General features: G+C 53.0%; 3 long non-coding RNA genes across 4 annotated transcripts; 1 reads left to right on the top strand and 2 right to left on the bottom strand.

The window, feature by feature from the left end:
• Positions 1 to 911: 911 nt before the first annotated feature.
• Positions 912 to 12,312, bottom strand: LOC137143859 (uncharacterized). 2 transcript variants are annotated; one of them, XR_010917284.1, is made up of 3 exons: positions 12,092 to 12,312; positions 1,640 to 2,627; positions 912 to 1,519 (listed from the first exon to the last, which is right to left on the bottom strand). It is a non-coding gene; the product is annotated as an uncharacterized lncRNA (long non-coding RNA). The 2 variants fall into 2 exon arrangements; XR_010917283.1 differs by having other exon boundaries at positions 912 to 2,627.
• A 6,533-nt stretch (positions 12,313 to 18,845) lies between these two features.
• LOC137143861 (uncharacterized) lies at positions 18,846 to 20,763 on the top strand. The gene is made up of 2 exons (XR_010917286.1): positions 18,846 to 18,976; positions 20,475 to 20,763. It is a non-coding gene; the product is annotated as an uncharacterized lncRNA (long non-coding RNA).
• A 245-nt stretch (positions 20,764 to 21,008) lies between these two features.
• On the bottom strand, positions 21,009 to 47,902 carry LOC137143860 (uncharacterized). The gene is made up of 3 exons (XR_010917285.1): positions 47,832 to 47,902; positions 25,287 to 25,422; positions 21,009 to 21,424 (listed from the first exon to the last, which is right to left on the bottom strand). It is a non-coding gene; the product is annotated as an uncharacterized lncRNA (long non-coding RNA).
• Positions 47,903 to 61,082: the final 13,180 nt, after the last annotated feature.

A 61,082-nucleotide genomic window follows, 5' to 3' on the forward strand; every position in this document is an offset into this window, starting at 1 on the left:
AGAGGTCTTGAAGGCAACCAAACAGGGGAACTGTCCTGGATCTACCTAGGCATCCACACCGCCCTCCTCTCCCCGGTACCTGAGCACCTCCCCACAGGGGTTTTTCCTTGATTCTTCACACGGAGGAACTGAGATGCAGGGCACAGGGAGTGACTTACCCAAGGGCACATGGGGAGTCTGTAGCTGGGCACTGCAGGTGCAGCCCCAACACCCTCCCCAGTGGGCCATGGTGCCTGCCAGCTGAAAAGCTTCTGACAGAACTTCTTCACACAAAGTGCTTTTGCTCCTTGCATTTCAAGCGACCTGGAGTCCTGCTGCAGAAGAAGGAAATCCCTCTGGGACAGTCAGATTCTCAGCACGCCAACCAAAGCAACGGAAGAGCAAAAAGCAGGCAGGACAGTTCGCACACGGCAATCCCCAGACAGAAAATCCTTAGTAACAATAGTTTTAGAATTTTGTCCTTGTCTAGCATCCCGTGTATCTCAGAGCACTGCATGAGCCCCCACAGCCTCTGGTGAGGCTGCTCAGGATCACCGTCCTCATTTTACATGTTGGGAAACTGAGGCATGATGAGGGGCGGTAACTTGCCTAGAGCCACACAGTGAGTCAGTAGCAGAGCTGGGCATAGAAACCAGGAGTCCTCACTTTTACTCCATCCCTGGCCGTTACGGTGACCCACAAAGGGCAGAAAAACCATTGAATTTCTTTCCTTTTTTCTGGGCCCTGACAAGGGTGGTTTGTTTCTCAACCAAAAGAAGCTAGACGCTCCATCGCTTTTTTACATTGGACATTCAGGTCTTGCCTACCCTGACTTTCTAGGAAGACTCTATGGAGAACTAATCGTTTCTGACATCACAAGGACCAAGCAAGTCCATCAGGTTTCACACAGAGGGGAAGTGATTTTCATCCAGACTCTTTAAAAGCAACTCATGCTTGGTGGCGGTGTGTTTTCTGTTGGCGGTGACAGCGGTTTGGTTTTGTCTTTTAACGCATCTACCTCCTGTGCCTGTCAAACACAGGGGAGGAATAGTCTGGGTGTTAAAAAAGAAAAACAACAAACAAAACACACACACACACCCCCGCTGCCAACACACCATCTGAAATGAGACACACTGCGAGGGCACCTGAAAGCGTTCACACGCTCTTTACAAGGATGAAGGCCGTCGGGAGGGAATGTCATGGCAGGAATTCTCTCTGCACAGCCACAGAGCTAGAGAACGGGTGCCCACAGACAGAGTTAAACTTTGCCTGACAGCAGGATTAAGTGTTATCCCACAGTAGCAGGAGATATTATAGATAAGACATGCCCCCCCCCACAGTTCAGCGCTCTGATCTTCCAGGTCAGATGGTCAGTGATTTTCTTTCCTTTCGAAGGTAGGTGTTTTGCAGGTGAGGCTGCGAGGTCCTGGAGTGATATTTAAGAGTGCGGTGGTCAATAGCAATGCAGTTTTCCTTCTCACCAACAGTCCTGCGGAAAAGGTCATTCCCTTGAATAGCTTCAGAGTTTATTGACTGGGGCCTGAAACAGCAAAATAATTGAATGGGCCTAATAAAATGAATCGCTGCAGACAAGGGAAGCGGCAGAACTCCAAGCGTTCAGGGAGACAGAGTTACATGCACGGCAGCCGCTGTTTCTCACCCTAGTGAGTAGCTTGTGCCGGGTGCCAGTCGCCCTTGGCCCAGTCCAGACTGGAAGTACTTCCCCTGGATCAGTAAAGGTTTTATTACAGTAGCGCCTCGAGGTCACAGCTGGTCTTGAGGCCCCATTGTGCCAGGTGCTGTGGGTAACACAGACAGTCCCTGCCCCGACGGGACCACACTCTAAATAGACAGGACAAAAGGCAGGAACAATGAGAAAGGACTTGCCCATTGTCACACAGCAGGTCAGTAATACAGCCCGGTTTCTCCTAGCTCCCAGGCCCGTGCTTTAGCTGCCAGACCGCACGGCATCTCCGTTTGTGGTGGACGTAGAGGAGCGAAGCCTAGGGCTCCGTCAAAGAGCACCGGAGACCCATGGCAGTGAGTGCCTGAGGAATTGCCAAGGGAACGGAGACCACCCCCCAGATCCTGAGTTTTACACGCCAGAACCGCTGTTGAGCCCAGAACTCTGAGCTGATCCTGTTCCTAGGAGATTAAGCCAGGAAAAGAGGGCTCTGCACACGCAGGTAAGCCAGGGCCTTCAGAGTCAACTTCCACGGGATCAACAGCTGGGGAGAAATCTGCCTTCTGCGTATCCTGTGCCAACGCGGCTTTCCCCAGGCTGCTCCTTTGAGGAGGCCCCCCAAACCCAGGCTCCAGGAGGTTTATTATGTCACACCAAGGCAGTTTGCACTGTTTCCTCACGGCCCCTGTCTGCATCATGAAAATGGCTGTTGCCGGGCGTTCCTTGAACCCATATTGGCTGCCCCCACAGAAACACTCCGGTCCCAATGGGCCAGGGAAGCAGAAGACCCTTTGCCCTCCAGGTCAGGGTCGAGGTGCATTGGGAGAAAGCAAACGTGCAATATTGTTTCGAGCAGGAGGCTGGATGCCAGGACTCCTGGGTTCTATGCCCGCACCCCCGTTGCCGACTCACTGCACAATCTTGGGCCGGTTGCGTCCTCCTTTCTTTGCCTCAGTTTCCCCACCTGTAAAATGGGGGATAAAATCCTGACCTTTATCCCCAGATTCTTGTATTGTAAACATTCCTGAGAGATCTTTGCTACGGCGGAAGGGCAAACCATAAATCTAATCAGCAGCCCGCTTGCCCCCCCTTCTCTACTCTGGGGAATTTGAGATGTTAGATGCAGCACATCTGTACTAAGGTGACCAGAGGTCCCGATTGTATAGGGGCACTCCCGATATTCAGGGCTTTTTCCTGTATAGGTGCCCCTGACCCCCACCCCTCCATCCCAATTTCTCACACTTGCTATCTGCTCACCCTAATCTGCGCTCACAGCCTGTTGCTTTTTTAAAAATGTATATATGCGTCTCTCTCTGTGCACACGCCCCACATAATTGTTGCTTTTCATCTTTTGATGGTTGTTAATTCCTGACTCCCCCAGTTGCTGTGTTACGCTGACTGTTGCTCTTAATTTGCCTCTCTAGCTGCAGGTGCTAGATGTATTATTAAGTTTTAATGTGGCGTGCTAGAGACCCGCGCGTTTGTTTTCCTTGTTACTGATGGATATTTAATTGACGAGTTGTTGCCGGGGTGGTTGAGCCATTCAGCAGGAAGCCAATGCAAATACGATTTTGCATTTCTCTGCCGGCTCAGTGGCTGCCAAATATTTTAAACAAACAAACATGATTGCGGCCAGAGGTCCCCGAGAGATTCAGACTCCCCTCCACGGGTTTACAAACACACGCGGCACGCCCGTGGAGGGGCTGCCTCTCCAGTCGCCGGGTGACTAATGAAGATCACCCCGGTGCTCAAAGCAGTTCACAGCCGTTCATGGTTAAGTCATTTAAACAGGTGAGATAACCGAGGCACAGAGGTGAAGTGATTTCACCAAAATCGCTCATGGCAAAAGCTGGGACTAGAACCCAGGAATCCGAACTCCTCTTACACTACCCACTAAGCAACATTCCCTTTCAAAGCCAGGAACAGAACCCAAGAGTTCTGGCTCTCCGGCCCCTGTTCATACCACACGATTCCCAGCTGAAGGCTGGGAAAAATTGCAATAGCTGTGAATTAAAATGGCTATTATCTTAACCCTTTGCATGCTGCAGCCGAGTCCTCACTCAGGGGCTACGAAGTGACGACATGACAGCTGGCTTCTTTTTCTCAGCTCATCCTCAACCACGCGCTTCAAAAAGGGGATTCAAAGCAAGCTCAGGCTCTCCTGGATGCTGTGTCCTAGCTAGCTATGAAATGGGGACAATTTACTTCGTGTGTGCTGTGCTTTTAAATTTCCAAGAACTCCAGCAGACTGCAGAGACAGCCGCCCTTTTGGTCTCACAGCAGCGGCAGCATGTTACAGAGGAGTGGCACGCACTGTGCTCTCTCCTGCTATCACGACCAGGGCTTGCGTGCTCAGAGCAGGAGTCAGCCAAGGGTCATAATCAGAGTCAGGACTTAAGCCAATGGTCAGAGCCTGAGTTGGAATCAGAGACCAAGGTCAGGGATCAGGAGCTAGGCAGAGAAGCTGGAATCAGGAACAAGTCAGGAAAGCAGAGCTCAGATTCAGAAGAGACAGCAGAGTCCAACATTGCAGCCAGCCAGGAATTCATCCATTGCATGGAGAACTTCCAGTGGCTCCTTCTGGCTTAAATAGCCCAGCCAGACCAATTGGTGGGTCTAGGAGCTCCTCCAATCAGGACTCCTCTGATGGGACTAGGAGTCCCTTTGCCACTGCACCCACCAGTTGCAAACAAGCTGCCAAATGGTGGCCAGGATGCAAAGGCCACTTGCCGAGCTGGGTTCAAGACCTGTGGTTCCTCACACCTGGGGACTTTACTTCTGTTCTTTCTTGTTGTCGATTTCCCTTAACCTAAAATACCAGGCTGGGATTTTCAAAGGCGCACAAGGGAGTTCGCAGCCCAAGTTCCTACCGAATTGGAGACTCCTTTGCAAATCCAAGGGCAAGCCATTGCAAGACCTGGGTGCATTGAAAACCAACGGGCACCTGCCTATTTAACATCAGCTGCTTCTGCCACCGAGTCACCTGAGGCTGCTGTACCCTGGCCCCCTGCACGCATTCAGCCATCACCCCTGCCCCCGAGTTCTTCTCTCAACATCCTGCCCTCAGGAGCTTTGCGGAGCGAAACTCGCTGGGTCGTTTGTTTTAATTAGTTCCACCTAATTGGCTGCGCTCCTGGCGGGGGCGAGATGATGCGGCGGGATCAATATGCTGCTTGCTCATCTTGACACCATTGATCAGGCCCTCTTTGTGGCTGCCGCTCACCGCGCAGCTCAGAGGAGGGTGTTAGCAGCGGAAGGATTCACAGGGGTCTGAGACGCACTGAGCAGCACCACTCCGCGGAGATGCTCTCCTTCTTAGGAGCACTTCCCGTACTATTCCTGCGTTCACCCACAGCCCATGTACGGCACCGGGCCTGCCAGTGCCTCCTTCCCAGCTAACTAAGCCCCATGCCAGCCCTTTTTATCCCTGCTTGACAGGTGACGAGACGGGTGAAGTGACTTGCCCAAGATCACGCCGAGAGTGAGGGGGATCCATCACCAGGCTTTGCTTTCAGAAACCCGCTGTCTCGTAGATCTCAGGAGCAGTCGATAGGCCTGTTATTCCCCAGGCGCTGCCAGCCTTCAAATACCCCCCACGAGGGGAGCGAAAGGAGAGAGAGCCCAGCCTCGGGAGCTGGATCTCCGGGCGCCGAGCGTGCAAAGGGGGATGGGCTCACGCTCCCATCCGCGTTCCGGTGTCTCTGGATCTCCAGCCCCGGCCCCCATTCCCACACACCGAGGCCCTCTCTGGTCACCCCCCTCCCACGTTACCCCATCGGTGCCAACAGCTGCGGTCCAGTTTGGGCCTGTGCTTCACAGAACCTCCTGCCTGGCCCAGGGTTACCCTGCCGTGCTCAGGCTCTGCTAACACGTCACCCCCACTCACCCACCTACAAATGGCTGGGCCCAGTTAGTGGGGCGGGAGGGGGGTGAAGTTCACAGCCAACGAGAGAGAGCTCTGCCCATGCAGAAGCCCCGAGCGTTCGCCCTCCATCCGAGAAGCCCAGCTGGAAGGCTCTGCCAATACCCTGGCATCTGGCCACAGGTTTCTTTACCGGCCCCCGGCCCATTCCTGGCACCTCGTGGCAATCAAAAGACTCTCACCCAACATTGCAGACACTCGCCCCTTCTTGACCTGTTTACCACTGAACATGCATCCTCTTGAGCCCGGGCATCCGTGAGTGTGAACCAGCCAACGTTGGCACGCTTGCTGCCCGTGCCCACGTACCCGGGGGCGTGAGCCCATCCAAATCAGCACGCTCGCCGCCCGTGCACACGTACCCGGGGGCGTGAGCCCATCCAAATCAGCACGCTCGCCGCCCGTGCACACGCTCCGGGGGGCGTGAGCCCATCCAAATCAGCACGCTCGCCGCCCGTGCCCACGTACCCGGGGGGCGTGAGCCCATCCAAATCAGCACGCTCGCCGCCCGGGCCCACGCACAGAAACGGGGCAGGAGAGGCAGTGAACGGCGTTGAAGCCAAAAGCAAAAAAAAATCCCCAGCAGTCAATCCGAGGGGGGGCCCGTGTGCAGGGATCCCTCTCCCACTCCCGGCCTCTGCCCTTCTCCGTGCCCTGCGGAGAACACCACCTGTCATTCTGCTGCTTCCATGTGCTCTGCCCCCCCCCCGCCCGCCCCGCTAGATGAATATTCATGTGTTTGTCAGCGCAGGGTTTCGGGGCCTCTCTGACGGGCACCCACTCCATTAACTAGTCATGGAATGCACCAGGCTAAGGACGAATTACTTTGGCAGATCACAAGCTTAGCAAGGGGAGATTGCAAGCATTGCGCCGGTGAACGTGGCTCGACAGTAAACCATCCGGCAGCCTCGTTTCACCCCCAAACGGCCACCCTCTTCCCTCGCCTTCCTCTGGCCTGGGTCTACGGCCAAGGGGAACCAGGACAGACACAGATGCGACCAGAGATGCTGGGGAAAGGGGGACAGGAATGAGCACCTTTCCCAGTGCAGAGGTGGGTCGTGGATAGACAGGGCTTTCCCCTAGGGGGACCTGGCGAGCCCAGGGTACGCTCCCTGGAGAGAAGCATGGAGGATGCCCCTTCTCGTTCACGGAGAGATTGCCTTATTCCCTGCTGACCATATGTAGGGGCCCGTCCCAGCTCCCCCTCGGCATCCTCATCAGCCAGCTGCCAAAGGGGAGCATGCCCTCCTTCCTTGTGCCTCCTGCCCACCTGAAGTCAATGGGAGTTTGGTCATTGCTTGCACCGGGAGCAGGATCTGGCTCGCACGCCGGAAGATCAGATGGGCCACATCATCTGCCCAGAGCATCCGCTGAACATCTGCCGGGGGCCAGAAGGACAGTCCCCAGTGCCCCCCCATTGCCAGGACATCAGGCTTTGCACGGGTGGCCACAGGCACCGCTGGTGGGGATGGCGGAGCCGTCCTCTGATGCGTCAGAAGCCAGCACCGCTGGGGACAAGATGCCCGGCCGGAGGGTCTAACAGCCTCGGACAGGTTAACTCCTAGGAGTCGAGGGTAAAGGAGAATCCCTTAGGTCTCTCCATCCCATTCACCTGATTCGCAGCCCCCCTCCATCCATTTCCTCCCCCACCCCCCAGATCCAACGAGCAATGCTTCCTTGAGCCTGCCCAGACTGGAATTCCCCAGCCCTGCTCTGCCGGCCCCCTCACACAGGTGTGTGTTAAGGCCATAAAACCGCAGCCCTACCCGTGCCAAAATCCATCAGGAGATTGCTGTGCTCCATTGCGAGAGACAGGAAAACAACAACGACATTCTCCTGGCTCCAAGTTCAGCTGTATTTTGCAGGGGAGCAGGACGGGAGCATGGTCTATGGGGTATGAGGCGGGAGGGTCTGAAAATCAGGACTCTTGGGTCCTATCCCCAGTTCTGCCACCGCCTCGCTACGTGACCTTGGGCGAGAGGCTCCGGCTTCTCTTGCATGTCAATGATACTTAGCCAGGCGTGTTGGGAGGCCTAATTAATGCTTGCAAAGTGTTTGGAGAGCTTCTGCTGACAGGTTGAGAAGTGCAAACAAAGAATTATTGTTAAAACAATGCAGCCCTCTTCCGGGAAGCCCTGGGGGGGCTGGGGGGGAGTCGCAGACCTGTTCAGAGAACAACTCAGCTGCGGTAACACGGCTCCTCCTTCTAAAAGGTGACTCCTTCAGAAGGAGAAGTGACACTGAACCTGGGTGACAAAGAGGACATCACAGCTAGTGTTAGCAGCGTGATGAACATGGTGTGTCTGACACCTCTGCCCTCTCCCGGTTGGGTTCAGAATTACTCCACCTCCGGGTCACAGGACCTATACTAACGCCACCTAACGGAGACTCCTTTAGCTCAGAGGCCTGGTCTATTTGAAGTTATCCTTTTTTCTCTCTGCCACAAAGTCCTGAACAGCCTCCATCTGCAGAACACGAACAGCCTCGAAGTCAGGAATTTGTTACCATGGCCTAGATATTTCCAAAGCTGCTGGCACTCCAGGCGGCAGCAACTTTTCCACAGTACCTCTCACCCAAGAGGTAAGTCGATGCCCCAGGCAGGGAAACTGAGGCACAGAGAGATGGAGTTATTTGGCCAAAGTCACACAGCAGGTCAGTGGAAGAGACAGAACACAGGAGTCCCCTGCTTTCAACCAGCAGATCACTCTGTCCATTTGGAGCACCGGGATAGGGATAGCACATACCCTTGTGTCACATCTCACCTTCTCGCCCACCTCCAGCATCACTCGCTCCAGCTGGAACGCCCAAAACGCAGTAACAAGACTGCCCGGGCGTGTGATGTTTTATATGCGTGCACAAAACCAGTGGTTCAATAACGACCCGACCCGAATACATCTGCTACCTTTGTCTTAAACACAACTCAAGGTCCTTGGAATTCCATTAACAAGAGTAGCCAAGATCATTAAATATCAGTTAATGATAGAGGAGGGGTGATAAAACCATCTGCTGGCTACATTTTCTCCTCATTCACCTTCGTTTCCTGCCCCCTCTCAGAAGCCTGTTTCACACGGGGTTTCTGTAGGGATGAAACGAAAGAGATTGGAAAAGAAAAAGAGCGACGCACAACAGGATCATGCCACAGTTTGTGCCGAGGTTTTAAATAAATAAATAAAACCACCAGACTGCATTGTCCTAATTCCCTCCCGCAGCTTGTAAATATTCCTCAGCTACACCTTGGAGCTCGCTCACAAGTAACCATATGCACACACACACACACGCGTCACTGTGTATGTACACAGGCATGCACTGTGCGTCAGTATGCACGTGTGCCCGGGGCGCATCCATTTGGTGTGCATGCCATGGGGTCGTGTGTCTGGATGCAGGTGCCTGTCATGGTGTGACGCTGCACTCCCGTGCACGCGTCGCATGTGTGTGTCACTGTGAACACAAGTCTCTGCTTTTGTGACAGTGCGCGGGTGTAAGCAAGCGTGCGCCGGTGGCGGATGCACACGTGCACAGCGTGTCGGCCTGCACATGAGTGTGCATGTGTGTCCGTGTGCGCCTTCGGGATGGCGTGCAGGTGTCGAGATGCGCTCCCGGGCGTGTGACTGCCGCTGATAAAGATCTCCGAGCAGGTGCACCAGGCCTGACAAAGAGCACAGAGGGACACTGGCCCCAGCCACCCTGCTGCAGTTCAGTCTCAGTCATTAAGGAGCTAGCTGACCTGCCCCAGTTCCTCCATCTAGTGATCTGTTCATTACACCAAATAGAATAGCCCAGCCTTTACATGGAGCTGTGCCGGCAGATCTACCACTGTCGCCGCTGCCTGGGGTTAAATCAAAAGGCCTGAACGGAAGTCGATTCCCGCACCAGGGAGCAGAGCTACCGAGACCTTTATGGCAACTTCAGCCCATTAATCAGAGGGAGAGAAGCCAGCAATAGGCAGCTGCACATGGGGTCATTAACAGCTCCAACCCACCAAGGGCCGAGCACCAGTTCAGAGAGTGGAGAAGCTGCTCAGAGCCGTACAGGCTGGGGGGGACTCTGCCCCAAAGCAGCGGGGAAGGGAGGGGCTCGGCCTGTGGACGGATCACCCCACTGGGGAGGAACACCTCCTTGCCATCAGCATGTACGGCCCTTTGGACATTCTGTGGAGCCAGTCAGGGGCACCCGCGGAAACATTTCCCGTGGTTGAGGAGCAGGCTGCGCCGCACAACCAAACCGCTCTCCCTTTAACTTAGCAAAGCGCCTGGCCCATGTGCTGGGTCATCTCACGCTAGGCAAAACCACCCAGGGCTCCCTCCGCCCCTCCTGCAGGCAGACACGCCCCACGGCTCCCGGGAGCAGGTCCGGAGGCTGTCGCTGAGCAGGCAGAGCAGAGGGGACATGGGCTGTGGGGAGAGGCCAGGCAGGCCCCCAGCGGGAGAGCCCTGGTGCAGGAGCTCGGGTTTAGATCTGCATCCTCCGCCATCAGTGAGGGCAAAGCTGAGAGGGGCGGCCAGCCCCATTGCTCCTCGCTGCTGCTGGTGGGCAGCCCCTGCACCGGTACCTGACTCACACCAGCTGGAGCTCAGGCTGCTGCCCATTGCCACCGTGAAATGGGCCCTCGGCGCATGCCCAGGTTGCCTATGCCACAATCCAGTCCTGGCAATGGTCTGTGCCATGCGCAAGGTGCATATGGCTGGAGGCCTTCCCACTGCCTTCACTTTCCACACCTGGGCACGAGCAGCCAAAGCCCCCAGGGCGCGAAATGAGCCATGGTCCCGATTCTGTCTCCAGAGCAGGGCCCGCCTCGGCGGAATCTCTTTGCCCTTTGGAAATCTTCCCAAAGAGCAGATTCAATTGGGGCCAGCAAATACCAGGCAGGCCCAGCAGGAGGCGCTATGGCCGGGCCTGGCACCTGCACAGACCAACACGGCGAGATCCCCCAGGGCGGGGTCCGGGGCTGGATTGCAGCTGTGCCGGAGACCAGCGCGGAGAGTTTATACCATGCACTTTCGGGAGTGCAGGTCACGCAGGCCGGGTACAAGGGGTCCCTTGCCCCGAACACAATGCCCTGGATTTAATTCTCCCCAAGGCCCTCAGTCTAGTTCTTTGACCTCTAGAGACCATCCACCAGGCATCCCAGTTTACCTGGCCCCTCGGGTGACAGCCTGGGGACAGTTATGCCGTACAACTCTCTACTACAGGCATTGCCGGGCTCTGCTCCCCCAGGACCGCCCTCGAGTCACAGGGCCTGAGCTATCGAGTCACAGGCCCCGGCTATCTGCTCCCACCGCTGCGACCCCGCTCTGACACGTGGCAGGCAAACATTCTGGGTGCTTGCAGTCGGAAATGTCATCTGTCCTTCAACTGCCTCAGAACAGTTTCCGTGCATCCTCCCTGCACAGCTCCCCTCTGACGCCCCGTCCCCATTTTCCCTTTCAACGTGTTTTCCTAAAATAAGGATTTGGAAAGCAGAGACCCCTCTGCTCCCCCAACACACCCCACACACCCCACACACCCCACACACACACACGAATTCGTGGCAGCTGGCTACAGAATCCAGTGCAAGCAAACACCCAGAGGCAGAACTCAGCACAAGTTCTGTGCAGTCCCCCTGGACGTCGACGGCGGCACAGAGCATTTGATTGCAGCGCCAGGGCCAGCTTCAGGCTGCGGGGGCTGCAGCATGGTTATTCTCAGGGGCCCTCTTCTTTCTCACCCTGATCAATATGCCCAGACCCCCAAAGTCCCATGTGAAATGTAGGACTGTGCCATGAATGGCTGGGACTCCAGCAACCAGAGTCTCCACCCAGCTTCACAGGTCACAAAAGTCAGCCCGTGGCCTATCGCAGACTCAGAGCACTACCCATTCCCAGACTGGAGCCTCTCCCACCTACTCCAGAGTCCAGAGAGCACCTGCCTGTGCCCCCGTTGACATCCTAGGGATGTGCCCATCCACCCATGAACAGAGCGAGAGCCCTGATGCTTCCTGCCTGGCCTCCCCCTAGAAACCGGTTTTCCCTGGCTCACCTGTCCTGGGCCCCACCTCCCTAAGTTCCTAGGCCACTGTGATGCTGACTTCCCAGCAGCCTTTGCAGAGACACGTGCTCCCACCGCCCATTGTTTCGCTCGCCTGTTCATATCCCACCAAACCCGTTCATATCCCATTCATATCCCACTCAGTGTGGCCGTGGGGAACGTGCCGTTGACACCCTCCTGCCAGGCAGCAGCAAAAAGGGCTGGGTTCAATTTTCTAGGAGTTCCTTCTGAAAACTGAAATCACACCGGCTCCAGAGCCCCACCCAGAACCCTGAGAAAACGTATATACCCCCTTGGTGCCCTTGACAGCATCGGATCCAGAGATTTAAAACAAAACAACACACACCTAGACTGCGGGAAGAGGAAGAAAAATGGGGGGGGAAACAGAATAAATTGGAATTGTTGGAAAGCCAACAATTAACACATTATCAATACATATTAGGTAAGACTCTAATACAGTCTAACTGCTTCCCTCCCCCACTCACGGTTTGTTGTCCTGGGTTGGAGGAGACTAAACTTGTGTTGTCCTGGGTTGGAGGAGACTAGAATTGTGAAGATCCTCTCCAGCTTTGGGCCTCTGCTCCAGTGATTTCAGCTTTAATTGCTGGGGAAGAAAACCTGCATCAGCATACTGGGCTGCTGCTCTCTGCATCTTCAGCCCCAACAGCCTCCAGCACCACTGCTTGACTCAGTACCACCAGCTGTCTCAAAACATACCTGCACAAAAAAGGTTTTTGGAAATGAACCACTAGAATACACAACTCTAAACACAATCATTACTACCAGAAACACACCCACAGCAGAACACAAAAATTTCTTGTTTTTTCTGTCTTTAGCATCAGAGCCAGGCTTTCTAACCCAACTGTGTCTAACTGTGATATTGCTCATGGAGACCCCTCACCCCTGGCATAGTTGGTGCATTTCTCTTGTCCTTTCTATTTCCCAACTGGGATCACAGCATTTTATTGTCCCCAAATTCAAAACCTACCTGTATTTTAAGCAAAATGCCCCCAAATTGTCATATAAGTGAAATGCAAATGAGGCCTGGCCCAGTCAGTCATTCCCATTGCTCACCAACATATGGCAACAGAGTTCCCTCCCCTGTGAAGCCCACTGTCCAGCTTGAGTTCTCAAGCATCTCTGTGCGCTCTTCTCCCTGCTCACCAGCAGGTGTCAATAGTGAGCTCTCTGCTCCCTAGGGCTTCAGGCCGTGGGTTTGACACATTTTCTCTGTCCCAGCTCCACCCCAACCCACACCACTTGTTGCAAGTGGTTGCACCTCAATTCATTCCCACCCATTCCAGTCTTCCTGCAGTAACTGCGTCATCATGCGGAGAGCTCGCTGCTCGCAAGGAAGGGGCGCTGCATCCCCTCCTGCCTAATTGCCCTTAAAAATAAGCTTCCTCCTCTCCGCTCGGGAAATCAATGTGATTTAATGAGAAGCTTCGCAGCTGAGTACAAGGAATCTTCATTAGAAACCAGAGGGCAGACCAGTCCGAGAGGAGCTAAACAGAAGGAGGAGGGCCAGTTTCAAGGAGCCCCGGTGAGAACCATACCATTGGGATTCCCAGTTTAGTAGCCCTCACAGACTCCCCACCAAGGCCTCCCATTTCCTGATCCTGCAGAAGGTGCACAACTACCTTGGCTGATCAATTTCGAGCCATCGGTGGCATTTAGCTGCTCCCCGCCACCAGAGTGTATTTATCCTCACCACACCCGTGAGGTAGCACATGCCTGTTATTGGACAGATGGGGAACGGAGGCACGGATCAGCCCCTGACTCCCATTCAAATCAATGGGAGTTAGGCACCTAAAACAGAGAGATTAAGGATGTCAATGGAAGTTAGGAGCCTGAATACCAATGAAGATCTGGGCCACAGTGATTTGCCCAAAGTCACAGAGGCAATCCGTGAGAGAGGAAGGAACTGAATCCTGGTCTCCTGAATTAGAAGCAGCCCCCCTAACCCTGGACCATCCATCCTTCCTCAATGCCTTAGTTTCATCCTTCGGCACATTTGCCGTTAGTGCCAAGCATTCAGCTCCCCCGGGACAAAGGGGGGGAAGTTTTTCATCAAGGGGCTTCTCAGACCTTGCATCCAAGAGCTGGGTGCAGCCATGACAGTTACCGTAGAGAGGCTGACAGACGAAGGGCCCCCAGCTCGCTGCATCTGAGGCTCCATCAGACCCAGAGTGCAGCAAATCTTCAGGACCCGGCACCCAGGGGTCCCCTTGCTCCTGGTTCTAACCAAATGGGTTTATTCATTAGCTGCGACCGAGCCAAGGAAGAGGGCTGGCTGAGCAAGGCGACGAGCTGTTGAGTGATATGGCCCATAGAGGTCTTGATGGCAGGCCCTGGAATTAACTTGGAGGCAAATGATGCTTTGCACTGCTTTTCCCTCCCAAGTTGCGCCTTTACAGGGCTCCTTCCTCTGGGCAAAATGCCCACGGAGAAGGGCCCAGAGTAAGGGCTTGAGGATTGTAGGAGATGGGTTAAAACGGTGGGTGTACCCCTTTCCAGCGCTCACTGGCCAGTCTCTTGGGCACGAGGATGGAGGGAACAGCCTCTCCTCGCTGCCAGACTGCTTGTGGACGGGACAATTCACGGAAAGCTGATGCTGAATGGAGGCACGTCCGCGATGCCTCGCGCCTACAGAGGCCTAGGTGACGACTGATTTGCACCCTCGCTTCCATCACATCAAAGGCTAAAAACTTAATTCCAAGGCACCTTTGTGCAGCCGCCTGTGCAAAGAACACATTGTTAGAAGGCCAGCAGCGGGTCACACTCCGCTCGCTGTCCTCCTCTCCCTCTAATTGCTTCGTTAGGGTTATTGGCGAGGTAACTGCAGTTTAATTATCTGCCCAACAAACATCTTTGGAAAGTACCATCCAGAAGGAGCCACTTGTGCCTAGAAATGATAAACCTGCAGCTGGTGCTCTCTCCTCTCCCATTACCCCCTGCCTCCCCCGCTGGACTTAGTCTCATCCCAGCCCTCTGCATGGCCATTGCTCCAGGCCTTTTATCACCCCAGCCCTGTCTCACTCCTTCTTTCACTGCCTGTTTTCTCAGGCTCTTTTCTTCCAGCTCCCTTTGTCTCCCTCACCGCCCACGCCCCCCTCCCACCTCTCAGCTGTCATCGGGGAACAAGCAATGCCCTCTGCAAGCCGCAGTCCCTGGCAGGTTCAAGGTGGGTAAGACGACAGATTTGGCTACTGGAAGTGACCAGCAAAGGGATCCGTTTGCTACTGCTGTAAGCGGTAACGTCATCAACGGACGTGGGCTCTCCCTCGCCAGCAAAGGGCTTTGCTAAAATTGAGGCATGGTGGGTGGTATATGAAAAAGGCCTTAATGTTCTTGTTTTCAGAAAGGAGACTGAGGGGACACAGGGTCCCACTTGGGTCTGTGTCATAATCCAAGCAGTTACCATCCAGTTTAGGTTTCCCTAGTTGTGCAGGAGACCTCCGGAAGGCCCCAGGGATGCTCTCGCTGAATAGGAGGTCCAATGGGGTTGGATCTGTAATAAAAGCTTCCTTTCTCCAAAGCGTTTGTTGGGCGTTGGAATTAAATTAGACCGCCTCAAAAAGCGACTTTTTAAAAAACAGTTGACAGAAATTTCTTCCGCTCTCAACGGCCGGGCATGTCTCTAGCGATGTCCTCACTTCGCCAGAATCTTCCAGCTTAGACAAGACCTGAACGTCTAATGTAAAAAGCAAGGAGAAAAAGGGGAGGAAAAGGTGGGGGAAAAAATCCAACCTTTCAGGCCTACTTTATTCACCCTGAAAAGACAGACCAATGAAAGGGCAGAAGGTTCACGGGGTTTTAAGTTGTATTTCCTCTTTGCAGGTCACCTTTAAAACCTAGCACTTTTGGCTGGGTGTCCAGTGTCCTTTGCATCGGGAATTCCAGCCAAGGCCGTAGCTCCCGAATACAGACCCTGGGCAGGACATTGCTAACAGTAGGGTGGACTGGATGAAATAGGGGGTTATAAGCAGAAAAGTCCTAACCTTGCAGGGCCCTGAAGGTGCTAGGTGTGCATCTTTCCCTTCCCTCGTTTTCCAGCCCAGCATTTTTAAAGGAGGCAGCAAACGCCTGATGCTCTGTGTGAGAGGCAGAAATCCCTGGAGTGAGGAAAAGTGCAGCAGAGAAACACTTGAAGGAAAGGACAAGAGGTTGCCGCAGACTATAGAACGGGGTGTTTAAAATCGTTCTAGAAATCCAGCAAAAGCCCCATTCACCAGCCCGCCCGCCTGAAGGCAGAGGGAAGGTGGGAGGCTGCAATGACTACTTTTCATTTTTTAATCAGGAGTCTCAGAGCTAATGGGGAAGCATCTTTTTTAAAAAAAATCACATGGCAAAGAGCAAAGTCAGGTGCATCTCCCCCGGGAGGGGGTGAGGGGTCTTAGCTCCTGCCTGACTGCGAGAAGTGAGGGCTTTCCCTACCAATCAGCCGATCCCTTTGCTACCTGAAGTCAGGGCCTTCTCCCGCTCCTCTAGGAGCTGCGGGCAAGAATGCCCTGCTGCCGTCAGTTCAACCCTGGGCGGCTGAGCAAGGACTGGCGCCGGAAAGCCTCCCGACCGCAAACCGCCCTAGGTCAGAGGGAGCACGGTCTAGTGGGGAAAGCACAAGATGGCAAGCTCTTCGGTGCGGGCACCGGTTCCTACTCTGTGTCCATACAGCACCTAGCACAATAGGACCCTGATCTTGGCTGGCCGTTAGGCATTACCGTCAGAAACGTGACTCAGGGTTTGGAAACCTGCATCTGAGCCCCAACTCTGCCCGAGACCCCCTGAACAAGTCACTTCCCCCATCTGTTGGGAGGCCCCCAGACACGACTCTGCACGCCCATCCAGAGTCAGGGGGAGGGTGGCAAAGAGAGCAGGATTGAGCCCCCCATTTGTTAAAAGCACCCAAGCCCTTGAAGTTCCCCCTCCAGAGTTAGAGCAGGTGCAGAGCAGGTTGTGAAGGGGGCGAGGGAGAACCGAGGAGTTACAGGGGGTTTCCAGGCAGAAACTTTTAGCTCTGTTGTACCCATGGTTATGAGGAGCCCTGAGGAAACCTCTCTGATCCCAGGGGCTGGCATGATGGGATGGAAGTCACCCCCTGACCCCTTCACACCAGCTACCCTGGAGACACTTTACTAATCAAGCAGAGACAGCAGCACTGAGCCCCCGCAGGATACTAGGGTCCCTGCCCTACCTCCAGCTTGCCTGAGAACGGGGACCTGGCATAGCCCTATTGCAGGCGGGTCAATACCACGGCTGAAAAGAATAGTTCTCTTCTCTTCTCCTCCCCCTCCATCTCCATCTCCAAAGAAGGCCTCCAGGAGAATTTATTTGCATTGCAAGAGGGGGCAGGTTTCACACCCATTTGGCACCACACGACCTTGGTGGAGGAGGATCCTTCGGCACATTAGCCCCCTTCAGCAAAGTGCAGAGTCTTTACTTTTTACGAGTGCAATCAGTAATGTGTTGAGCTCCCAGAGAGCTCCCTGAGCAACTTAAGAGGGCTGCAATCAGGGCTTAACTCAAGAAACCTTTCTCCTGCTACAGAACAGCCCATCAATTATTGCCTTATCACTTAATTTACCCTCCTTGGCAAAGATGCTTAAACAAGGGTCATGTCAGAGGAGCAGCAATACAAGAGCTGAGAGTCAGCCCCCTTGTATCACAGAGAGCAACCAGCTCTCGCAGATATAAGGGACTATTTTCACTTACCAAAATAATTTTTTTTTTAAAATCTTGTCTTTGGAGGCAAAAAACCTGCAGCCTCTTGGTGATTTCTTTCCAAAAATCAGGTCAGTTTTGGTAAAAATCAAAACAAAAACACCCACACTCAGACGGGGGGTGGTGGTTTCTGATCTCTAACATTACACACCACCCCCCACTGAACGCTAACATCTCTTGCGTGTGCAGATATGAGTGTTCCTCAAGATCAGCTGCTCCTGGAAACACTATTTGTACTACAGCAGAGTCTGGAAAGTCCAGCCAAGATCAGGGCCCCAGTGGGCCAGGGGCTGTACAGATGCCCAGTGAAAGACAAGCCCTAGCTCAAAGTGCTCACCATTTAATTAGAAGCAACAGACAAAGGCTATTTCTTCACCGCAAAAATAGGTGTATTTTCACGCTAAATTAGCTATCTCGCTGTAAAATCCCAGTGGAGGAAAGCACTGTTCTTTTTACCTGCATCTAGCCAGTCAAGGTAAACCCCAGATGTGTGAAACTACTAGCCACATCTGGGTAGAAAGCCCCTGTGCCTCGTCACCACCAGACACATACATAGGGATAGCTACTTTGGCATACAAGCACACCTATTTTTGCAGCATAGACCTAGCCAAAGGGTGAATGGGGAAACTGAGGCACAGAGGGAGAAGTGACTTGCCCAAGACAGACTGGGCTTGAATCGCACCTTACTTCCACCATCTTTACATCAGCATTGCTTTATTGACGTCCATGGACCAGTCCGATGAGAATCAGGCCCTGCAGTTCTTTGATTCCACCCTCCATCCTGGAAAGCCAGCTTAAGGGGCTTATCTGCTGAAAACGAGGGTGATCTGCGCTTCCTTTCCTATCTGACTGGCTCAGAACCTGCCTCCCCATTGAGTTTTCTGACCACATTGGCCAATCGCTAATTGATTTGCTCAGGTGTGGCAACAGCTGCCGCAGCTCTGGCTGTTTTAATCAATTACCCACCCAATAAAATCTTGTCAGTTTCATTACTGCTTCTCCTGTGATACCGAGGAGCTCTCTGAAAGACGCAGCTAGGGTGTGCTGTAAATCAGGTTAATGGGTCATCGTCCCCACCCTCCCCCTCCCCCCATAAGAGGGACTTTATAGGGCTATAACCAGGAGTGACTGCACTGTGCTTTTGTCCCTTTAACCAGGCTGCTGCCCCTGATATTCCCAGGGGATCTGTGTATTCATTTCTCAGGTATAGGTTTTCCCTCTACTAAGACTTCTTTGTAAATTATTTCATGATGAGGTTAAGACAGAGAGACTTGTCATGGATTAATATGCATTAGTATTGCCCCTTTGGAGAGCTGGGTTCAGATCTCAGCTGAGGCCATCCATGCAATGAGTTTAAAGGGCTCAGCCTAGACCCTAAGGGACGATGCAAAATCTCACCCCTGCAATGGCATAGTGGAGAGCCCAGGTTTGATTCAAGGTCTTGTTTTCTCATTCCCCAGGTGGGCTAGGAGAGCCGTCAGTGCACGTAGATGGTACAGAGCTGCTAAAGAGGAACTACAGAAAGCACTGGTAATGAAAGGAAGCTGACAGCCACGGGCAACGCCTGATCTGAATTACACTGGTGTCAACCCAGAGTCACTCCACTGACTGGTGGCATGATTCCAGACTTACACCATCATAACAAAAAGGTGAATCTGGCCCCCAGCGTCCCTGCTGTGAAAATTACCCCAGTGTCGGTCATTCGCATCCCCACCTTCATAGACTCATGGAATCGTAGGAGCGGAAGGGACCTCGCGAGGTCGTCTAGTCCAGTCCCCTGCACTTACGGCAGGACCAAGCCTTATCTGGAGAGTGCCTTCCTCCACTGGGGTTTTACAGCAAGACAGCGAATTTAGCGTGAAAACACACCTATGTTTGCGGTGAAAAAATAGCCTTTGTCTGTGGTGTCTAATTAGATTGTGAGCGCTTTGAGGCAGGGCCTATCTCTCACTGTGCATCTTCCTGGACGGGACCAGGCACGTTGGGGACCCAGTCTCATTTGGGCTTTTAGGTTCCACCGTAATATAAGGAATAAGGCTGCACGGTCTCTGTAGCACTGTCTGAGCGCCCCCTGCTTTGGGCTGTCCCCATCTTCCGGTCTAGCATGGCTGAGGCTGCTTTTTAATCCTCTCATTCAGAACATTAACCTTTGGTGTTATTAACCGACCAGGGCGGCCAGCTACAGCCAGGGATTGAAATTACCCTGTGACACCTGCCGCCAAGAGTCTAAATCGATCAACATAAAGAATGGAGGTTGTGCAATTTTTAAAAGAAATGATTTGGTGCTGGACAGTTTGATCTGATTAAGCAGTGATTGAAGGGAGCAGCCAGTTCTGGATCTGGCCAAGTAGGTATTGATACCACACTCATCACCGTGATATCTGAGCAGTCAAGTCTGTTGAGCCAGCTATTTTCTGCCTTTACATCTCAGAGCTGCTGGCCAATCGGAGGTATTTATCACGGTCCCCTTTACTATGGTATCTGAGCATCACACAATCTTGCATGATTTTATCTCCACAACACCCGTGACACAGGGCAGAGCTATTATTCCCATTGCACAGATCGGGATCTGAGGCAGAGAAATTAAATGACTTGCCCAAGGTCCCACAAGGAGTCTGTGGCAGAGCAGAGACAGGAACTGGAACAGGAGGGTGACCCAGTTTCCCACCTAGCGCCCTGACTGGTGGCTAAACCCCAAGATGAGGGAGGAGTCATGAGATGCAGTTTCTATTCCCAGCTCAGCCACTGAGCTTACACAAGTCATCTCACCTCTCTCTGCCTGTTTTCCCCCTCATAAAATAGGGGTGATGACTCTGACCCACCTCGTGTTGTGAGGCTGACTTCATTCATGTTTTGAAAACACTTTGAGAGGGTGAAAAGCATTGTCCCCCCATCTGTGCCAATTGTCCTGTCTGTCTCTCAGACACCCGCACCTTGCAGGCTGAACAACTGGAAGTTTCCCCTGTTCTGTGTGTTGTTTTCCTTTCATTCTGTTTGACTTATTGGTTTTGTTTCCCATCCCTGCCCGAAAGCAGCAAGCCGGAATCAGGAGTCACAGCTGTGCAGCCCTCCCTGTGCTCTGTAATTATATATCCCAATCTGTTGCTATGCAATAGAGATGATTTCCTGCCATCTGTCCGTGTCCAGGTCCCCGTGGTAACTGAGCAGGAAGAAGACCTCCTGTGTGCGTCGGTGCCAAAGCATGAAATCCACCTCGCCCAATTCCCCTCGGCAGAGACTCGCTGTGAATCCACTTCTGCCCCCGGTAGAGGCATGGATGCTGAAAGAGGTTCAATGAACACAGCTGAGATCCTTATGCAAGTTAGTTCAGGGAGCTTCCCGGCACTGAGTCAGGAGTTCCCTAGGGATCTCCTGGTTAAGTCAATTACCAGGTACTGAGACGTGATGGCTCTGTGACTGACTGAACAGCAAGGCAGATGTGGTAATGGTCCCCGGAGCAGGGATGGAACCAGAGACCTCTGGCACCAAAAGCATAGGCCTTTACCACTTGAACTGAAAGAGATTCATCCTTACGATCTCTAGCAGTATTAAGGCTTATAGTCCTTTTTTATAGAGTGGCCTGTGTGTGTGACAGTCACACCAAAGACATTGCTCCCAGGGACCTCAAAGCAATTTGCAAATATTGACAGTCTCCCAGCACCCCTGTGCAACGGGAAAATATTCCAGATTCTCCTTTTATGGAGGATGAATGTAAGAGAGAGGGGAAATGATGCACCCAGTACATTGCAAAGCAAGGAGGAAAAGCCAACTCTCTTAGCCCCCAGGCGTGTGCTCGAATCACCTTCCTTTCAGGGATGCTGTGCTTTCCAGTAGGGGATGCTGCTAACCACTCAGGGGGCGCTCTGTCCCTCTCTAGTGGTGGCAGGGCCACGCCCAGAGATTGACGAGTCTGCAACGGCCTAGCTTAAGCTAGCTAGATCATCTTGCTGAGCCTCCTCCGCTGGGATCAGACGTCTCAGATTCCCTCCGTGGCTGACAACCCATGTGTGGGTGCAGTGTTACAAGCAGTTCCACGCAGAGAGGATGGTGTTGTGTATCTATTGGCCAGCAGTGCTTTGCAGCTGAGATTGCCACCCCTATAAATAAGAGATGAATTATATATAGGAAAGAGAGAAACGGGGCGGGTGAGACAATATCTTTTCCTAGACCAACTTCTGCTGGTGGAAGCGACAAAGTTTTGAGCTTCTTCAGGGCTGCAGAAGGAAGCTAGAGAGTCCAAGCTAAACAGAAGGGAGGACAGATTGTTAAACGTAAGGCGTTCACACCTTGTCGGAGACCATATTCCCTGCCCCCGGCAAAGATTTGTTTGCAACCGAAAAAGGCTGAGCAAGACGTCAGAGAAGAGCGAGTTGGGGTTTTGAAATGGGAGCGTGAGGGACTGGCTGTGTGTGTGGGGGGGGGAAGGAGGCAGAGATTACACGGCGATTATGGGGTTGGAAGACAGGGAGGAGAGCAGAGTTGACAGTGGAAAGAGGGAAGGGTTCTTGTTCATATCTTAGGAAACCGGTAATTTAAAAGGCGAATGCAAGGGTATTATTGCAGCTTAACAAACTGGCAGACAGACGGCTGGGGGTGCACCAGGAGACCCTCACGCAATTACTGCCACTTCTAAGTCAGCGGGCAGCAACACCCCAGGAAGGGAAAGAGAACGCCACCTCCAGGCGAAACTACTGATGGGACTGAACAAGGCAAAAGGCAATTACCCAGGCTGGAATTTGACAAGGACAGTGGGCCTGCCACCACTTACTGTATGAAAAGCCCCAGGAAATCTTTAATGGCCAGGGCTGGTTATGTCCTCAGTTATATATTTAATGCAAGAAAGCGCCCCCTCCAGGCATCACATGGGGGTCAGCACCAACTCAGTGTGGAGAGAGCCCTTTACTGAGTCACCCACGCCGGTCCCCCAAGCACAGCACAGCACCCCTGAGGTCAGCACGGACTCCACTGGATCTCCGATGAGATAGGAGAATCGGGGGGGGGGGGGCACTGAAAGAATGGAGGCAGAGATGGAGTTTGACAGATCGTGCTGGAGAGATGGGGAATGTGCATCTCTTTCGAGGGGGAGGACATTGGTGAGGGCTGCGGATTATACAGAGAACCTGGTTCTGGGGCGAGGGGGTTGGAGATAAATTGGAGGAGCGGCTGAGAGGAGCAGGGAGTGGCTCGTGCACTGGCAGAGCTCCGCCACCCCGAGTACCTGACACCAGAGGGGGCTGGGAAGCAGGCAAGGGCTGGAGAGGGAAAGCTGGTAGCCTGGTGCATCGGCCTGGAATGCCTGTCCCTTCTATTGAAGTCAGCTGGGGCCCAGCCCCCTCCTCTCTTTTATTAGTTTAAACACACGGATGCATCAAAAATAAACGTTGCTGGAGAGAGACAGCGATGGAGGGCTGGGAAGCAATTAGCATCCAAAGAGGCATAATTAGTGCTCAGAATGCAAGCGGCAGAGAAGAAATAAAGTAGCATTCGGATGCAACCAGGGTCGTGCCTGAATTACAAACTGTTAGCTGAATTGCTAATTAAACGCAGTGTGTGAATCACGGCTTGTTAAGGGCCCAGTGCAGGCTGGGAGAAGATGTATAATGGCTGGGGATTGCCAGGGGGGGAATATTTACAATGATCACACTGGCCTCCGGGCCACACGATGCTTGGGCGCTTCACCGGGCCCAGCCCAATGATATATTAACTTCAGCCAGGCCGCTGCCTCTGCCTCTGCCACTGCCACAGCTCATTGGACGCAACGGGGGGCCAGCACTCTCAGGGAACGGGCAACGTGCAGGGCTGAAAAACACCTGCTGGGCTGCGTCTGTGTGCTCCCTCCCAGCTCTGCTCCAGCTGCTGTATCCAGCTGCTCGCACTATCCCCCCCTCTCTGCCTGGCTGGGCTAGACCTCAGCACCCCTATTTGGGCACGAAAAGGGAGTCCTAACCTAGCTGGGGTTTAATGCTGTGATTCAGAGCTCTCTCTGTCTCCATGCAACCCGCTCCATCTGCAACGTTCCAGGGGCCAATCCAGACCAAGGAGGGGCTGTGTCACCACCTGCCCCACAGCCTTGGGTGCTTTGCTCTTGTAGCTCCCAACCTGGGCCGCTCACAAACAGCCTGCAGGTCGCACCTGAGTGTCTGTGTACAGCCACAGCTCTGGTCCAGCAGCTCTGACCCCAGCAGCCCGTCCATGACACGCCAGCTGTACTCTGCCTTCCCCCAGCCTTGCTATCACTCGCGGGGTGACCCTAACATGCCCCCAGTCTCAAATTTTCCCAAAAATGCACGTTCTGCACTGTCCAGCCCCCTTCAGGGCAGTTCAGATATTAAATGTCCGTTGCCCCTGTAAGGGGTCAGTATTCAACAGTTTGTTACTTTAACTGGAGTCACTGAAGAGTTCAGTTTAAAAACAGCACTGGATTAGTTTTGATTAAAATAAACTAACTCGTTTTAACTCCAGAGGGAGAGATTTTAGTGAGTACAAATATAAGACATTAAAGTCAGAAATGGTTACAAGAGAAATAAAGAGAAAACCCTTCCTAGCACCTAAAACTTAACTAGCTAGACCTGGTTCAAGGTAAAACCCTTACCACATATTCCCAGCAACAGGGCTGACCAAATTCTCAGGTCAGGAACTCCCACCAGAGTCAAAGGGCTGGTTGCTTTGTCTTGTTAAGTGAGAGAGCAATAACTTGAGGTGTTTTTACCGCTCACTTTTATATCCAGTCACCCTCTGAAATGCACTTTCTTAAGAGTTACCCCTAGATACAGCTCTTTACAGCTATGGGGATAGAGACATGGAGTCTTGTGGTGAAAGAGGTTATGTTGTTTGTTAAAACGCAGATCGATCTGTTCCTGCCCCGCTTTGTTGCCAGAGAATGGCCACTTGATCGGTGATGGCCCATCAACTTGCTAACACCTGGCCAGAGGCATCAGCTGGGTCTTTTGTCTTTGAGGAACCAGTTTACCCGCTCCCCAGACTTGTCTGGTGGACATACAGAAGTCATCATTTCAGTTATGTTCCTCACTTAATACACATTTCGTACAGACATTACACAAGAATATTGGTGATCAATGTGTCATTTTTTTAAATGATGCCTCACAAGGTACATCTTGGACAGAGCTCATTACAATAATGTGTCGGGTGTGAATACAGGGGTGCTTTCGATCACACCATCCATCTGCTTATCCTGTGCTCATCACCCTGGTATCTGAGCACCGGCCTAGGTACCACCCAATTCTTTATATAGCACTTCTGCATCAAACTGGAGTCTCCTCTCATTTTCTTCTCGCTGCATCATTCACTTCACCTTCTCGACCAGCTATGGGCCCAAACTAAGTCCCTGGCTCCAAACCTGGGCCCTGGATCCAGATTTGCATCTGAGTGGTCAGCTCTAAGTTCTAAGTGAACGTACCACTTGGATCTGTCAATGGGATGAATACAAAAACTTCCCAGACATGGGGAAAGTTCCAATCATTAATGCTCGGATCGGAGGAGCATGGTGGGGAGGGTGTGATTTGGCCCTTAGGAAAGAGACAGAGCTTGGAGATGGAATTCCCTCCCCTCCTTCCACTTTTCTCCATCCATGATATTTCTTTCCCAGGCCCATCTCTCATTACACACCTCAAATCCCTTATTCTTCCTCATGCTCCAATCTCCCACCGTCTCTGTCTCTCATTACCCAGAAAAGTGAGCATTCTCCTGGGATAACAATTAGACGCGGCAGCCTGTTAAACATCCAGTTAAGCAAAGATACTTAGTAGACAGATAAGGGCAATTAACAGCAAATGTCCAGTTCCAAGTGTCTCACTGGCAGCCTTAAACATCCCCGTCATTATTAACCATCAGACATGAAGATTTAAACCCTGTGCAAAATGGGACATTTCACTGGCCATATGTCACCGGATGGAGCCAGCCGCACAGCCAGGACTAGATGCCAGCCAAAGCATGACTTGCCTTCACAACACTCCTCCCTGTTCACCATCCCTGGGCTCTCTCGTAGCTTCCGAAAACAAATCTCCTTCATTCCCGGGGTTGCCCCTTTTTCAGCCCGAGTGGCTCGTCCAAGCTCAGGACCCCATGGGCGTTCCAGCTGGGGGGGGAGGAGGGAGAATTTGGTGGTGGGCAGGTATTTCTTGGATGCAGGCTTGTTTATTTGCAAAGAACATACAAAGTCCTGGGTCTCTGAACACAAATAAAAGGAAACAGCTGCTTTTCCTCACAGCAGGCTGCACCCCGACCCAAACCCTTCTTCCCAGGTGTCTTCCAGAGTCAGCCACTGAGCGTCCAGCCGCTTTTTCAGGCTCGCTCTCTCTCAGACAAGATTTAGGAATTGTGGGAGTGTGATAAAGTCAACCCCTCGTGTCTGGAACTAGAATAAGGAACGTACTATGAGAGCTAATCAAGGGGATTTCTCTAGCGTGAAAGGCCCGTGAAGGAGCAGGGTTTTAAGTCCCTGCTGCCTGGCTAATTTCTCTACTCCCCGTGTCTGCTCTCTGCAGCTCCTGGATACTTTGCACCCGGTGCTGCAGAAGGGAGAATGAGCCCAGCCATGAGATGATGCTCCTGTAAGCAAACAAAAAAGAGAGAGTAATCCCCACCCAGCGAAGGTGCTGAACTGCCGCACACTGGGATAATTCACAGCCCGCTTGCCAAGTCACACCTCCATACGTGCCACACGGCCTTTCATCAGGCGACGGCAAACACAAGCCTCTGACAATTGATTAGCAATCATTAGCAGGATTCACCTCATTCTTTGACAAACTGGGCAAATATTTTCCCAGGGAGCTCTGCAAGACATCCCGCCTTGGCTCACACCCGGGGCCTCCCCGGCCCAGTCTCAGCGGAAGGAGAGAGAGCGAAATGCTAATAGTCGGCCCCCATTTTCCTCCCCCCAAATGCTGGCTTGGCCTCTTCGCAGCCCTGCCTCCACGCTGGGCCAGCTCTGCATCCCCCCCAGGCCTGCCCCGGCTCACAGGACAGCTGGGGAGGGCAGGAGTTTTTCCCTTGAAGAGCCTGAAGTTGGCACCAAGGGAAAGGATTCCCTAGCGAGATCTACGCTGGTGCCAAGCAGGCAGGGTCCCTGCAGCCACCGGAGACCGGCTCGGGGTGTGGCCCTTGGGAGAAGGGACATAAACAGTGGATGGCGTAAGAGACTTACTGCAGACACCGGCTTTCTTTTTATGGGGCTCGGCCAGGCGCGTGCAGGGACAAGGACGGGTGCGTTGCTCTGGGGCTGGGGCATGTATCTGGAGATGGAGGCAGGTGTGCATAAGAACGAGGGTAGGTGTATTGCTGTAGGATGGGTGGGGGCATATCTCTAGCAACAGGGCAGGCATGTGGGGCTGGCTCATGTATATGGAGGCTGGGAGCAGGTGTGTGGAGCTGACAGTGGGGCCATTTCTCCAGGGAGGGCCCTGTATAAAGGGGTTGGGACAGGTGTCCCTGGGGTGCATTATTATACAGACAGAGCAGGTGCATGCAGGGGAATTTGCTACATAATCCCCTGCATGTCCCTAGCCAGCCCCGCAGGGCCCCAGCCAACTCCCCTAGTGATTTTTCCCCCCCTCCCGCTGCTTTGAACTCCAATTTGGATTTGGAAAGTTGGGGGGGGGGAGGGGGACACCAAGAAAGGGGCTGCTTCTGTTTTGAAGGCAGCTTCTGCCACAACCTCTTTGTCTGGCTCAGCCAGCAGAGCGAGGCCCCGGGCGCAGGCCCAGGCTGCTTTCAAGGAGCACACACAAAAGTGCTCTGTGGCGCAGCTCCCTGATTAATCAGATTAGCACAGCAGGCAGGTCAGCGCCCACAGGAGTGCACTCAGCGGTTAATCCATGAACAGCAAAATCCACAGGGGGCTGGATTAATTATTCATATTTTAACAAAGTCAGACATCTTTTTAAAGGTCTAACACGACGTTTCTTTCCCAAGAGGAACATTCCCCTGCCTCTGTTCTTTCTCCGTTTTCATTCTATTCGTTTATTTTCACCATCTCACCTTTTTTCATTTTTAAACACAGGTGCGTGTATGTAAGAAGAGGGGTTTGACCCTGTCTCCCTGCCAGAGATTTCCCTGCCCACCCGTGGCCGCCCCGCTCCACCCCACAGGTAGCTGCCTTTCAGCAGCACTAGGTGACTAGTTTGTGAAGTGCTTGGGGATCCTTCCAGCTGAAAGATCCCTGCACACACAGTAACAGGACCTCGGCCCCTTCTGCCTGGGAGGCTCCTCGCCCTTTGCCAATACGCAGTAAGGGATCCTGGGATGCTCGCCCTGGGGTAGGGGAAGCAGATTTGCCTAAGGCTGCAGAAAGCCAGTGCACCGGTGGGTAATAAGATGCAGAAGCCCAGTTCCTCATTTCCCAGCTCTAACCGCTACCCCCCAGCCCCTGCCTCTCTCTCATCCAGTACCCCCCCACCCTGCAATCAACAGGGAGAAGTGACCAGCACCTCCAGCCCATCCCAGGAAGGGTGTACTGGGGGTGGAGAGAGAGAGAGAGAAGGGAGCAGTGGAGGGGGGCTGGGAGGGAAGGGCAGAGTGCACAGACAGTGGGGCTGGTGCAGGAGGGTCTGGGGCAGAGTGGGTAGCGGGGCTAGTGAGCTGCGAGGTGGGGGACGCAGGGCAGTTAAGATAGAGGCAGGAGAAGAAGGTGCTGGACAGAGCGCAGGGCCAGAGGAAGCAGGGGCAGTGCTGGTGCCAGGCAGTAAGGTGAGGGACAGAGTGTGAGGGCTGCGGGGTCAGGGAGCGTGGCCCAGCCTGCTTGGAGTGACTTCTCCCTCAGCCTCTCTCGCTTCGCCCATCTCTCAGGGCAGCACTAGGGGGACTCGCCCCTGGGATCCCTCAGCACCTCCCCAATTAAGAGTACAAATTTAACCCAGCCGCTGCCCTCCTCCAGCTTGACCCTTCAGCCCTCGTAAGTTCTCTCCGCTCTGTTCTTCAGCTGAACACCTCCCACTGCCAGCCCTGGTCCTCTGGGCCTCACCCGGGGAGCTTGTGCCCGGCTTTTCTTGCCTCAGGTCAGACCTCCCTGGGCAGGAGAGGATCCCAGAAACAACCCTCCACCAGGGCTTCCTTCTTGACCTTGCCAGCCTCTTTACTGCCGCGAGAGGAATCGCAGAATCCCTCCCTGCAGCCTCCTCTGCCCTGCACTTCCTCTCTTTATGGGAAGCACCCGGCTCCTTCCTAGCTCACCTTCTTCTTTAATCAGGCCTGGCCCACCCTCCAGAGGCAATCAAGGGGGTTAACTGGCCCACATTAGCCCTTTCCCCACTTGTGTGGTGGTAGATACCCTCATCACAGTCCTCCCATAGCACACTGCGCCTGAGATTCCCAAAGGGGGGATATGTTCTCATCCTACCTCGCTGGGTGACCTTAGACAAGTCACTTCCAAGTTCCGTGTCTCCGGTTCCCCGCCTGTACAACGGAGATAACGATACTGACCTTCCTAAAAGCACCTTGAGTTCTAGTGATGAAAAATGCCCCATAAGAGCAAGGTATTATTTTACAGATGGGGAAACTGAGGCATAGAGGGGCAATGACTTGCCCAAGGGATGCAACACCATGCTCCGGGTGTCCATAGCCTCTGTTTGCCAGAAGCTGCGCGTGGACGACAGGGGATGGATCACCCGCTGATTGCCCTGGTCTGTTCATTCCCTCTGAAGCACCTGGCATCGGCCACTGTCAGAAGACAAGTATGGGGCTAGCTGGACCATTGGTCTGACCCAGTAGGGCCGTTCTCACGTAAGGCCACCCCGAGAATCAGTAGCAGTCAGAGATGGACCATAACACTTGGAAGCCAGTCCAGTTCCTAGTGAAAAAACACCGGGATAGCCAGCACTGACTGGCGGCCACTGACAAGGACCCACCAGCACACGGGGAAGCAGCTAGCGCCCTGCCAATCCTCCCCACGCTGCACCGGGCCTGGAGCAAGACGACCACCAGCAACGTGGTTCACAACCAGAAAGTTGGGGGAGGGGAGGTGGGGAAGAGAGCGGAGGACGTGTCTCGGAGCCTCTCCCGCACGGCTGCTGCTCCTTGGAGCAACGGAGCCAGACTTTCCGGAGAGCTCAACCCCCAGTAGGCCCCCGGCCTGCTGAGAACCAACTGAAGAGCTGGAGGTTCATTTCCATGCCTCAGTGTGAGCTGAGCCCTTCTGAAAATCCAGCCCCCTAGGACTAGGGGCTGAGCACCGGGGCAGCTGGCGCTGAGCTCTCTGGAAAAAAAAAAATCTGCCTCCCCGCGCCCGGCCGTATCTCTGCCCAGCAGCGGCAAGTTCTGCAGCGAGAGGACCAGACTGGGCCCGCCTACGAAGCAGCCCCTCACCCAGGTTTTGCCTTAGTCCCAGAATTTCACGTGCACTCTCTGGAGAAGCCAACCAGGGCAACAGCAGCAGCTTCTCATCCCGTCAGAGCATCAGCATGAGCCTGAGAAAGGAAGGCAGCCTTTGCTTGAAGCCAGCAGTAGGGAGAGGCCTTCTGAGCATGGAGGAGGTTCAAAGGGAGAGATCTTCATCTATTTTAATAAGTCTCAGCCGAGAGGTCTCAGTCAATCTTCCCTGGGGAAGGGGCCTCGCAGAAGGCATCAAAGCCCCGTTTGAAGGTCACAGGAGGCGGAGGGAGGAAACAAGGCGATGGAAGAAAGCAAGAGATGAAGGAGGGATGAAGAGGCAGATGCCATGGCGAGCAACGGTATTTTGAAACTCAACTTCCACAGTTTTACAAGCACCCAGGGCCAGAGCCAACGGCCTGAGATGAAGAGGATGAGAAGCAGCTAAGTGCTGTCTGATTCTCCCTGTCTCTGGCCATCAAACGAGCCTTTCAGAATCAAACGCCGGCGCCGGACGCTCTGATCCACATTTGATCCTGTGCGCGGCGCTCTTTGGCTGCACTCTCTCCGGCGCTGGGGCGTGGAGTTCACGCCGAGAGGGACTTGAAACTCGCTCACGCAAGACGAGGGCGGCTCGGCAAGCTGTGCGCTCACAGCCTGGAGGTTTGCAAAGTTGCAGGCTCTTTCCTTGTGGCTCCCCCTGCCGGGATGCCCTCCTCTCCAGAGATCAGGGGCAGGCCAAGGACAGACCTGCAGATCCAAAGAAAGGCCAGAAATCTGCAGCAGTCGCCCTCCCACTGGCGGGCCCTTCCCCACTGCTGAGGAAGAGGCAGGGGAGAATTTACAAGGGAATCCCGTTTCTCATCACTGGGGCAGAGGATGGGGAATCAGGGTCCATTGCAGGATGGCACTAAACTCCAACATGGCATTTCTCCACAGCCAGCTGCAGGTTCAACTCATGAGGCATTACTTGTAGGGACCGGGTCTTCACTGCCCCCTGGCACCAGATCAACAGTCAGGATCGTTCCCTTGCCCAGCTTTTCATCACCATTGCCCCGCTGCAGCAAGACCCAGACAGCACCCCAATCCACCCCTCTTATTCCAGGTGCAGACTGGAGGCAGGTCAGCCGGAGGCAATTCACATGAAACGGAAGCATTTAGAGAGGTCCCGGCCTGTGTGTTTCAATTCCCAGGTTAACGGAAAAGAAAGACCAGGCACCGAGCTACCGCCTGCAGGAATGTCACTTGCCCACATGCTGCTGGAACAAACGGCCAGCAAAGAAAGCCCAGCAGCCTATTTGGGTGCCACGAAACGATGTGGACCTAATCGTTTATGCCAAGTCAGATGGGGAGGGGGCTCCCTGGGGCTGGGAAGCCTCACCAAAGGCTCTGAAGCAAACTAAACAGTCCTGGGATAAGAGGAAAGGTCCTCTCATGGATCAACGTCTCCTGGATCAGTAACTGGTTAATAGAGAAGGAACAAGGGTGGAACTAAATGGTCAGTTTTCACACCAGAGAGAGGTAAATACCAGGGACCCACACAGATCTGTACTTGGACCTGAGCTGTTCAACATATTCATTAATGATCTGGAAAAGGGGGTGAACAGTAAGGTGGCAAAATCTGCAGATGATACTAAATCACTCAAGCTAATTAAGTCCAAAGTGGACTTGGAAGGATTACAAAGTGATCTCCCTAAACTGGGTGACTGGGCCATAAAACGGCAGATGAAACGGATTGTTGGTAAGTGCAAAGTAATGCACGTCGACAAACAAATTAATCCCAGTGCAGCACGCTGCGTGGCCGGGCCCTCCTGGCCCTCAGGATTCCCCCCTTGTGCAAAGGACTCACAGCCATCTGTGTTGCAGTCACCCACACATTTATTTACAGTGCACAGAGGCAGTTCCCCAGCCCCTGCCACGGGCACTCGAGGGGCTCGGAGGCTCAGGGCTGCTCACCCCGCTTGGCCGACTGACTCGCAGTCCAGTCCAGTCCTCTCCTCCCCACGCTGCTTAGCCACACCTTCCTTTGCCTGGTTTCCTGAGCTGGTCCGTGTACCCCCGTTAGTCAGCTGTTCCCCATTTGCCGCATTAGTCAGGACTCTGGCTTAGTCTAATCAGTGCGGCCAGCTGTTGCCTTCTCCCTTTCAGTTCTTGGCCCCGCTGACCTGCACTACCCCAGCCCAGCCTGCTGGGTTAGGGGTGACAGAGGCAGCCGAGGGGTTTACCACCCTCCGCTCTGTCACACCCAACTATACATACAAAACGATGGGGTCTAAATGAGCAGCTCCCACGCAAGAAACAGATGTTGGTGGCGTCCTGGAGAGTTCTCTGAAAACAGCCGCTCAATGTGCAGCGGCAGTCAATAAAGCGAACAGAATGTTAGGAACCATCAGGAAAAGGATCGATCGTAAGACAGAAAATACCATAATACCACTATTTAAATCCATGGCACACCCACACCTTGAATAGTGTGAGCAGTTGTGGTTGCCCCATCTCCGAAAGGATCTATTGGAATGGGAAAAGGTGCAGAGAAAGTGATCAGGGGATGGAACAACTTCCATACAAGGAGATATTAATAAGACTGGGACTGTTCAGCTTAGAAAAAAAGAGATGACTAGGGGGGATATGATCAAAGTCTATAAAATCGTGAATGGGGTAGAGAAAGTGCCTAGGGAAGTGTTATTTACCCCTTCACAGAACAAGAACCTGGGGTCACCCAATGAAATTAACAGGCAGCAGGTTTAAAGCAAAAGGAAGCATTTCTTCACACAGCCCACAGTCCACCTGTGGAACTCCTTGCCAGGGGATGCTGTGAAGGCCAAAAGTGTAACTGAATTGAAAAAAAATTAGATAAGTCGATGGAGGGGAGGTCCATCAATGCTATTAGCCAAGGTGGTCAGGGACGCAACCTCATGCTTTGGGTGTCCTGAAATCTCCACCTGCCAGAAACTGGGACTGGACAACAGGGGATGGCTCTCTCAATAAAGTTGCCCTGTTCTGTTCATTCCTTCTGAAGCAGCTGGCACTGGCCACTGTCAGAAGACAGGATACTGGGCTAGATGGACCATTGGTCTGACCTGGTAGGGCTGTTCTTATGTATGTGCCAGGGTCAGATAGGGAGAGGGCTCCCTGGAGCTTGGAGGGGGGCAGGTAATAGGAGCTGTATGGGTATAGGTAGCTCTGTCCATCTGCTCTTTACCATGGAACCAGGAGAAGGGGACTGGCTTGCTATGCCTTGTCCAAGCAGATTTTCCCCTTAGCGTCCAGGGGCCCACGATGTGCCCCAGCATTTCCCAGTTCTACACTGCACCGCCCAGTCCGTCCCTGGGCTCAGTGCACCCTAGCACTTCCTTGCTCAGCGACAGCATTCTCCCAGCCCGCCCGCATCACACTGCGCCCCTTCCTTCCCATCCCTAGCTATCCCAGGCCAGAGCGAGAACGGAGCCACCAGGACGCTGACAAACACCACCACAGCATCATACACAAGCAGTCGGGGCATCCTGAGAGCTGCAGAGCCCTTCCCCACTGGTTCGGAGTGCAATCTAACAGGCACAATGGCAGATCCAGCTGTTCCAGATTTTTTTTATTTTTTTTTTTAAATGCACCCGGTGGTGAATATGTCCAGCCCAGGCTGCAGAACATGCAACAAAACCAAGATATGCAGCAAAAGAACATTTCTCACCTGTCAGCTCAGAGCTGGGCCCTTTGGAGATGAAAGCGCTTGGCCTTTTATGGGGGATTGATCTGGTTTTTTTTTTTTTTTTTTTTTTTTAAACAAAATCACCCAGGAAGATTTCGTACACGGATAAACCTCTTGCTCACACTGGATTAATTCTCCGAGCCTGGGACTCTCAATTGCCTTGGAACCAGATAATGGGAGAGAGGAAGGTCAGAGATAAAGCCCTGCATAGCCCCGGAGAAGCACTCTCCCTTGACCCAGGTGCTAATTTGAATAATACAGACTATGGTAAAGCAGGCTGGATTCAAGGGAGCAGATAAGGGTGAATTATTTGCGGGATAGAGCTTGCTTCACGTTAATCTGGCTCCAGTTTTGTAGGGAAAAGTGCTTAGCTCAAATCTCCTCTTATCTCTGAAAGGGCCTGTCACAAACAAGAAATTCATTACAATAAAACATTCCCCCCCCCCGCCCACTGCCTGCGCCCTGGTTAGTTATTGTAGGGTTGCTTAAGAGAACTGAGCTGTGCATCCCACTTTGTTATTATATCAGGAGTGCAGGGCTTTGCAAACAGGTTATTTATTGTAGGGTTAATAAATGAGTGGTGGGTTGCCTCGGCTGCAGTTTCTGGTGATCAGGGGTTGCAACACAGTTGTTTGTTATTGGAGGGTTGCTTAGAAGAGCTGAGCTGCACACATTGATTTGTTATATCAAGGTTGCTTGTGCTGGGATGCCCACACTGCCCTGCTGTTCTACAGTTCCCATGGATTGCCTGGCTGCACACTGGTTTGTTATTGTAGGGTCACTCAAGGCAGGCTAGTGACAGATTAATGTGTGTTGAGGGTTTAGTGGAGGAGGGAGGGAATAACATTTAAAAAATGTTTTGATGTTGAAATCAGAGCTAAGGAGACAGGTGGCAACATTCCATGCCTGCCCCGTCAAATGGTCTCCTTTCAACCAGGTACTGAACGTAAACTGAATTACACACAAAACCCAGGATTAAAAGAACGTTACGGGTGCCGGTTAGGAAATGCCAGAATTAAGATAGGCTGTGCCACCCTGTGCATGCATGTGACGATACCGACTTTCATTACATCCCAGTCATCTCCAACCTCTCTACCTTGCATCTTCATCTCATAGACTCGGAGGTCAGAAGGGAGCAGCATTATGATCATCTAGCCTGACCTCCTGCACAACGCAGGCCACAGAACCTCACCCACCCACTCCTGCAATAAACCTCTAACCTGTGGCTGAGTTATTGAAGTCCTCAAATCATGGTTTAGAGACTTTAAGGTACAGAGAATCCACCGGCAAGTGAGCCATGCCCCATGCTACAGAGGAAGGCGAAAACACCCCCAGAGCCTTTGCTAATCTGCCCTGGGGGAAAAATTCCTTCCCCACCCCAAATATGGCGATCAGTTAAACCCTGAGCATGTGGGCAGGACTCACCAGCCAGACACCCAGAAAGAATTCTCTGTAGTAACTCAGAACCCGCCCATCTAACGTCCCATCCCGGGCCATTGGCATCTCTAGCACCAGGAGTCACAGATCAGTCTGATCTCCTCCTTTCCCTGCCTGCATTCGCTGCCAGTGCCCTCCCCAACCCATTCCCCCAGTGGCTACCACTCCGTCTCCTGCACCCCCAGCTCCTCCGTTGATCCCAGCCTTCCTCCCCTTACCTCCAAGGTCTATTTCACCTCCCCCCATCCCAGTCTCCCCCCAGCAGCTCCTAGACTCCATTCCACCCCACAGGTGCCTTGTCACCATCTCCTCCTCCCCCCACCCTGTCCAGCTCTCGATCGGGGTGGGGAGTACACTGGGTGGTAACAGACAGCGCTTGCAGAGGAGAATCTGAATTGTATCCCTGCTGTTGCTGAACGGCTGCAGCCCAGAGACAGCCGAGAAGGCCTGGGCGGCAGCGAGGTGCAGAAAGATACGCCTGCATTGTAATCCGCGGTCAGTGCGCCATCAGGGAGCAAAGCCTGCAGGATCCAAGCAGCCGCCTGCCATCTAGCAGGCTCCATCCACTTCCTTTTCTGTTCCTCTTTCCAGTGCAGGGGGGACGCAGGGACTTCCCATCACCGGGAGTGCTTTCAGTGGCTCGGGGCCCGCTGGTTCTGACTCAGGCAGAGGGCCTGGCTCGCTGCTGGCCACGTGGTTCACTCAGTGCAGGGGACCAGGAGGTGATATTCCCTGCCAGGTGCAGCCAGGCCGGGGCTAATTAGCCAGTGAGAGCGAAAGGTCGAACTCAGAGGCAGAATCTCCCTTATTTGGGGGACGTTATTAGTGCACGGGAGGCTGTCGGATCGAAGAACACAGTCTCTTTCCATGCCGGCCTCTGCTTTCTCTCTCCTCACCCACCGTCTTCCGCGTTCTCTTGCTCTAATCCACCTCACCCGCTAGCTCTGGGAAGAGGGGCTGAGCCAATTAGAAAAGACCACATTAAAAATAAATAAATTGCATGAGGCTTGTGGGGAAGGAAAATAAAATACAAAAACCACAACCCCACACAATTCTCCACTTAATGGCCAAGGAGCCGAGTCTCCATCAACTGCAAACCTGCCTTTGAAAACTCCAGTTCTCACTCTTCTTCAGACAGTTCGATCTGGGCCACAGCACGAAACCCAAAGCTGCATTTTTAACCCTCTCTTGCCTCCCTTTTCCACCGCAGTTGAGGATCTTCAGATCTGGCCAGTTACAGAGGGGAAAAAAGGCGCCTCGGAAATTCAGTTGTGAATCACAAGCCACCCTCCTTCGCAGTGCTGGAGTCTGTTTCTGGGGCAGGCCTGTCGCAGGGAGACGCTGTACTTCGCGCTTCCCGTCCCTTTTCCACAGGTCCCAAAGCTGGGAGTCAGTGGAATTATCCCTTCTTGTGCTGCTGCTGTGTCCTTGGTCACCTTCCCCAGCTGAGCGGGCTTCCTGCTTGGATGATTACTGGAACAGCATCAGCCCACTCACGCTGCATCCCGCTCCTGGATTTTGCTCCCGCTGTCACCCAAACCCAGTTCTAATCACTTGGTTCTGCCAGCGGCTGCCCTCGGAGGAGGGTGTGTTGTTCCCAGGAGCTGGTCACCAGACGCTGAGACGCCTGCCCCCAGGCACCGCACAGAGCCGGAGGAAAGCCCAAAGGGAAGATGTGCTTAACCGGCAGCCGCAGGCCTTGCCCGGCGCTCCCAGAGGGAGGCAGAGCTGCTACCACAGGACAGCGGGACGTCTGTGCCACCGACACAACGCGCCTCCCCGGGCTGCCCAGCCACTGCTGTGCTTGTGTGACACTGGCAAGGCTGTTGGCAGTGGGGGACCAGGCTGCAAACACGGTCTCACCTATCCCCACAGCCCCTCGCCCTCTCCACTCTGCCCAGCTCACTCTACAGCCCCTCTGCACAGCCCGCCAACTCCTGCCTGCCACGCTGCTGAATCAGCCACCGGACCCTGCTCCCCACCCCGTGGCCTCCTTTCTCCCTCCGAACCCCCTCACTTGCTTTCTCAGCTCTGCCATTTCAGGCCACCTACCTGCATGCTCTCCTTTCAGCCTGGGCCCCACCCTCGGCCCATTCTGGCCTCCTCTCAGCCCCCTGCCATCCCCCAGTCCCTCTGTCTTCTCGCTCGGGAGATCAGTCCTTTGGCAACCGCTCTCGAGAGCAGCTTCCTCCCCGCGCCACTCAAAACTCACCGCCGGGAGAGCGCCGGAGCCGTCAGCCAGGTCCCACCCACCTCCAGCATCCCTCCCCGCCATGGCGTGTCTCCTGCCCTAGAGAGAGCCCCTGCCTTGCACAAGACTCCCAGAGCAGACTTTGACGGCTGACACGCCTCTAGGGTGAGCAGATAGCAAGTGTGGAAAAAAAATCAGGATGGGCAAGGGCAAGTAATAAAAAAAGTCCCGAATATAAAACTGGGACATCTGGTCACCCTACCATGCCTCCCCCAGGAGAGGCAGGGCACTGTGGAATCCCACAGCTCTGGACTCTCTTGGTGTGAATTCTAGGTCTGGCCACACCCGGCTGTTCAGTCAAAGCACTGTAGTTGTATCGCAAGATCCGCTCGGTGAGGCCAGCCAGGGACAGTCTGGTACCGTGCTGACGTCACAAACACTACCAGTGCCTCATCTTCAGGTAGGGTTTTCCCTTGTCCAAACTATCACGGGCCAGCTATCCTGCTGGACAAAGCCTCCTGTGGGTGAGTGAAGAAGAAGCCAGGGTCTATCCCGGAGAGATGCCGGGGCCAGATCCTCTGTTGGTGTAAATAGATGTCGTGCCATTGACTGCCACAGCACTCTGCTGATTTACACCAGCTGGCCCCAGATTGGGAAACAGCGACATGCCTTTTGGCACCCCTCAGTTCTGAGCACAGAGCAAAATTTGCAACCCTGATGAACAGCATTGGGACGCTCCACGCCTGACAGGTGGAGGCCCTGAAGATGTCCAAGCAACCTACCCTGCCCCCACCAAACTGCAGATGCAAGCAGGGACACTTGGCTGAGGCCAGGCTGAAAAAAAAAACGAACAATCAGGCACTAAGGTTTCATCCACACTGCAGCTGTGACTAGGTAAGCAACAGATTTAGCCAGGATGGGCAATAGCACTTCCTGCTGTAACTTGATTACAGCCGAGGGAGACACAGCGGGTGCATGTGGCCCTGTGGGGATTCTCTGCCTGATGTGGACAGGCCTCTAGGAGCCATGGTCTAAACCTGTGCTACAGACAGGTAAAGGGGCGGAGGCACTAGGCTGAATTCAGCTGGGCTGGGAGCAGGTTTCAGGCAGATAACGGAGAGCCTGGGTCTGGGAGGTCCTGGTGGGAGATGTGGGCGTGTGGTGCTCAACACATGTCTCGATCGGGCCCAGAATTCACAAAGCATTGTGGGGTGTCTTGGTTGCGAGGGAAGAATTGGGAAGCAGCTGGTTAACTCCAAGCTCGGCTGGCAAATGGTTCATCTGTTTAAAACACCGGCCGCTCATTAGCGCATCACACAAAAACCCCAGAGAGAGACCGAGACCCAGCTGGGGCACAGGAGAGAAGTCTGCTACAGCTGTGCACAAGGGCAAAGGAGGCAGCTTCAAGGCCAGGGCTGAAGTCAGCTCTTTTCACAACACCTGTTCTAAGGAGAAAGGCTAATGATCTCCTGGGTCAGGTGCCAGGCTGGGGCTCAGCTGAGCTGGGCTCAGTTCTGCCATAGATTCCTTGGGCAACTCAGTTTCCAGCCCCGGGAGATACTTTGAACCCTGTTTTACAGGCAGTGCAACTAAGTGACTTGGCCAAGGTCACACAAGGAATCTGGGGCAGAGGAGGGAACTGAACATAGGTCTACCACAGCCCAGGCTAGCTCGCTAACCACTAGCCCACACTTCCTGTGCCTAACTCTGATCTCACTTTCATTGGTGTAAGCCAGAAGCAATGCCTATGGCACAGAACAGATAGAGAGGAGCCGCCTTCTCTCTCACTATGTCGAGCTATCAGCTTCCAGACCCAAGAACACCTCTGTGGGGTTTGAAAGCGTGTCTCTCTCGCCAACAGAAGATGGTCCAATAAAAGATATTGCCTCACCCACCTTGTCTCTAATATCCGGGAACCAACAGGGCTACAACACTGCACGCAGTTTCCTCTTAGGTTGTTAATTACTCATTTGGTGTAGACCGTGTTTGTAAGGCAACGTAGCCATCAGCATCTCTTTCATACCACACCACGATTCCCCCTTAAAGAGCTCTCCCGTTGCCTTGTTTTCCTTCCCAAGGCAGTTGGACTGCTTAGTTATGCGCTCCCTCATTTCCAGCCAGAGCTGTCACAGCTCTCCAGCTCCTCACAAGCGGATCTGTGTTGGGTTGGCTTTCCCTTCACCTTGTTTGATGCCCAGGTCTGATTTTTGGTGTGTGTGAGATTTGGCACGGTTGAGAGATTGGTTTGTTTTCTGTTCTGTTTTTTTTCCCTTTGCTCCCCACGGCACTTCATGCTGGACCATGACGTGCTGAGAGAACAAAAGACACTTTTCTAGTGCTTTCCTGCTTTGATATAGCCCCATTTTACAAAAAAATCAGTCCAGGCAATGGCTGTAATTATCTGCCTGCCTCCGAGAGCTCCCTTTGCTGCTTTCAAAACTCAGACTCCTGCTTTGTTTCCATCAACTTGTCACTTTGAAAAGCAAAAAAAAAAAAAAAAATTCTTCCCCCCTCTTTCCCCCCCCAAATCCATTATTGAGAAGCTGGAGAACAATCTACAATATTCCTTCCACCCCTCTAAACAAATTCATCAAGGCAGGCTCCATTCACCCTTTCTTCCTCACGCACCACATTGCTACAGAATCCCTGGCTAACACACTTCCTTTGTAATTCTTCTGCCGGGATCACGCAGTACCCCAGTCCGCTTCTTAAAGGAGGATGCTTGAAATCTCATTATTTATAAGCACTGGAAGCTTCCAAGCAGCCGAGGTGTGGGTTTTCCCCTAATTCCACCCAGGCTCCAGTTAAGACTTCATAGATGTAAAGGCCACAAGGGCCCAATGAACATCTCGTCTGAGTTCTAGCCTAACCCAGGCAAAAACGTCTCCATTATCCCATAACGTCTGTCTGAGCGACGGCACATCTTTAAAAAAAGACTTTAGTAGCAGGCCCCATTTGTGCTGGGCCCGTGGGGAGAAGAGGGAGGAAAATGAACATAAATTATTTAATAGGTCTTTTCCATCTCTCTTTAAGAGGCAGGATGGCTTGGCAGGTCAGGCACTGAACTAGGATGCAGAGAGCTGGCTTAGCTCCAGGATCTACCACTGACTCCATGCATGATCAGGGCCAAGTCACTTAATTTCTCCAGGCTTCACCTCCTCATCTCTAAAATGGGGATAATAATCCTTCCTGTATCTGTCTGCTCTACTTATATTGCAAGCTCTCTGGGGTCCAGCGACTTACTTACTATACATTTGTGCAGGGCCTGGCACCAGGGGCGTATAATACAATACAATTGGACCAGCACTTTGCTCCTCCATTGATGTTTCTATTGTGCCTTTCATCCAGAAGGATGCCACTGATAGACCCTGGAATCACTTTATAGGTCACCAAAAGGCAGCTGCCTCCTGGGTGGAGCAGAGCAGCTGTTTATAAAACTCAGCGCTAAGGCGGGGGACGGCCGGCGTGCAGCTGAAACTACAAGGCAGGTCCCAGCGTCTGTGAGGATTTGTGCATGCTCGACTCCCATGAACATCAGTGGGAATGGAGGGCATTCGGCCGCTCATGTGATCACATCCCTGGGACGTTGGGGCTCATGGGAGGCTGGAGAGCTCAGATAGTGGGAAAGGGAGGAAGCAGGATAGTCGAAAGATCAGGTGCGCTCACCCCCCTACTCTTCCGTCCCAGACACCCTGCTACAGGGCCACCTCCAGGCCAGTGCAAACACGGAAAATCCCCTTAAGCCTGGAGAGAGATCACACAGCCTACCACCACCACCCCCCCCCCCCACGAGGATCTCTGAAGTTTCTTCTCACTGATGGCTCAATTATCAGCATTCAATTCCTGTTTGCCCGCACATCCTGTAATCAACGTCTGCCTGTTTATTCTGGCAAAATTAATCATAATTGCGGAAAGCAAGACACATCGCACTTGTAACTTTGGTCCTTTAATTAGGAGTCTGTAATTGGATACAGAACTCCCTGTAAATCCAATTATTCAGCAGCTGTCTGGGGACAGGAAGGGGGAGCTGGGCATGATGCGTGCGGGAGCGTCTGCAGGCCAGCAGACAAGTTTGGGTGGCAAGTTTTGGGATGCAGGTGGGAAATGCAGGGTCCATCCCACCATACACAGGCCTGCATCCCCCCCTTTCCTCTCCTGGGTGAGGCCCCATTGCCTCCATGCTGGGACAACCCTCCTCGGAACGTGGAGAGTTTTGCTGCGATTGATGGGGTCATGGGGGGCCTGGGTTGGAGTCCCACTGGGGGGCTGTGGAGGAATAAGCACCCCTCAAATAGGAAAAAACTCAGGTTGGAACATCCTCTGAGCTCCTCCTTACCAGCCAGGCTCTGGCTCCTCCTGGGCAGGACACGATTCCCTGCAGTGGAGTTACACCAGGGGCTGAACTCTGCTCTGCAGCCAGAAGCGACTTGGGGGGTGGGCCTGCAGAGATGAGGGCCTCAGCAAGTGGGTATCCCTGTGCACCATCTCTAGAGGCATTGGGAAGGGGCTAAGGAGGGACCAGTTGGAATCCAGCCCACCTCCACCGTCACTAGAGGTTGTGATTGTTCAGTGGCACCACGTACAGTGAGCTGGGGGGCAGACCCCAGGGCATCCTACACCAGCTTCAGCAGAGAGGCTAAAGCCTTCCTGAACGTGGACTCCTCCCCCATCGCTCCCAGAGGACAGCTGGTGCCTCTGCATCTCAGACCCAGCCTGGAAAGTGGGGGAGGATTAGGATCCCCTAGGAACCAGGGATAAACTGAGGCACGCAGAGCTGAAGTAACTTGTCCAAGGCCACAGCCCATGTCACTGGCAGAGCTAAGGATTGAACCCCACAAATCCTGTGGTCTCCCCTTTGGCGATCTTACCCATGGTCTTAGAAGTGGTTTTTCAAAAGCATCCGAGGCCTGGTCTAGAGACAGCTTTTGTACGGCTGTATCGTGACGTCAGGTAGGAGTGGGATTTGTTACCAATCTAGCTAGACCAGCACAACCCTAGCATGGGCAGAGTTTAAACCAGCATAAAAAGGTGCCTTACACTAGTACAGCTTTTTGTCCATCCCCAGCTGGACTAGCCAGCCCAGCCCAGGCACCTTTGTATGGCTATAACTGGAATAACACTCCCGGTTGTACTGCTTTACTTCCCCACTGTAGTTACAGTTGCACAACTTGTGTGTGTTTAGACAAGGTCTTGACTAAGTGCTTCTCCACATGGGGCGTTATTCCTGATTAACTTCCTGTTTGATGGGCTTATCCAGCGCCCGCGTGCCTTGTTCCAAATTAGCTTAATCCACGGTGGAAATGGATTAAGAGCATCCACACAGGGAGTTAATCAGGTATCGCTATTCCACTTTAAAGTCACTTCCTCCTTTAATCTGAATTAGATTCCCTCGGTGGATGAGTCCACACCAAATCAATAGGATTTGTGCTGCTAATCCCAACCCCACTCTGAGCTGTGCATGCTAGGTTTGCCAGTTGCCTTTCGTTTGATATAGCAAATGCTCCTGCAGGCTCAAAATCCCCTCCCCGCAGCACCATGCAACCCAGGCTCCCAGAGATTTCCCCAAAGCCGTCTCCACTCTTTGCCCACCTCAGTCTGCGTACAGAGCACAGCACCAAGGCTCCCTTAGGTCTATAAAAATGGAATTAAAAAAAGCAAACCAAACGCTTCTTTTTTTTTTTTTTTAAAGCCACAATGAATTTTTTTTTTTTTTTTTTTTTTTTTTTTTTTAAATAACTGAAGATAAAAAGCGTAATTGTTTTAAATGAGCGTGCAGTAATTTGGACTCTGCTTTATGGTGTGGGGGACGATAAACTCCTCCTGCTGAAAGCTCTCAGCAGCCTCATGCAAAAACTGGTGCGTTGTTGGGTGTTTTTTTTTATTATTATTATTTAAAGTTACGCCGGGAAATATGGACCAATTCCAGCCGTAACTGACAGGATCCCGAGGGTTCCTTTTTCTCTCTCTAAATAATGTCAGGCTAATATGCTAACGCCACCTGACGTTAAACTCAGCCTCTGTTCCTCGGGGATTTGAAGCTGGGGAACAGGGGTCCAATCCTCGGTCCAATGCCTGGGGCAGAGACGGGGTGAGGGGGCACAAATGGGAGCTTTACAAGCATTTTGTCCTCCCTGGCTGAATTTCTCTGGCACTAGATCTTGTGGGAGGGCAGCCGACAGGCACTCATGGGGGCTTTGCACTGTGGCTATATTGGAGGGAGGGGGGAGGGAGGGAGAACATCCCCAACTCCCTTGTAGGCTGTGGACAGCTCCCAGAGGATGAAGCAGACCTTCACCTTCTTCTGTGCCGGTGCACTGCATGGTCTAGCCACCGAGTAGCCCAGAAACTGCTCCAATCTAGACTCTGCTCCTCCACCCCCCTCCCCGCGCCAAAGCCTAGGAACAGGGCTGGCATAGGGCACTTTGCCGGCGAAGGAGGCCCTCTGTGCAGGGCGGATTGGAAGGAGATTCTTCACATCCACTTTAATGCCCCTTGACATTGCCAGAGGAGCGTAAAAGGGCCTAAATGTAAACGAGAATCAATCCATGCAAGTTCAGTGCAGGCCTCCTTTGCAAATCAGGAGCCTGAGTCAAAGCCCTCTGAAGTCAGCGAGGCTTACAATGGGCTTTGTGGATCCATCTCAGTCACTGGAACCCAAACCGAGTACATCTTCTGCAGATGATGATTTTGGGTGTGAAGAAGCTCCAGCCCCCAACCTCCCCCTCATACTCATAAAAGCTATTTATGCTAGTGGGAAAGATCTCCTCTCATCCCGAAGTCAGAGAAGAATCTACTCTACCTGCCTCTGATATGCAGCCACCTCTGGAGTGGAACACTGCTGCTGTTTAACAGCACACAGCAATACCATGTGATGATTCAGGACAAGAGGAGAAAGAGAAACCCAGCTTCCACAGAAAAAGCAGGAGGAATTTAACTCAGCAGAATGTAATCACGCCCATGGAAATTTGGCCAGGACAGCCCCATCTTTTGAGAAGCAACAAGGGATCTTGAACAGGCACGAGGGCGCAGAAGCTGAAAGGAAGCACCTCCAGCAAGCAGCATGGTAAAATACTGACCGACTCACAAGGCAGAGCACCACGTTTTGGATCCCTGGCACTGCTTCCCAGCGTCCTTCCTCAGGGGCGGGAGGGTGTCTCCCATCCAAGCACTGACCAGACCTGAGCTTGTCTAGACAGGAGATCTGATGAGGTCAGAGCCCTGGTGCGATGAGGCTGGGGGCCAGGAAGTGGAGGACAGGTAACAAATTGAGCAACTGTCTCCAGTTGCAGTGGGGAAGGTCTAGGTTGGATTTTATGAAAACGTTTTTCCTAGGAGGGGGGTGAAGCACTGGAATGGGTTACCTAGGGAGGTGGTGGAATCTCCATCCTTAGAGGTTTTTAAGCTGCAGCCTGACAAAGCCCTGGCTGGGATGATTTAGCTGAGGTTAGTCCTGCTTTGAGCAGGGGGTTGGGCTAGGAGACCTCCCGAGCTCCCTTCCAACTCTAACCTTCTACGATTCCAACAAAGAGGCCACTGGGCGATGGTGAGGCACGTGGGAGGGGATGGATCTGCCACGTGGAAGGTGAGCAGCGGGCGCTGCAGTTCTGTGGTTGGACCGTTGGAGAGTCAGCGCCGACACCGAAACGTAAGTGAAATCGGCACCGTGTCACTGCCGCATTCGGTCCATTCATCGCACAGCAGGTCTAAACAAGGTTCCAGGTCCTCACCAACCTTTAACTGACAGTTTGTAATTATGACCTATTCCTCCCACCCCCACTAAACACCCCCACGCCCAGCTCCCTGGCTCCTTCTTGGCGGTGCTCCACTGCCAATAATGACTCTGACATTTACATTTGAGAGAGAGAGAAAAAGAACCTTCTGCTCATTCGAGATTCCTTTTGCATTTTCATGCGACTGCTGTTTTAGAGCCGCCTGCCTGGTGTTTATGCCCCAGAGGGGGCACATGATTTGCCCCAGGTCGCGGAATGAGCCAGTGACGGAGATAGGAATGGAGCGAGGTCCCCTGACGCCCAGTTCAGACCCCTGGGCTGGGAAAACATACACAGCGCTAAAAAATAATTGACCGGAGACACTCCTGAACTGGGCAAGGGGTGAGTTAGATAGGACCCAATGGGCCACATCCCCGGCTGGTGGAAAGCAGTGTTGCTTCATTAAAGCCAGTGGAGCCAGGCCAATTTACACCTCTCCTTTTCCGCACGATGCCGTGACTCCGAGTAGATGATCCCCATGGCCCCATTGGCCTTGGAATGCATGACCCAAAGTGCAAAACAGTTAACCCTTCGCCTTCCTGCCATGATGTTTCCAAGCCAGCCTGTGCCGTGTACCTCCATGCCCCCCACCCCAGCACCAAAGAAATATTGGTGGATCCCGGGCACCATGGGCCCATGTAACTCAACCCCACCAAGCCGACTCCATGCTCCAGTGCCTCCACAGGGGAGTTTTCAAAGGGGGCATTTTCTTTCGGGAAAGACACAGGCCTCCCCTCCAATAAAAAGAGAGCGCAGGCTTTCCCCTCGCCATCCCGAGCGGCACGACGGCTCACAGATCGGCGCCCCGGCACCGCAGCCGCAATGCTCAGAGCGATGGCAGCTGGGTTCCGGCCGACCCGCTGGGAGGCAGCCACAATGAGAGGAGGGAAAGGTCCGGTTCCCATCTGGATCAAGAACCTACTAGAGGAACTACCCGCCTCAGGATGGGGGAATCCTCACAGACACACCACGCCACATACAGCATAGAGGGAGAGGCAGGAAAGACCCCGGTTGGAAGTCCTATCAGCTAGGGGGCTACTCTTGATGCACCCGGATTCCAGTAATCTGCTTATGGAGCACAGAGGGGCGAGCCCAGGCCATTGCCCCCTCTCTGTAAGGCCTCAAACCAGGGCTTATTAACTAGGTGTGTTACGGAAACACGCAGAGGCCTCAGCGGAGCTCAGGCCCCATTGCACCAGGCGCTGTACAGACACCTAGCAGGAGGTCATGAAGCTCTGATATGTCAATTGATCAGGCAGACAGAGAGTGGGATGGGAAGCAGAGAGCCAGGGAGGAGAAGTGATTTGCCCAAGGTCACAGCAGCTCAGTGGCAGAGCCAGGCATGGAAGCTAATCCAGTGCAGTGGAAGCCAGTCCCTGGACCATGCCGCTTGTCTGGCTGGTGCTGACCCCTCACACACAGCCCCTACCCTCATTAGCCCTGCTTTGCTTTCCACTAGCCATGGGCACGACCCAAAATAGAACCAAATTCAGGGGCATTCAAAACCTGGCTAGGAACTGGTGGCTTGAAACCACCTCCATTTCCTGCACCACAACCTGGCAGAATAAAAGCAAAGCGGAGCCCATTCCCAGGGCGTCCCTCCAATTCCCCCCAAACCCCAGGAAACATCAGGGTCGCAGCAGGACAGCAGCCTAGTGCTGGGCTGGCAGGGCTCATCTCGGGGGCATCCCAGCCAGCTGGCCCAGCGGACGTACCCCAGGACGATGCTTTCCAAATTCAGTTGTTCGCCCACCTCCACATAACCCACTTGCACGCAGATCTCCTGCCCCTTCCTCCACCCCCGCCCGGCTCCGCTCTCATCAGATGGGGAGAAAAAAAGGTCCTTTACATCCCAGTCCTGCATTATGAGGGACAGGCCCTGTTCAAGGATCCAGAGAAAGCAAAACTCACAAGACACCTGCCGAGGTACCCCAGGGAGACAATTCCTTCCCCACCAGAAATTCACACATGGATCACCACGGCTGGAGCATCTTCTCCCATCCCGGCTGCCAGCTGACCGGCCGTGGGGCCGGCTTGCACTCCACGAGCATCCCAGAGAGCAGGACTGAGAGGGGACCCGTGGGCTAAGCCAAGGCCTGGGCAGGTTAATAGGAGCTCTCAGCAGCCTGGATGGGGAGAGTCAGGCCCCGGCAGGATGATTTAATGCCTGTTCACACATCTCCCCAGCACGCCTGTCAAATGCTACACTAATAGGCTGCATGTGCTATTGATTTAATGGCAGCTATTAGCTCCAGAAATTGATCTGATGTTTCCATTAAGCTAAACAAATTTTTAACGTGCGGGTTCATCCCAGATTAGCTCACGGGAGACACGGGCAGCTCACGCCCCTTCACAGAGGGTGATTTATCGGAACCTGCCCAAGGGTCCCACTGCCAGCAAGGGAAGCGCCACCTAGACAGAAGAGTCTGGCCGCACACCCAGCAGAAGTTCTGCAGCTGGCTGGCACGCATCCTTGGGGCAAGACACGGCTGCTCAGCATCTGCTCCTCCTTGGGACACAGCCCTCCAGCCAGGATGCTATAGCCTGCCGCCTCCTGGGGTGGCGGAAAATCCACACGAAAACCTGGAGTCTTAGTAACCCCATACCAGGCCATCAGCCTCAATCAGGACTCAGCCCTCACCCATTCATACCCAAGGCAGATGCCAGCACTTCTGGGGGAGGTGGAAGGGGGACCCAGACCTGCCTTCCCCTCTGGGCTCCAGCCCAAGTCCTCTTGATACATTGCTAGGGCAGGGGTTCTCAAACTGGGGGTCAGGACCCCTCAAGCAATCCTGAGGTTATTATGGGGGAGTGAGCTGAGAGCCCCCACACATGCCATGCACAGCTGGCAGCTAGAACCCAGCAGAGCTGTGTAGCCAGACACACTGACCAGGTGCTCTGAAGGCAGCCCAGCCCCCAGCAGCAGCACAGAAGTAAGGGCAGCCTGGCATGGGGGTGGGGGGGGGTGGGGGGGTCATCACAGCCTCAAATATTTTCAAAGGAGGTCCCAGGAAAAAAAAGTTTGAGATCCCTGTGCTAGGCTCTGCTTCTTACAATCCTTCTTGATTCCCCGAGCTGATTCCTACCTTTGCCTGCATACAGGTGTCTGTCACAGCACCACACTCATCCAGCTTCTCTCCCTGCAGCTTCAGCTTTTCTCTGCCCTTTCCCCCCCCTTATGGGACCCGCCCAGCCCAATTCCCCCAGCTGGGTCTAATCCTCAATCACTCACCTCCCTTCCAGGTGCCACAGATTGGGCTCGCTGGCTCCTCTTAACCCCATCACTGCCGGTGTGGTTTATACACTCCACCCGCCTGCCAGCATCAAGGGAGGGACTCTCACGTGTGGGTGGGGAAGGAAGTTGCCCCCCTATGGGAGCCCGGCGTTTCAGTCAGGACCCGGCATTTCTTTCTCCCCAACTAAAATCAGGGAGGGAGAGTTGATGGGCTCGGAGTCGGCAGTGAAGCCGGCAACACGTCCAGCCTCGCTCTGCCCACGGCGTGGAACCAGGCCCGCGAGCCCTGTACAAAATGCCTGCCTGCACCTGACTCTGTACGCCCAGCATCCACCAGACCCCAGTGCAGGCTGTGTTACTCCCCCCTCCTCCTGCAGCACCCCGCTCCTGATCCTGACGCAGTGGGGTCTGCTGCATAGCACATCGCTCCCCCGGCCTGCAGGGTGGAACTTCCCCTGCGCGCCACGCACGCCCTCCTTTGGAGGATTGAAGTGGGGCACAACCCTTGAGCTGGCCCGGGACTTGGGGCTTTTTCCCCCATAGGGTAGGACCATAAAGAGCATCCCTAACACTTTTTTCTGAGTACTGCCTCCAGCCCAGCTCCTCTGTTTCTTTAGGGCAATTTAAGTGGATCCAGAGCCGCTTCTTCTTTTATTTATAACAGAGACTAAGCGGATGATGCTGTAGGCGAACGCATAACCTGGAGATTTCCAGCTGGGTTTCCTCAGCCCAGAAACTCAGCCCACCCTCCCGATGCTGCCTCCTGTCTGTCTGCTGTGCTGAGAAAGGAGCCTGGATGGCCGGCGGTTTCCAAAGTGTTCGCGATTGCTGGCCGTCTCTTGGGAAGACCTAGGAATCCAGGAGATTCTGGTGAAGAAGAAACAGGTTGTGGTGGGAAATGCAACCTGGGATGAAAGAGAATTTATGCATTAAAAAATCTTCCTTACCGGAGGTTAGAAGCTGGAGTGGGACTCAGGAAACCTGGGTTTGATTCCCACCCTTGCCTGTTCAGGGATGTGTTAGCTGGATAAAGGATAAAGCCAGAGCCTCAGAAAGGGCTTCCATACAGGAACCCAGAGCTCTCCTTCTCCATTCCCTTTGCTGGCAGCTTGTTTTCCGGCGGATGGTGAAGATCCTGCCTCTCTGCCCCCACCAAGGATAATGTAACAAGGCCGGACCCACCCAAACCTTCCCTGGGGTCCCTGGCTGCACGACATAGCCGTTCAGGATGTCACTGTGACCACAGGGATAGATCTCTGAGCCCCCTTTTCCAAAAGCGCAGGTCCCTAGCACTCAGATAAAGGTGCATACGCAGTACAGGGCCTCTGACACACAGGTGAGGAGCTGTGATTCCATCCAGCAGAGGGCAGTGGTGTGCAGACACACTAGCTAGCTCACTGCAGCACTAATCCCCATCACACGTTGAGCTGTTTTCATGAGAGGCTCTCAAAGAGAGTAATTCATTAAGCCTTACAACAGCCCTGAATGGTAGGAGGGATTCTTCTTCTTCACTGAAAGGTGCAATAACTTGCCCACGGTGAGTCATCACAAGAGCCAGAAATGGAACCCAGGAGTTCTAGGTCTCTTAGGTCTTTGCTTTCAACAATAGCACCTCCCCTCCTGGAAAATATCTAGCCTAAGGGCTGCATCTTAGCTCTCCACAGTTCATTCCATCCTAAACCACATCTGCTCTGATTCAGCGCACACTAGCGAAGGATGCCTCCTTGGGGAGTTCATTTGACACAGCTTTAATATCTGGACGCTTCCGCTCAGCTTGGTGCCTGCGTGTCAGTTGCTGGTTATTGCCCACAAAGTAAAAGCAAAAAAAAGGATAAATTGATCGGCTCTTTGCCGGGGCGGCTCTGACAGAGAGAGATACGGGGGTCAGGGTCTGATCTCACTGACACGCGAGTCGCTTTTATGGAAATCGATGGCGCACACAACTGGGACAACCGAGGCTAGAATATATGCGCCTGGCTGGACAGCGACTGCACGGACTAGTGGTTGGAGCACAGCGCTGGCAGAATTCCTGTGTGCTGTTGTGGGACCGAATCCTATAACTTCACTGGGCTCCCTTCTTCGCCTTTGTAAAGATCGACCTCCCGCAAAGACCCGATGCAAAGCGAAATCCGTTAATATTGAGAGCCGTGCCTGGAGGGAAGGTGATTATAGAAATGCAAATTGTACGTTGGGAAGGTCGCACCCCGGTGACATCCTGCACTGCCTGCCCTTCTGGCCCATCCTCTGTTCTGGGGCCACCACTGCTCTGCAAAGAGGTCAGTGTCCCCAGAAAGATGCGAGGCTCTTGGCAATGAGGGTCAGGAGCAGGTGTATCCTGTAATCAGCAGCTTGAATATTGAGCTCCAATCAATGGCTGGCTGGGGATCCCAGGGCTAATTAGAGAGTGGAGCAGGTTGTATGTCAACAGAGCACATTCTAATTCACCTCTCTGCTGGAGGCGGAGTTCAGGGCGAGGGAGAGCTACTTATTGTTCCAAAGCACTGGGAAGAAGGGGAGATCAAAAGACCAATGGCCCATTAGAAACCTCTGCTCATAATGAGCACAAGGCCGTTAGCAAACCGAACCCATCAAATGTAGCTGGGCACTGTAAGGAAAGGCAATATATCACTGCCACCACGATGTCAGGTCCGTGGGCAGAACCGACTCTGCATCGCTAGCTGTGACATTACAGTAGCACCAGCTGAGATCACCCTAGAAAGGCAGAACTGGAAGGGACCTCATGAAGTCCAGTCCTCTGCACGGAGGCAAGACTGAGTATTATCTAGATCATCCCTGACAAGCGTCTGTCCCACCGGTTCTTAAAAACCATCCATGATGGGGATTCCACAACCTCCCTCGGTGATTTGTTCCAGTGCTGAACTACCCTGACCGTTAGGAAGTTCTTCCTAATGTCTAGTCCCTTGCCGTGATTTCAGCCCATTGCCTCTTGTCCTGCCTTCAGTGCATATGGAGAAAACTCATCGCCTCCCTCTTTAGAACGACCTTTTCCGTACTTGCAGACTGTTAGCACGTCCCCCCCTCAGCCTTCTCTTCTCCAGATTAAACAAACCCAGTTTTTTCAATCTTCCCTCCTGGGCCATGTTTTCCAGACCTTTCCTCACTTTTGTTGCTCTCCTCTGGGCTTTCTCCAGTTCGTCCACATCGTTCCTGAAGTGCGGTGCACAGAGCTGGACGCAACACTCAACTTGAGGCCTTGTCGGTGTTGAGTGGAGCAGAAGAATTACTTCCCATGTCTTACGTACAACACTCTTGCTAAGACGTCCCAGAATCCGTTCGCTTTTTTGCCACAGTGTTACATTGTTGATGTATTTGGTTTGTGACCCGCTGTGATTTCCCCCCCACCCCTGGACCCTTTTCTGCAGTATTCCTTCCTAGGCAGTCATTTCCCATCTTGTATTTGTGCAACAGATTATTCCTTTCCAAGTGTGGAGTACTTTGCATTTATCTATACTGTGCAAGGTGCTGTACGGAGCCCTAGAGAGACAGCCCCTGCCCCAGAGAGCTTACACTGTACATAGACAATGGCTGGGAGGAAGGATTGTCATTCACCAATGAGGAACTGGCACAGAAGCACCCAAGATCACAGTGGTAGAGCCAGGATTAGAATCCCAGTCTCCTAGGGTTGCCAGTTCTCCAGGACTGTCCTGGAGTCTCCAGGAATTAAAGATTATGTCAGGCGGTGAAACATCCAGGAATACGTCCAACCGAAACTGGCAACCCTACTTCCTAGGCCGGTGTCCGATCCATTAATCATGCTGCCTTGTTAAGGCCACTCAGGGACTTGCTGGATCCTGAGGATAATGGGAGTAAAACAGGGCACCCAATCTTGTCCCAGTCCAGGGACCACGTCAGCAGTTTGCCACGAGGCTGACAGCTGCTACAAATCTGCCTCGCATGGTGCAGAGCTCAGCAGCTCTCATGTCTAGAGGAGAACAGCGCAGGACAATAATTCAGCTTCTGCCCTTTTCGCTTTCTTGGTGATGCATAAAGAGACCTGAAAGGCATTTTCTTCCTGCTTTTCTTTTACATTAGGGCTCATGGAGCCTGGCAGTCTCTATGGAGCAGCTGAGAAACGGTAGGGAGCTTTCCCAATGAAAGGGGATGGGCTGGGAAGGGAAGGATTGCTAGGTCTGGCTGTTTGAAAGGTCTTGTTCTCGTTAACAACTCGATACAGCACCTTTGGCCCCTTCAGTTTAGGGCTGACCTCATCTCTGAGTCATCCAAGGAGTTCTCCAGCAGAGACAAGATGGCATTCCAGATAGTTCTAAGGTTAATAGTTAAGATGGCAGCCTTAATTAGAAGCAAAAAGGGGCACATCTGTGTTTATAGAGAGAAGCACCCTAAGGACAACACCAACCCCAGCTGCCACAGCTCCAGGGCAATCCAAACAACTTTGACTTCGATCAAGATGCAGCAATGCCTGCTGGGACTTGGATTCTCCACAGGCCCCCCTATGTGTCAAAGACTGGGGTGACTACTGGTCAGGTGGGAAAGCGCCATGGGCATTTAGGGCACCCCTTGTTTAAAATGTTTCAGTTCACCCCGACACATAGAAGTGGAGCTGAGAATGGAGAACTCACTGCACATGTGGGGTCACAAGAGGACTGTGCTGAGCAATAGCAGGTGTCAGAGCAGATGTTGTCACAGTACCAGTCTCTTTAGCTTTTCCCCCTTGCAATAGCTAAGATACTTTTAACTTGAGCATGAAAATTACAGGAAGATGGGGGAAGGGACAAGCATGGATTGCAATAAGGTCTCTGTGAAATTAATAGACTGCTAACGATCCTGTCGGGGCAGGGAGAGGGGGGGGGGAAGAGAGAGAACATTGGTCAGGCAAATGGTGCCAGCCACACTGAAAGCGATCAGAAGGACTCTTATAGAAATGAAATTCACAAAATAACACCCTACTGCGAAGAGACGTTTTAATGAGCCGTGGGTCTAAGTGGAGAAAATGGAGCCTATTACAAGGCAGATGAATGGAGCTGTTCCACAAGTGCCATGAATCCACTTGTTAAATGGGCACTGCTATCTTAGATTAGGCCTGGCATTTAGATTCAGAACAGGGGGGGCAGGCAGGCATTAGGAAACCGCACAGAATTAACGGTGTTTAACTGGATTCGTTTTCTTTCATAGTGTAACCAATCCACAGCCAGCCGAAGGAACCTCTGTTACTCCTGCTGCCTGGCACAGAACGCCGTTCCTGCTCTTGCCAGAACGCAGGCCCCCTGCCACTTGAGACTCTGCATCAGCTGTTGGCAGTATTGGGCTTAGGACACACACTCAGGAGTTGTGAGTCCATCCCGCTGAGAGCAGTGGGACATGCACACACACACACTAATTGCAGTGCTATTCCTTTTCACGTGTACAGCACCTTTCGATGTACAGGCGTTCACAGTGAGATAGAATGCATTGCATTATCTATATCAGGTACTTTTATAGCCTCCATCACTGCGGAATCCAAGCTCCTCACCGTCTTTAATGCTTTTATCTTCACGATGCCCCCGGGAGGTAGGGAAGGGCTGTTATCCCCGTGTTACCGACAGGGAGCTGAGGCCCAGATCCTCATAGGTATTTGGGTGCCCAACTCCCACTGAAATAAACAGATCATCCATAGGTCCCAAAACACTTTATGGAGGTCAGTATCTTTATCCCCATTATACAAATGGGGACACAGAGGTAAGGGCAGAATTGCGCTCAGCCTGAGCCCCCCGCAGGACTTCCTGTCCCATCCTCTGGCTCCCTCCTGCCTCAGAGAGACTCTCTGCCTTGGGTACATCTCAATGGGTGCTAATGAGACTGGCCTGGCCTGACCTGACCTGGCTGGCCGTGAGAGTCATCAGAATAGCTCTGAGCTGCCAATTGCTAGCGTGTCCCAGTCCAATACCCGTGCACCTCATCCTGGAACCGACATGCACCGTCTTTCATCAAGTCCTGTCCACAGCAGGACCCGCCTTTCCTTCGCCTGGTGGCTGGCCCTCTATCGCCCCTGAGCAAGCAGCGCAGCGTGGGAAGACGGCCTGAGTTCGCAATTTAGCCAGGGCTCCGGGGAGCAGATCTCAAGCAGAAAGGAGTTTATTTTCCATTAGTTAAGTTGACCTAGTGCAGCCGATGGCTTCTGAAAGCAAAGCCGGAGAGCGGAGGACAGCCAGGGACTGAGCAATCAGTGGGGACGAGGAGAATCACTGGCTCCAACCCACACGCAGAGATTAGGGGCGCTCAGCGGAAGATCTGCGGGTTAAATGAACAGCGCTGGGGAGATTGAAACGTCTGGCTTCCTATCTCTCCATGCGCTGCCCTGGACTCAGATTATTCCAAGCACGTGGGCGCAGGGGGCAGATTTATTGACCGGCCGCTTCTCCTTCACCGTCTTAGCAGTGTTTTCTTACAGCTTCCTGCGGGGGGGGAATTTAACTGGATGGTAATTGAGGGTCTTAAACGGGCCTTTCCAGCCAGCGCTTCACAGGTTTGCTTTGGTCTGATGCACAGCAGCTCCGCAGGCAGGAGGCTGACGCACTCCCAGACCCCAGCATCTGCAACGCATCTGGAACCCCCGCACCTACCTGCCCTCAGCACTAGGGGGTGCTGTCCCCATAGCGTTCTCACCAAGGGCTTCTCTGCCCCACCGGCTGCCTCACCCCCAAACCCCTTAAGGGTCCCTTGCTCCCATAGTGGGTGTTAACTCCACAGCTCTAATGCAAGAGTCCCCCCTACTCCACCTTGCACCTGGAAGTGTGCCCCCACGGCTCCTCCTCCAGAGACTGACCCAGAGCCCGAGGGGCCCTGCTCAGGTCCGCGATTGCCCCCTCCCAGCAGGGGCTACACAGCGCCCTGCAAAACCCAAAGGCAGGCATAAAAACAGGGCTCTTGAGTCCCCCGCACCCATGGGCTCTGGCTCTGCCCCCTCTCACTTCCCTCCTCTGGCTGTGGCAGTGAGATGCAGCACCAGGGTGTCCTTGCGCCCAAACAGCTGGTAGATCTCAGTGCTGGCTACCCTTCTGCCTGCTGGAGCAGCCCGTCCTCTGGCTCCAGGTCTCTAGAGCCACTCCACAATCCTTGGGTATCTAGACACCTGCCACCAGGAAGAAACCCTTTGGATATCAAGCCCAGGTCAGCCAGAGAAGGGTAGGTTGGGGGCTTCCCACTGACAGAGCACCTAGACCCACAGTTCCTGCATGGTAAGTACTTGTTCTTTATTTGAATCCCTGTCCACGTGGGGCCCACTGAGTGACTAGCTAGCAGCTCGCAGATGAACAGCGGGACAGGGCGAGGAGTTCTAGCGAGAGCTGACTAAATAAAGATTGCAGAGCTGCTCTCCCGCTTGCCTCCCTGATCTCTCCCATCATCTCCTCCAGGCTGTGCCTCCCGGGGGCTGGCGGGATTCCCGGCTCAGCAAGTGGGCAGCCACATACACACAGGCTTGCACATGGGGCTGCAGAGATGAACGTCACCATTTGCTCGTGGCTGGCCCCCCTACGCACAGGCCCATAGGGAGGAAGCATCGACTGGCAGTTGAAGCAGAGCGCCGGGATCCATGAAAACCCAGTTCCATTCCTGCCTCTGCTACGAACTTGCTGTGAGACCCTGGGTGAGTCACGTCCCTGCTTTGTGCCTCAGTTTCCCCATGTGTAGAATGGGAACAATGGTACTTCTGTACCTCCTAGGGGAGTTATGAGGCTACAGCCATCCATGTGTGTAAAGCGCATTGAGATGGAAGGTACTGGAGTCAGAGTATTATATACTGGGGCTTTATCTTCCCCGGGCTTCCAGCTGAATCTTTTCTGCCCCTGCTTCTTCTGCCCTTCCTCCACCCCCTGCTTCCTGGCTAATGACTTGCCTTTGTCTTCCCTGCTTTGCACACAATCTGCACAAATATCACTTGTCGCTGCTGGAAGCATTTGGAGATTCAGGCGCGCCCGGCTACAAACCCACGCCCAGCACCTGCAGCCACACACAGGCACCGGCAGCCAAACATTCCCACATAAAGCCACCACGCGGGGGTATAGCTACGCTCACACCGGCACCGCCAGGCACCAGCAATGCTCCAGATGGCAGCCGGGACTGGTTTATCTGGCAGAGTGCTCTTTTTCTTGTTGCGCTGGGTGCAGTCCTAAAGGGTTTAGCTCTTCATTCTGAATTACACACGGACTACAACCTCCCCCCCCCATGTAGCTGTAGACACTGGGCTTTGAAATCAAGGAATCAGGCCCCCTTTGCCATGTTTATTTTGTGCCCCTCTCCCCAGGATCTGAATACTGAAGCAGCCATACTATTGCCAAGTGCTTTGCTACCCTCTGCTGTTCATTGGAGAGAAACGAGCAGCCTGGAAAGGTATTTTTTCCAGCTCAGAATTTTCACTGTCCTGGTTTCCAGCATAAAGAGGCTCTACCCAACACGTTACAGCTGCCTGTTTGGTTTTTTCACTGCCCCCAGGGTTTGTGCTGGCATCTTCACTCCGTTAAATGCTTCTAGGAATGGAACTGCAATGGGGTTTCCTATGTGACACTTTCATTTCAGATCCCCGGAGAGGATATTCTGTGAAAAGCCCAGGGCTTGAGAAAAGAGCCTGCTAAATATTCATTTGCAGACGCCGAGCCCACAGTGGCTGGGACATTCCTACAGCAGGAATCAACTGTGCAAAAGCCCTGGAAGACGTTTCAGTTCGACATTACAGCTGAGACCACATGCAGCTCTGGGCACCTCAACAATAACGCACTGAAGGGAATTCAGAGGAGAACTGAGATGATTGAGGGGGCTGATTGATGAGGAAAGATTAGAAGTAAACCCAGAGAGCTTGGTTAAATAGTGTCTCAGCTGGGGATATGGTAGTTGTTTGCAAGCATCTGAGGAGTATAAAGGCTAAGGAGGGGGCGGAAGTGTTTAGTGGGTCCCAAGGGATACAACTAAGAATAATGGGACAAAACTCAGCGAAGGAACATTAAGGCTAAAATATCACGGACAAACCCTTAATGACGAGATCTACTAGGCTGGGGAAGAGTCTCCCAGAGAAACTTATTAATGTCCCATCATTTGAGTCCATTTAAAAGTGGCTGAGACAAGGCCCTGCAGAATAAAGATGGGGAACCGTCTTACTTTGGCTGAGGGAATAGGCTAAATTGACAGGTCTTTGCTGTCTCACTTCTAGAAGCTGAGGGAAGTTAGGGCTTCTTGTGACCTTCGGCTGGGGGCCAGCCACGGGGCTAGTTTGGAACAGCAGCTACCAGGCTGGGCAGACAAGAACATGCATTCCTGCAGCCATAACTCCTGTGTTCTATGAACAGGTGGGCAGCAAAAATCCATCTCCTCCACTGCCCCGTGAGGAGCTGTTCTAAGCTATTTTCTGGAAGCGGCTCCTTGCATTTCCTACTTGTGTACAAAAGCCTTTCTCTGGCAGTAGTTGGCGTAATATGTTTTGCTTTATGGTGGGAGCCGGCTGTATTAACATACTTAATTATATTAGGAGCTGGTGGATTATCTAATTATGAATGGGCCTCGTTTTGATCTTTTTTTAATTAATTTGTTTTGTTTACACGCAGCAGCATCTGCCCGCGCGCCCTTGTACTCCATCAGAAGGGAGAGAGGATGTATCTGGGGGGCTCTTCTGGTGGGTGAGGTTGTAATAGGAATCAGGGCGTTAGTTCGGTTTTACATTTAAATGTGTATTTCCACGTGCTGGGCTGAAGCCGGAGGTGACTGAGAGCTGTTACCATGCAACGGCTGGGCAGGGGTTACATGCAGTGAATTGGTGGGGCTCAGACAACTCCCCTGTGGACAAGTGTCCACATCACCAAGACCACCACAAGTTGCAAGAGTTGGCGGCATCTTCAGAGAGCTCGAGTACTGAGTAGGGCATGGGGCACGGACTCTCTTTTCACCTCTGCAGATGGTCTTTCCAGCCAGGGACGAGGTCCTTTGGCAGCGGGCAGGGGGCTCAGCTGCTGCCCGCGCTGTGGAGAGAGGCCTTCCGTCTCCTCGGCTGGCAATCTTGCACTTCACACACACAGGCCCAAGTAGCTGTTCCCATCTCTGGCGCCAGGTGTGTGGAGATGCACTGCTTGTCCGTGCAGGTGGCAAGGGGCAAGGGGCAGCTGCTGTTCCCCCATCACTGCAATGTAAATACTGAACCTACCCTTCAGACCAGAGGGATGGCGACATCCCACCCAAACTGCCGTGCCATTGGATGGGGCCCAGGCACGACCCGGGGGGGCCCCGCAGGGTTAGAACACAGACCAGTCTGGCAGAGGCGAGAGGAACAAACTGTTCACTGAACTGCGCCAGAACCCTGCGAAGTGCAAGGCGTGATTGGAGAATATGGTGAGAAAACAATTCAGTCCCATCTGCTCTGCGGTAAGCGAATGGCGTTCCTGGGAACCCTGACTGGGCTCGTCTTCCACTGGAGGGCAGCAAAGCGCTGCGTTTTCAAAGGCGAGGCGACGCTGACCCCAGACATGAGAGAGACCCTGGCAGGGCACTTTGGAAGGGTGCCCTTGGTGATTTCCCCACGCCGCCATTTCCTTCCCCTTCGCCCTTGGGCCTCACTGGTGTCACAAGGCCTCTCCTTTCAGCAGAGAAGGGCTAAATGTGGCTCTCACCAGTAGCCACTGACGCTGCTCTAGGCAGGGAATTAGTCAAGGCTTAACTGCAGACTGTTCACCACCACCCCGGATCTCTGTAGGGCAGCCAAGGTCCAGTGTATTCAGCACTGCAGACACAGACACGCACGCACAACTACACTCCTGGTGTGCAAGTGCAAGACTGCAAGTGCATAGGCAAGCTGGAGACCTGCCACCAAAGGGCCAGTTACATGCATAATGCGTGTGCACAATTTTAAAACGAGGTTCTTAGTTTAAACCCTAACTACCAAAGGAGCAGTTTGTGGTGTGGTAGTTGGAGGGGGGGGTCTGGGGCTCAGGCTCCTGGGTTCTAATCCCTGCTCTGCCAGACTCATACTTTCAGAACTGACCTTCTATGCCACAGCTCCAATTGAACTCCATGCTCCGCATCTTTGAAAATAGGGACCATGACTGGCTAAAACTGGGGAACCAGAACCAGAGGCCACATTTAGAAAGGTGGCCCTTAAACCCCACTCTCTCTCTCTGTACATGGGCGTTGTAATCTCACCCACTCCATAAAACGCCTGGAGATTTAAGATCTCCAGGTGAATCTTGGGCAAAAGGCACTGTATATAAATAGTGAGGATTATGGTTCACAGAACCTGATCTCCCTCCGGAGAGGCCCATTGGCTCAGCCATGGTCTGATTCTCACCCTTGTCTGTAACAGCCAGCCTGAGAGGTGGACTGTTTCGCTGCTCTCCTGTAGCCTTTGCTCTAGTGAGTGGGAGGTGGAGCAGGCAGGAATTGACACCAGACAGTTGGGCTGAGAAACACTTAGTGCTTAATCGGAGCATTTCCTGGTATCAGTAGGGCAGCCTGCTTTGTTTACTATCTCATGACACAGAGCTCAGTGCCATCTGGATACTGTACAAGGAAGTGAGATAAGTTTGTACGCAGGGAGGGGAGCAGACCTGCTCGAACGCATTCTAAAGCAGCTGAGAGTTCTCAGCAAAGATACAGCGTCCTTGCGGTCTCATTCCAAGCCGAAGTTCACGCTTCGCATGTCGACACACCACCTCTTTCTGTGAGCAAGGAGCCGCTGCATAATCTCCTAGGTACCGCCTGGTTCTACACAGCAGCAAAACCCTTAAGTCAATTACAGGAAACATCTTGTAAACAAATCCAAACTCACCCGTTTGAGAAAAAATGGCTGATCAGGCTAGCTCTGCGATGCTGCAAAATGAGACAGCAACAGCAGGCAAATATTAGTGGAGTGGGGACAGATGGGGTTGGAAAGAAGAGGCACTGAAGAGCTGATGCAGACAAAAATAAAAATGTGATAAGGAAACGGGCAAGAGTACCAATGCATAAAACAAAGACATGCTGTGTGTGCCTTCAGGCCTAAGGATGCAGAAGCAAGGGGACTATGTTTGTGCGGTGAGAGGGCAGTAAAATTCTGTGCATGTGTGTACATATAGATATGGGATAAAGCTTTATTGTGCCACAAAGGCCCAGGGGGGATAGTAGTGTAGTCACCCCACCCAAGGGGGAGCTGTAGGTGGTATTGAGAGTTTTGCCATGGATTTCAGTGGGATTCGAATTTGGTTCACGCTATGAAAGGGCAAAGTAACAGAGACATAAGGCAAGAGAAGGTTCTTAAAAGCACAGGGCCAAATTCTGTTCTCAATTACACCAGTCGGTGTGGGGTAACACGAATGAAGACAATGGAATTACTTCAGATATACACCATTATTAAGGCAGAATTTGTCCCACTGAAGTTACACCTGGGATGAACCAGTGTAAAAGACCATATCCTTCATGGGTGTAAGCTGTCATAGTCACCGTTATGCTGGTTTACACAAGCAGAGGCTCTGGCCCCACATAAGTAAAATTAAATGAAAACTTGATTAAAAGCCATAACACAAACTAGCTTCATTTTAGAGAGCAGTTGTCTAATCCCATTAAATGGCATATTAGGGATATTGCTCATTATCAAATGGGGATAGTTCAGCTAGTTTAACGACAGCAGTTAAAGGCACATGCTTTCCACATTTTGGGATTGAACAGACCTCGCCAGGTTAAAAATCATACAGTACATAGCTTGTGCCTTCCTCCCTCTGTAACTAACAGGGATTGGGAAGAGGCAGAGGATTTTAAACATGGGAATGCGTTTTTCTTTACTTGTTTCGCTGAGCTGGAAGAGTGAAAACAGCCTGAGCAGTTTCTCGTCAGTTTCTCATCCACTAACACCATCTGCTTATGTTTTGGTTTCCAACACTGCAGGGAATGGTGGGCTCCTAGAAGTCCCTTCAAATCCACACATATTGCAGTGCTTTAGGGAATGGCGGAGGTAAGTGCCCGAGGTCAGTGGTGGAAGGGTCCTAGTTCAAAGCCAACTGAAGTCAATGAGAATCTTTTCATTTACCTCAATGGGCTTTGGATCAGGCCCATGACAAGTGTCAATATGGGGCACTAATGTAATAGAAAGAGCAAGGCTAGCATGGACACACTGCACTGCTGTCCCACTGAG

This window comes from Emydura macquarii, unplaced genomic scaffold (assembly GCF_026122565.2).
Source record: "Emydura macquarii macquarii isolate MOO-44397 ecotype Brisbane River unplaced genomic scaffold, CSIRO-AGI_Emac_v2 contig_3348, whole genome shotgun sequence".
NCBI classification, from domain to species: Eukaryota; Metazoa; Chordata; order Testudines; family Chelidae; genus Emydura; species Emydura macquarii.